Below are 72,089 nucleotides of genomic sequence, written 5' to 3' on the forward strand. Positions count from 1 at the left end.
TTTTAACAGTTTAAGCTTATCACCCCTGAAAGCTGCAATAAGATCAGCATCCAGGCAAGATATCACCCTACAGTCTTCTCTTCACTAAATACTGAATTCTGGTTCAAACTATACTTAGAAGTATAGTTTGTCAAAAGACGTAATTTTTGAGAAGTGGGGCTCAGATTCTTCATCTAAGAAAATATGCTATGGCTAGAACCTTTATTAAGTTATGAGTATTAAGGGTCCAAGAAGAACGGTATTACTTCCTAAAAATGTTTGAATAAAAGCTGTTATTCCGAGTGATGAATTCTCCGTAGGTAATTGTTTACACATTAGAAACTAGCTCACGCAGCCTTGCACTTAAACATATTTGTTTTACTCTCCTTTATAAGGAAGACAACTGGGAAAGAAATTAAAAAAAAAAGATACTCCACCCCCAAAAGGCCAATCATCTTTTTTTTTTTTTTTTTTTTTTTGTGGTATGTGGGCCTCTCACTGTTGTGGCTTCTCCTGTTTCGGAGCACAGGCTCCGGACGCGCAGGCTCAGCGGCCATGGCTCACGGGCCCAGCCGCTCCGCGGCATGTGGGATCTTCCTAGACCAGGGCACGAACCCGTGTCCCCCGCATTGGCAGGCAGACTCTCAACCACTGCTCAACCAGGGAAGCCCGCAATATCTTTTTTTTTTTTTTTGCGGTACGCGGGCCTCTCACTGCCGCGGCCTCTCCCGTTGCGGAGCACAGGCTCCGGACGCGCAGGCGCAGCAGCCATGGCTCACGGGCCCAGCCGCTCTGTGGCATGTGGGATCTTCCTAGACCGGGGCACGAACCTGTGTCCCCTGCATCGGCAGGCGGACTCTCAACCAGTGCGCCACCAGGGAAGCCCAAGGCCAATCGTCTTTAAAAAAAAAAAAAAAAAAAAATCCATTATTCTGCAAAAACTATTTTTATTATTCCTGTGAACTTATGACAAGGAATGTATCCAGGAACAAGGCTTCAAAATTTAAGCTATGTTCCACTGTTTGCAGTTTGCTTGGATTTTAACTAGGTGTGCAAGTTGACTTCTGACCATGGGGAATCCTCTACATTCATGGATTTATGGATTGTTGAGGCCATGGCAGATAACCAGTTCCACAGAAGCAACTTCACGCTCTTCTGAGGAAGATCCGTAGCACTGTGGAACAAGGAATATAAATGAGCAATGCCACAAGAGACTGCAAATGGGGTTACCAAGATACAACCCTCAAAAATGAACTCTGAAGGTGGAAAAACTACAAGAAAAAAATATTAAAATAGGCGTTTTAAAAAAGTTTCAGCTATCATGTTAAGAGCACTGATGGACATTCAATAGACACGGCACATGCTTCTTAGGCATGGAATGTATAAATCTGTTATAAAAAGAAACATTTTCAGCACTGCCAGAATTTAAAAACAAAAAATGAAAAACTCAAGCATCTAGAGGGGAAAACACCAAATGAAAAGATTCAAACTGTAGTAATGACTATTTGGCCTTTAACTATTTCCAGTTAAATTATATTTGAAAGCTCTCCCTCCCCCAGTCATAGCCATACACAAGCACACCAATTTTTAAACGTTTTATAATGGCCAAAGAAGGGGTTTACATAGATATATTTGTTAATGGAACTCATTTTTTAATTAGTTTTTAATAAGTTGCTAATTCATTTTAGCCTCACATCAGTTCCATCTCATTCCCCAGTCCCTTTCCTGATGTCTAACAGTTAATGTCCTGTACCATGAGGTCAGCTTCCTGTGGCACTTTGGGAATTATCTGTTTGGGGTTTCAATAAGTACAGTTTATAAAGTTCTCTGTCTCTTCTTCAGCCCCCACTAAGGTTGATAAAGGCATTTCCAGAGACAAACGGTTCTCTTCCTCCCTCTGCTCTTCCTCCTCCAGACCCTCCCCTTCCTCTTCATGCTCCTCCCCCTCCGCCCCCTCCTCCACGGAGTCAGGTTCTTCGGCCTCCTCTTCATCCTCGCCCTCTGCGTCCTCCTCCTCGCTCTCCAACTCCTTGCAGTCACACTCCTCCTCGCCACACTTCTCCTCCTCCTCCTCATTTCTCTCCTCTTCCTCTACCGGCTGTGGGCTTGGAGACTGGTTTTCCTCATCCGGGTCCGGACTGAAGGCTAGAGAGGGATTCTGCCCAAAGCTATACAAAGTTGCCCGCAGCTCCGCGTCTTCCTCGCCACCGCTGGAGGCCGCATCGTTTCCGAAGGAGCCGGCCGCGGATGCGGTGCCGCCCGCCTGGGCCTGCTGCGCCCGCAGTGCCTCCTGCTGCCGCATATCCTCGTAGATCTGGTTCATGATGAACTGGGTGGTGTTCCGCGGTGCCCGCAGGCCGGGTTCCCGCCACCCGCACAGATTGACCGGCCGCAGCAGCGTGCTCAGATCCTCTGAAGGGCTCCTCTGGAAGGAGCGGCGAGGGTCGCGGCGCAGGCCGCGGCCCCGGCGGCCCCAGTGCTTCTTCCGGGCCGGGGGCCTCGCCCAGCCGGGGTTCCAGGGGCTGCGCCAGCAGGAGCAGCAGCAAAGGCAGAATGGGTGCAGGCCGTACACCCGGATCACTTGCACCCGGCCAGGGGGCTTCCAGAATCCCTCCGGAGGTGGGTGCCAGGGTCCTCCCCAGCGCCCCCAGTTAGAATACACGGCCCAAGAGGGACGTCTGGGTGGCTGGAACCAAGGTCCTGAGCCGTGCTGTTGCTTCGGCTGTTTCCTTGGGGGCTCATACTCGGCCTTGGGACCATAGCGATGCCACTGCCTGTAAACCGGAGCGCCCCTGAGCCTTCGATGGCAGGAAGACCAGGTGCTTAATGGGGCAGAGGACGCCCCCCCGTGGCCCAGGTTAAGAGGATCCTCTTTTCTATCGAGGGGCTGGGTCATGATTCAGGGAGCTCTGAGAGGTCTAAACGGAAGCGTCCTAGAAGCTGCCGTCAAGTTTGGCCAGATCTGACGGTCTGAAGAGTCTCATGTCTCTCTCTCTGCGCAGCACCACGTGCCTGCTGTTGGGATCACGCCTTTCTCTCCAAAAGGACCCCTCTTCTCTGCTCGCTCGATCGTTCTTCCACGTAATCTCTGCCCCTTGGCACCCGGGTTGTCTCGTCCAGGTGAGTTTGGGTGGGACTGGGGCTGGGTAAGGATGGGGGGGAGGAAGGTGTTGGTGGGCGACGCGCAGTGAGACCCGCTCCCGGGTCCCACACACCCCCGCCTCACAGGAGGCTCGGGCTGAGGACGGGAGGGGCAGGGGTTGCGCGTTACCTTGCGGCTCCTCCTCAATCCAGGTGCTTCACCGCCGCCGTCCTGGCTAGACTGAGGCGGGGTGGGCAGCGGCAGCCTTTAAATACCGGCCAGGGGCCCTGCGCGCCCACCGCATCCTTGGTTGCCCCGGGAGACAGCCAATTGGGGTTGAGGTCGTTGTCCCTGGGCGTGGAGTTGGGGTTCCGCCCAGAACGAGGTTGCCCGTGAACATTCGCAGGGGGCTTGTGACGCAGTTTTTGAGGGAGGTGGCGAGGGGCGGGAGGCTGGATTTGTGCTGCCCACGTTAGGAAACGCTTGAGGCAGTTTATCTGAACCCTTAAACCACCTTGAGGTGCGAGGTTGTAGAAGATGGACCTTCGGCTGAACGCAGAGGTGGGGGTTGGGGAAGAATTTGTGTATCGAAAAACAATATCCTACACCTTTGGGACGGCCCAGGGGGTAAAGAGAAAGCCCTCGGAGTCAGAAAACTGGGCCCCACTCCTTACCTTGTGGTCTGTGCCCACTCTTCTAAATCCTAGGAGCTCTGTGTCAACGTACCTGAAACAAGACGGCAAACGTTTATTGCGTGTGCTTACTGCGCGCAGGTGGGCTCATGGCACATAATCCTCATGCCTACTCAGGCACATAATCCTCATGCCTATCTTATGCAAGATAACAATCTATGCATTGTTACCACATCTCATAGATTAGGAAACGAAATTAATCTACCTAAGGCTGTGGGACTGATGAATTTCAGGGCTAGTAAACCTGAGCCTGTTTGACCTCAGAGTCCAAATTCTCCATGAGATTACTATACTACACTGCCCAGGCACCTTAAATAGGACTCTGGTGATGAGTACAAGGAATCTGTATGGACAAGCAGTTTACTAATTGTAGCATATGCAAAACATATGTCCGTTGATTAAACATTACCAGGATGTATACCATGGGTTTGTACCTAAAAATGCTAGTATGCCAATTACATTTTTCCCTTTGTTAACCAGACAGTGTGGTACCTTGGGAGCTTTTATAGTATTAAGGTTAAGAATATGGGCTTTGATTTAAATAGACAAGAGCCTACCCTGAATGATACTATATGGTGGATACAAGTCATTATACATTTATCCAAATCTGTAGAATGTACAACATCAAGAGTGACCCCTAATGTAAACTATGGACTTTTGGTGATAATGATGTGTCAATGTAGGTTCATTATTAACAAATGTACCACTCTGGTGGAGGATGTTTATAATGGAGGAGGCTATGTATAAGTAGGGGGAGAGAGTGTATGAGGTGTACCTTCTCAGTTTTGCTGTGAATCTAAAACTGCTCTAAAACACAAGGTCTATTTAAAAGTAGAGGTGTTTCCACTTCAACTTACCAATTAACCTCTGGAAGCCTCCAGTTCCTTACCCATACCATGAGTATAGTTATAGTGCCTGTTCCAGAGTTATGTTAAGGATTAAGTAAGGTATTGATTAAAGCACTTAGCACAGGTACCCTGTGAGCACTCAGTAACTGTGAACTATCATCAGTACCATATTTACATGCTTTAGGACTTGTAAAGAAATTGATACAGTATACGTAAAGATAACTAACCCTGTGCCTGATGCAAAAATAGACACCCCCATCCTTGGGTCCTTTTCTTGTCCCACTTTTGAGAAACATCAAGGAAGTGCTACCAGCCTTGATCCTACAGAAAACCACTGAGTATATCTCCTTATCACCTTCCTGTGTTGAGTGGAATTGTGCAAAAATGGAACACTGCCCACTGGGAACCTGAGTCCATACAAGCTTCCATTGAATGATAGAGAAGCAAAATTAGGGGAAGCCCTGATGCTTACAAAGGTCATTTATGCCTTCCTGCTTGAAAATTGAGAACAGTACATGGATTCCTGGTTCAGCCCTCCACCCTTTGCTGTGGGACCTATAGATTCCACAGGCATCATTCAAGTTCATTTGCTCTGTGGTTTGCTGAGGAGACAAGCCTGCTTGACTCAAAGTGCAGAATGCTGACATTTTTAGCCTCCAATGTCTCTTTTTGGATGGAGACTCATACACTTGGCCTCAGCCTCTGATCTGCTTAACTTGAAACGGAATGGTGATAATCCAGATTTATTTTTCTAAGAATATACTTGGTATATGATATTGAGTTTTAATTAAGAACTTTAGAAATTGAACATGTTGCTTAGTGGAATTCCCATCAGTTTCTTCTTTTTTTTAAAAAAAGATTAACTCACAGGTAATTAAGGACATCATTTTTTTGAACAGTTGATGTGAACTTTATACCAATAATACTGGCTTTATACACTTTTTTCATGGTGAGATGTATATCTTTCATATTCATCCTCCCTATTAAAAAAAATTAATGCAGGATTGTTTTGTGCTACTCTTAAGAGAAGCAGCAAATTACAATTTATGATTATTGTTTTTTTCAATAGATTGACATTATAATACACGTACTGGTAAATCACCCAAGAAAATTAGCACAAGAACATGTTAAAAACCACTGTCAGAAATGCAGCTAAGAAATTTTAAAGACTTTTAAAATTGACCCATACTCTTTAAATGCTGCAAAATGAATTATTTTGATTCAACATTAAAATATAACACACCGTGTTTTTATATATTGTATTCATTTATATTGCTACATAAAAAGTTCCCATAAACTTAGTTACTTAAAACAACATACATTTGTCATCTCAGAGTTTCCAAGGATCCTGGAACAGCTTAGTTGTGCCCTCTGCTCAGGGTCTTACCAGGGCTGTGATCAAAGCATTTGGCCATTTGGGTTCTCACCCTGCTGCTCAATTAGGGAAAATCTGCTCCCAAGATTATTCATGTTCTTGGCAGAATTTGTTTTCTTTTGTTTTCTGGGGCTGTATAGCTGAGGGCCATACCCTTTAGCTGTATGTTGGCTGAAGGAAGCCTTCAGGTTTCGAGGCAAACTACAGGTCCTCGAGGACAGCAGTGGTTCTAGCGGCTGCCCATAGTTCCTTTCCATGGGCTTCCTCAACATGGCTGGTCACCCCATCAAGCCAGCCAAGAGCATCTCCTTAGTGCTTCCTAGCACAATGAACACACACAGAGACACACACACACACACACACACACACGTATTATAATCATGGAGCTTGACTTTTGTGACATCACTCACCTTTGCCATATCCTATTGGTCAGAAACAAGGCCCAGGTCCTACCAGCACTCAAGGAGAGAGGATTACACAAAGGCATGAACACCAAGAGGCAGGAAATCATTGGGGATCAACTTAGAGTCTGTTTGCCACACGTTTCAAGTCAATGCAGTAAAATATGTCCTTCGTATTAACTAGTTACAACTTTATTTGGGAGATTTTAATGATATTGTTGCATTTTGAAATTCTGATAAGTGCCATGTGACAGCATGGGTTTTGCTATGTTTTATGTTATTCAGAGCATTATGTTGTTAAGTTGAAAACACTGCAGTCTTGGTGTTGATTTTTGTGCATTTGGGTGACTTGAAAAGAATGAATCCTAACACTTGATGGCAGTAGTAACTCGTTCAAAATTCAGTCAGTGAAAGTCCTTATATGAAAGAAACTACGTGAAGTTAGACCCTTTATAAATATATTTGATCATGAATACCTTATTTAAATTACTCCAGGTTGCCAATATTAATTATTATTTATTCTAGTGTGGTGGCATTGGGTATATTTATTAGAGTTTAGTATTTTTTGACAGGCTTTTGGAACTCAAACCTCAGCTAATTAAACTTGTAAATAAAATTCTTTAGAGAAAAGTTGGATATACCTGATACATTTGGTCAGAGAAATGAAATACAACAAGTATTTCAGATTTATCTTTGTAACCAATGCATTGCTATGTTATACGAAAAATAATGTCAATAGAACTCATTTTATGCACTCTCAAAAACGTGCCTTTTTCCACCGTGAATATAATCATGTAATTTGAAACCATCTAGCAGTTCCAGAGGCTAAATACAAGGTATTAAGCCTTTCTGACTTTTTGAAAGTGAGAAAAAAGGAATTTAAAATAACTCATTGCTTTGTCTTCATAATTTGGGAAGTTGTGGGGTTAGTTTGCAAATTGGTGAGGCATGTTGTGAATCAGGGAATACCACTTCAGTATTTTCAAAACATTTATGAATTCTCATTATTTAAGTAAATTAGGAAGGGAAAATTAACTTTGTAATGAGATAACTACAAAGACAGTGTTGCTACAGATTTAAAGAGAAGTAAGGATGTGAATTTTACACTCATAATAGTACTATGTGTAGGTATTATTTGCTATCGTCCTTTGAAAATATTACTAACCCTATAATAACTCAGGGTTTTCAGACGATTAACACAACACATTTTAGGCCTGTCATCTGAAAAACCTGTGTATTCAGTAAGAATTAATTAGGAATTTTAAATGGAAATGTTTGCTTATAAATAGTTTTAAAGTACACTGTAATACGGGGCAATAAAATGCAGTGTCCTCCCTTTTGGAAAATAACCTGTAATATTTAGAGAAAAGTAAATGTGTGTAGCAAATTCATAAAGAAAAAAACGTTGTCATTAAAAAAAGGATTGTATTTAATCAGGGATCAGTTTTAGAGTTTTGGAGGCTAGGATGTCCAAAATCAAAGTCTCAGCTGATTTGGTTTCTAATGGGAGCTCTCTCTCTGGCTTGCACATGGCTGACTTCTCATTATGTCCTCACATGGCTTTTCCTTAGTGCATGTGCACATACATAAACACGCACACACACACAAACACACACACAGAGTAATCTCTTTTTCTTTCTCTTCTTATAAGGGCACAAATCCCATCATGAGGACCCTATCTCATGACCTCATCTAACCCTAATTAAACTTCCAAAGGCCCTGTCTCCAAACACCATCACATTGAGGGTTAGAGTTTCAACATATGAATTCTGGGGGTAAACATTCAGTTCATAACAACTTCTCTGTCCAGCCTGTACACCACTTTCTTGTATTATAAAACAGGGAAAAGTTACATTCATAGTATTTGAGGCGGGACAGTGGAGTGGAATAGGATAGACCTTTGGAGTCAGCCCTTAATCCAGGGCAAATTATTTAAGCTCTGTCTCTGATCTGTGACTTGGAATAGTCATTACTATCTCCAGCTCCTAAGATGTTGTGAATTAATACATGCAGAACACCTCAGTAGATGCCTGGTACGTATTTTGTGTCTGAGAATTGGCTCCTATTATAACAATGTATATCCATGTAATGGGCTGATATGTGTTGTTCAGAATCAGTAGAGCTGTATGTGCCAATATGACAAACATCACCAAGAAATATTTTTAAGTGAAACAAGGAAGGTGCAGAATAGTGATTATCTTTTGTGCTTAAAAATCCATGTTTACATGTACTGATACATACATATTGGTGGTATATATATACATGTAGCAAATGCATACACTTTTCTGTAAAAAAAGGGAAATTATTTATGTGCAAGTTTTTGTTTCTTATGGAAAACTTAATAAAAGTATGCAAGAAACCATTGACTATTTCTAAGGAGTGGAGCTTAGGGTTTGCTGCTGGAAGGAAACTCACATTTCATTGTATACTCTTTCGTTATCTTTCAGTTTTTAAGCAAGTGCCTGTATTATTATCATACATTTCAGAAAGATCAACTTTTTCTAGAAGGTACTCCTCAACTTCTTCCCTACTGTGATTTTCATATAATTGTTTATGTTTTCCATTTTGTATATTTTATTTTTTTCACAGGCACAGAAATATGCTAGTGTCAGTTTAGGAAAGGTCTGAAATGAGTTGGCAGGTCTTTAAGATGATAAAATATTTTTCAAATACTGAAGCTATGTATATTATTATGCTTATTTGCATGTTGTGATTATAATGAATATTTTTCCACAAAGCCATTATAATTTTCAAATATTTTTATTCTTTTCTTCATTTTCTTTCATGAATTTGAAAAAAGAAACATGTTTTAGTGAAAAAAAAGGAGAGAAAAGTTTAATTAAAAACATTTAAATCTTGGCAATATACCTAAAATGTTAATTTTTAATTTTTATTATATGATTAATTTAAAATTATAGAGGATATGAATCCCTAAAACTTGCAGATTACATGTGACATATAAGAATATCTGTGAAATATTTTCTATCTTTTAGTTTTGCACTTTCTGTACATCTTTTAGTTTATTCCTGATTCATCTCGTGTTTTCTTAGATTCCTAAATTGCTATCATATATTATAACTTTTAGCTGTATTTTATGTAATTATCTTTCAGAACACATTTTGAAAGTATCATGCTGAGTTTTCTTTTGGAAGAGAGCAGTAAGAATTGTTTTGTTGTAGCAGGCATCATAACGCTGACCATTATCTGCAATTAGACAAGATTCCCAATAGGCAAACGAGGTAGGCATATGTAGGCTTGAGGAGTTTTGCTGAGATTGATAGGGTTTCCATCCAATCGAATATCCTCTAGTGCCTTACGAATATAAGTCAAATTTTTAACATTGCAGAAGGTATCTTCACGCATCTCCAGAATGTTGTTATTCTAAAAAAGATTAAAATAAATGATTAGACATGATATAACATATTCTTGGTATTGATTAATAATATAGTCCATTTTGCTTCACCCCTGTTTTTACTCTTTCATTCCTTCTCTCATCCAAAAATGCACGTTATGTGATTATTATACATCAAGCACTTTCTAAGCAGTGGGGATAAATCAATTAACATAATACACAAGTACGGAGCTTGTACTTCAGTAATGGGAATATACAATAAGGAGGTGAAAAAACAAATTTAAAGAAAACAAGTTATTTCCAAAAACGATGTGAACTCAGAAGAAAGGATGGTGACTGTGAAAAGTTATCTTAAGAGGCAACAGTGGAGCTGAGCATGGAGTGACAAGGAGACATGGGCATGGAAAGAGCTGAGGCAAGAATATCCCAGGCAGAGAGAACACCAAGTTCCAATTCTGAGTAATTAGTATGGAAAGTTTAAGAATGGGAAAAAAAGTCAACATGGCTGAAGTGAAGTGAGGGAGAGAGTGAGCAAATGTCAGGAAGATATAGGTCTGGGCAGGGCCCAGAACTAGATTTTTTTTTTTTCCTGTACGCGGGCCTCTCACTGTTGTGGCCTCTCCTGTTGTGGAGCACTGGCTTCGGACGCGCAGGCTCAGTGGCCATGGCTCACGGGCCCAGCCGCTCCGCAGCATGTGGGATCTTCCCGGACTGGGGCACGAACCCGTGTCCCCTGCGTCGGCAGGCGGACTCTCAACCACTGCGCCACCAGGGAAGCCCTAGATTTTTTTAAATAGCTTTATTGAGTACATTTCACATACCATAAAATTCGCCCATTTTAAGTGTACAGTTCAGTGGTTTTCAATATAGTCACAGACTTGTATAAGGATCACAACAGTTTAATTTCAGGGCATTTTAAACATCCTCCAAAGAAACCCCATAGATATTAGAAATAACTCCCCATTTTCCCCAACCTCTAGCCCCTGACAACTTCTAAACTACTTTCTGTTTCTGTGGATTTTCCTATTCTAGACATTTCACAAAGGGAATCAAACAATATATCATCTTTTGTGACTGGGTTCTTCCTCTCAGGATTGTATTTTCAAGATTCGCACATGCTGCAGCATGTATCAGTACTTTTTCTTTTATTGCTCAATAATATTCTTCTCTATGGATATGCCACATCTTTGTTTATCCATTTATCAGGTAATGGGAATTTGGATTGTTTCCACTTTTTGGCTCTCATGCATAATGCTTCTATGAACATTTGTGTACAAATTTTGTGTGGACATATGTTTTCAGTTCTTTTGCATATGTACGTAGGAGTTGAATTGCTGGGTGATATGATAACTCTGTGTTTAATATTCTGAGGAAGTATTAAACTGCTTTTTAAAATAGCTGCACTCTTTTACACCTCTACCAGTAATGTATGAGGGTTCCATTTTTCTCTGCATCCTAAGCAAAACTTGTAATTGTCTGTCTCTTATTTTAGCCAACCAAGTGGGTGTAAAGTGGTATCCCATTGTGGTTTAGTTCATTGCTAGCATAGAAATACAATTGATATTTTATGTTGATTTTATAACCTTCCACATTGCTGAACTCATTGATTAGTTCAAATAATTTAATAAATTACTTGTGAGTTTCTACTTAAAATATTTGTAGATCAATTTGGGGGGTATTTCCATCTTAATATTAAGACTTCCAAACATGAATATGGGGATATCTTTCCTTTATTTAGCTCTCTTTCCCCCCAGGTTTATTGAGGTACCTTTGACAAATAAAACTGTAGATATTTAAGGTGTACAGCATTATGTTTTGATTTATGTATACATTGTGAAATGGTTACCACAATCAAGCTAATTAACATTTCCATCACCTTACATAGTTACCTTTTGTGTATGTGTCTGGTGAGAACACTAGAGATCTACTCTCAACAAATTAGAAGTATACGGTATAGTGTTATTAACTACAGTCACCATGCTGTATGTTACACCTCCAGAACTTGTTTATTGTGAATAACTAAAACTTTATACCCTTTGACCAATGTCTCCCTATATCCCCCACCCCCCAGTCCCTGGTAACCACCATTCTCTGAGCTTGACTTTTTTAGATTTTACACATGGGAGAGATCATATAATATTTTTCTTTCTATAGCTGACTTATTTCACTTATTTCTCCAGGTTCATCCATGTTATTGCAAATGGCAGGATTTCCTTCTTTTCTCAGGCTTAATAATATTCCATTGTATACATAGACCACAATTTCTTTATCCATTCATCCATTGACAGACATTTAGGTTGTTTCCATATCTTGGCTATTGTGACAAGTGACACCATGAACATGGAAGTGCAGATAACTTCAAGATACTTATTTCATTTCCCTTGGACATATACCCAGAAGTGGGGTTGTTGAATCATATGGTAGTTCTGTTTTTAATTTTTTTTTGAAGAAATATCATACTGTTTCCCATATCTGTATCACCTTATATTCCCACCAACAGTGTACAAAGGTTACCTTTTCTCTACATCCTTGCCAACACTTAACTTTGGTCTTTTTGATAATAGCCCTTCTAACAGGTGTGAGGTGACATCTCTTTGTGGTTTTGATTTGCATTTCCCTGATGATTAGTCTTGTTGAGCTCCTTTTCACATACTTATTGGCCATTTGTATGTCTTCTTTAGAGAAATGTCTAATCAACTCCTTTGCCAATATTTTAATTAGCTTATTTGTTTTTTTCCTATTGAGTTGTTTGAGTTCTGTATATATTTTGGATATTAACCCCTTCTCAAATGTATGATTTGCAAATATTTTCTCCCATTCCATAGGTTATCTCTTCTCCCTGTTAATTGTTTCCTTTGCTGTGCAGAAGTCTTTCAACAATATGCCGTAGTTTTCAGTATACAAATTTTGCATTCTTTTATTAATATTAGTCTTAGGTAATTTATTATTTTGCGACTATTATAAATAAGTTTGTTTTCTTATTTTACATATTTTCTTATTACAAATAAGCTTGTTTTCTTAATTTTATTTTCAGATTTTTCATTTCTAGTATATACATATACATTAGTATTTATGTATTGATTTTGTGAACTGTCATATTGCTGAACTAATTTATTAGATTTCTATTCTGATCCATGGCTTATTAATGAAGGTGTTGTTTAATATCTACATATTTGTGAATTTCCTGTTTTCTTTGTTGTTGATTTTTATTTTAATTTCATTGTAATCAGAAAAATGCTTTGTATGATTTCAATTCTTTTCAGTTTGTTGAGACCTGTTTTGTGGCTTCGTATATTGTATATCCTGGAGATGTTCCTTGTCACTTGAGAAGAATGTATATCTGCTGTTGTTGGGTTGAATGTTATATAGATGACTGTTAGGGCTAGTTGGTGTATAATGTTGCTCAAGTCTTGTGTTTCTTAGTTGATCTTATGGCTAGTTGTTCTATCCACTATTAAAAGTGGAGTATTGAGGAATCCAATTATTATTGTTGAATTGTCTATTTCCCCGTTTAATTCCGATAGTGTAGTCTTTATAAATTCTGAGACTCTGTTGTTAGGTGCATGTGTTTATAAGCATTACATCTTTCTGATGGATTGACTCTATGATTACAAAGTGCCCATGAGGAATAATACAGATTTAGTGCCTATGCACTGTACTATTTTCTTTGCTAGGTAATAGATACACATTGTTAATAATTATCATGCCTCACCTTTAAGTGATACTTCTCATGTATCAGTAAATGCAGTACCCACTTTATAAACTAAAACTGAGACGCAGGGAGGTTTAGATATTTGTCTAATCATTAAATAGTGTCAAGTAGAATTTCAGCCCAGGGAGTCTGATTTTGCCAGAGTTGTCATTCTTAATTATTATACCATATGTTGAAAAACATTTTTCAAATGAATCAAAAAAGGAGATTTTTATATGAGCATTAAAATGAATATAAAATCAAGATAATTTAAATTAAAAACAGCTTTATACTGGATATTGCTGAGGTGATTGTGAAAGAGAAATATTTTAAAAGGTTCACTTAATGCCTTTTTAAACCTTAGAATAGGGACTGTAAAGCCAATTACTTCAAAAAAAATCTTATATTGTATATACAAGCGCATTCAGTTTAAATATAACATCAGAGACCTGGTTACTCTGTAGAAGTTAATATCAGCAAAGACAATAATAATAAAATTTAATTCAGAATTGGAAAAAAATTCCAAAATTACCCTGAGGATGCCCTTGAAAATCCTCTTCCAATCCTAAACAAGTCAAGAAATCCTCATATTTATAGAAATTCACCCCCAGAAAAAGAGAGACCAAGAGAGAGCCATAGAGAAACAGGACGAGCACCAGAAAGAGAATACACATTAAGGAAGTTAACACAGCCAGAAAAACTCTCAAAAGTGACAGACTCAGACAAGACTCATAGACAGATATTCACAAAAAGACACCAAAAAGAAGTATGGAAAGATATAAATAGGAATAAAAGAAAATTCACAGAGGTAAATAATTACAGGGTCCACAGAGAAAAAAAGAATCAAACTTGCTCTCACATAGCAAAATCACTTCTTGTGATGGTCTATACTTTATTTTTTGCTAAAAGATTGTAATATTACACCATGATATCGTGTCTTTGAGCACATAATGGTTGTGTTCCCTACAGATTTATTCCACAGATGAAATTATTACATTGATTACAGCTGTAGAACAAAAGTTACTCATATCTGAAATAATTTATCTTTCTTTGTTTCAACAACCAAAAACATTTGTTTTAATTGATCGTATTTTTAATATATTTAGAAAATATTAGATCATAACATTTTGAAAATGTGTTTTCACTCATTATTTCAGAGATAAAAGGTAGCTTAAAGGGATTTAAAATAATGCAAGCTTTCAAATATGTTTGTTTAGAAAAAACTGCATTTTCTTAATCCAGAGAGATGGAAGTCTGTCATCTCTCAGCAGATAGGAATGTCCTAGGATTGAATTTTCCTCAGTACATGGAACCTAAAATCAAGACCTAAAACTGACATTTTTCCCCCCCTGAAAGCTAGAAATCAAATCAGATTTTTCTTTCCCTCTTTTTCTCTTCCATTTCTAATCTTTACACATTTCTTCAGCAGATGAAGCTCTCATTTTTTTAAAAGAAGCTTTGTATGTCAAAAAGATGCATTATGACTTGGCAAAGAATGAAAATAAAGACTAAACTCATCAGAAATAAATCAGTAGAGATAAGAGTCATGAATGTACAATTACCTTGTACTCAGATTGAGAGAATGAATTAAAGACAGGAGAAAAGAAAAGAAAAATTGTCACAGTGTATCAACATGCCATTATAAACAGCTTTTGCATCCCACCTTCACCTGTTTGCTTCTGTTTTCCATGGAGGTGTTGGGGATAACTTACTAGCAGAAGCCTACCTGGAGGTGAAGGGCCCGTAGATTTTCTGGGAGTGGCAGAGGGATGTGTTCCAAGTTGTTATCGGAGAGGTAGAGATGATGGAGATCATACATATCCTGTAAACATTCCAAATGTAGGGTCTTAATAAAAATTAGTGGTGCTACAGTTGTATTTTTAATTCCCTGTCTGTGAAACTATTTGTGAAATAATACATGCCTGTTCAGGTCTTGTTTTGTAAAATTGAGGCAAATTAGTTTTCTGTGTTACTGGACAATTCAAATGAGTTTTGGAAGAATTGATAGCAAGCAAATATCTCTCTATGCAAATGAAACATGTTTCTCAATCTCTAGGCAGAAGCTTTCTTTGCCCACTCTAACTTTCTCTATTTAAGCAAGGCAGCGACTTCCCACAGAAGACACTCTGCAATAGGATTTTGAGGATTTTGGTGAGACATAGCAAGAATTTCCTTCATGTTACAGGAATGGAGAAATGAAAAGTTCTCCCCAACAAAATCTTGCTCCAGCCCAAGTACCAGGTAAAGGGCAGCCTAGCAAGACAGAATAAGTTTAGATAATAACAGGTCTACTCTAGCCAAACATCACAGGACAAACTGTGACTCACTACCACCCATGCCAACAAAATCTGAGTGGAGAGACTAGATTTTGACCTTTGCCAGGCTCTAATGAGGTGCCCTAACTTCCTTGCCCACCAGGGTGGTGTCACAGGAGAGCTAGTGGAGAGACAGGGTTTCCACCATTGCTCAGTGCTAACGGGTCCATGTAACCCCCTGTAGCCTCCATGGAAGTAATGTGATGTCCCTTCAAACAGTAGTTTAAATTTGTTTGTTCAACATATATTTAGAGGAGCAGCTTGAATGGAGTAAGAGTGGGTAAGAAAGCCAATCTGGTTACTATTCTCAGATTCTATGCTGTTATTCCAAGCAAGTCACTCTAACCCCAAACTTGTTTCCTTCACTTAAAAAACAAAATGCATAAGATTAACTGAATCCATTCTCCTTACAAAATAATTTAGAAGGTTTCTACCCTCAAAGGCACCACCCACACTCTGTACAAGTAGTTGTCCTTCCAACCACATAAGATACTCTTGTTAAGTGGCATTTTTGGTAAATACAATTCACCCAGCTTACAGCATTTCCAGGTGCAATTTATAGAGTGGTGCTCCAGATAGCCACGCACTTCTTATTCCAGCTCTGCTTTCTGTTCTTGGTGATTGAGCAGCCTCAGAATGTACCAGAACACAGTATTTCCCCAAAGCATGATACATAGTGTTGTAAAGTTTATTTTAGGAGTTAAAACTCTCATCAAATTGAATCCCTTTGTGGAAATAAAAAGGCTAGTCATTGATAGCAAAGGGAATGGGAAGATGAAAGTCTTTCATATTCAAACTCAAAACTCACTTTAAATGCTTCTTGCTTTATTCCTTTCCTTCCAAGTCTATTGTTGCTAATATCAATAAATGTTAAAGTGGTTGGCAATTCTGGGAGCTGCCTTATCTTGTTGTCACGCAGGACAAGCTCTCGGAGTCGAGGTAGCTTTCTGAATGCATCTTCATCAATCTCAGATATTAAATTTGAGGTCAGATCAATCTTCCTTAGATCATCTGGAAAAAAATGAGGGAAGTAGTTAAATATTCTTGAATATGTTTTGCTCACATAAAAATAGGAATATAAACTTTCCCATATACAAGCAAATATAAATATGAATTTAATTAGCAATGGACAACTAATGAAACAATTATTTCTAACAACTTCATAAAAATTTAATTGTTTCCCCCAAATACTATTCATATTTATGCTCTTATAAGAAAGTGTAACTTTAGCAAAGAAACTGACTCATTATATTTAACTGGTCTTTTCCCTATATTCTTCATAAACTTTGTCTGGATTTTCTATTTAAAACATTTTTCTCATTGATGGCAGATTATTGTATTTTCTAATAGTAATAGATGCATTAGCATTAAAATACAAAAGCATTAAAAAGAAACTTTCGAATGATTAAAACACTTAATGAAGACAAGTACCAAAATTCTTCAAAGTTGACAACAATTATAAAGTCAGAATTTAGGTTTGCATTCATCAGTCATAAAGCAATTGTGCTTTACTGGAAGTCTATTCAAACAAGCCAGATCCTAGTAAATATATGACCATGACTTTCTACTCTTATTGTTACAACATGATAATGAGATTTAACCTATAAAATAGAATTATTTGTGATTTTTCTTTATTTGAAAATAGTTTGAGAGTATCAACAACTATATAGTTTCATAACAACCTTTATAGTTTTCATAACAACCATTTTTTCTCATCATAAAACAAACCTTCAAAAGTAAAAATAATTGATTTGAGTCATATTTTGATATTCAAGTTTCATTTTCAGTACCAACATTTCACAGTGCAAACATTTTAGGAAAAGTCTGTAAAGAGAAGGGTATTAGTGCCATCATCCTTACTTAGGCTTGCAAAATCATTTCTGTTGATCTTTTTAATTCTGTTAAAGCGGGAATAGAAATAAGCAGTGTTCTTGGGCAGCGGAGGAATAGCATCAAGTTCATGGTCATCACAGTATACAGTGGTACTTATACAAGTACACAGAAGGCAGGTTGGAAAGTCTAAAAGAGGCAAACAATATATGTAAGCAACAAAAGCAACTTCTAACAAATTATGTGATTACGAATATTTATTAAACAAGATTCGCATCTCAGACTATTCTGGCATATTTAATATTTTCTCATATAGTTTTCTTTAAATGGAATATTAAAGTCAAATATACCAACTAAGGCTACCCCAATAATTAGTATATTCTTTGTAATGCTTTAAAATTTTATTTTAAATTACTGAGTGAATATTGCATGGTTGTTGCTCTTATATTTACTGGAAATTCTATTTTCAGATGTAAATATTAACATTGTGGTTTTTATAAATTTAAAACATCACATATAATATTTTTATTAGGTCTTTCGTTCAATATTTAAACAACCCACTGAAACAAAATCAAGAAAAAGGGCAATGATCATTAATATTAATTCACTCAATGTGCATTTATTAAATCTTTTCTTTGTAAATGGCACTGTGCTAGCTGATGAAACAGTGGTGAGCCAAAGAGACAGTTCTGTTTTGTAATCTGCTATGTAAGATGAATGTTAATCACAAATAAATAAAATGATGACTGTGGTAAATGTCAAGAAATATCATAGGAGCATAAACTACAGGAATTTGATTCAGTCTGAGAGTCATCGTTTTCTGAGGAGGTGATAATTGAGTTGAAATCTGCAGGAAGAACAAGAATTGATTATGCAGGTGACAGGGAAGAGCATGCAGGCAGAGGAAGCAGCAGGTGCCAAGTCCCTTCACTTTGGAGGAACCAAAAGATGGTCCCTGTAGCTGCAGTACAGCGAGCATTGCAATGTTTAAGACATAACACACACGGGCCTTATAGGCTGTGTTACAGATTTTGTTCCTTATCTTAAGGATGGGCAGGGGTATTACATGATCAGATTTGCATGTTAAGATGTCACGCTGATTGAAGGTAAGCTGGAAGACTGATGGAGGGCCAGTAGGCAGAGAGGAGATGAGTTATCTAGATAAAAGATGACGGTTGCTTGGCTAGGGTAATGGTGATAGAAAAGACAACAGATCCAAAAGAGTTGTCAGGCTGGATTATATCTCCATTTATTAATCTATTTTTTTCTATCACCCCCGTACATACACACTCCTACCCGTCCTTTGCACTCTGTTCATTGGTCATGTAGAGGACAGTGAGCTTCAAGGGAGATAGAGAAGAAATGGCCGGAAGAAAAGAAGGACAATAGGATGGACGATGTTACGGAGGCCAAGTGGAGAGTTAGTTTGAAGGAATAGGGAATAGAAAATAATCTAAGCCTCCTGAGATGTCAGTTAAGGACTGAAAAATGTCTCTTGGATTAGTTACTGTGGGGATTATAGGAAACTTCAGTAAACACTGTGGAGTGATGAGGTTGGAAGCTGGATTACAGCCACGAAGGAGGAAGTTAGAGGTGAGGAAATAGTTACAGCACATACAAACCATGCTATTGAGATGTTTGACTGTAAAGAAAAAGGAAAGAAAGATGGTGATAACTATAAGAAGACGTATTTGTGGTGTGTATGATGAGGAAATGGACTAAAGTGGGAGAGATTTGAAGAAAAGAATCCAGAGGAAGAGAGACTGAATATAAAAAGGATACTGAGAGGGCAGCAGGAAATGGGACTCAAAACACAATGGGAAGAATGAAGGTTTCAGTTTAATTTAAAATCTGTGGTGTGAAGGACGCCTCTGTGAAACCAAGGTTCCTAGCTCAATCCCTGTATGTATCATTTAGTTCATTGAGAGAAAGTTTGTTCTATAATTTGTCAGTTTTCCTAGTTGCTTCTGGTCACTAGTCATACCCTGGAAAAATTATGAATTAATGTAATTCTACCACTGTTACTGGAAAAAGAATGCAAAATTCTGATAATCATAGGTGTAGTAGGGGGAAAAAAACACAATCGGAAGAATTTACATCCCACATGTGGGAGGACAGACAGTTCCTCTGTTGTAATAGGAGTAGATGCATGGATGTAGATGTAGGTAAATTATATGTCTGCAAACAGAAAGACCAAAGAACTGCTGACCAGAAGACTGCATTTTCTTTGTGAAGGAGGCGGCTAAGCTCTCTGATGAGTTTGAGGGGTTTAGGGAGGAGGAGAAAAAAGTTGTGAGACATGAGATTGATGGGGAAAGTGAACTAGCCATGAGAGATAGAAGAAGAAAGTGATGGAAGACTTTCTTGGGATTGCTCAGTGTCAATTCATCCCCATTTAGCTGAGACTTTGCTAGTTTTAGCACTGGAAGCCCCCGGTCTTGGGATCCCTTCACTTCCAGGCAAATCGGGACATTTGGCAGCCTTTGTTGAAGGAGCCATTCGTGGTTTGAGATCAAGAACTGGTAATGCACCTACTAAGGTCTTATTACTGTTGTTAAATAGAAAAATCACGTATAATAACAACTTCAGGAATGAAAACTATTTTAGGAATGTAAATCTAGGAAAAAATTTTAAGGGAGAGCTATGCATTATTTAGTACTTGCTAATTTTTCTAATCACTGTAAATGAGTATTTGCTACTTATCACAGTTTTTAGAAAGTAAAGCATTTTGTTCTATATATTCATGGTCATGCTAGTTTAATAATCACTTAGGGTAATTATATATAGTCACACCAGTTATTATTTAATTCTAGTTTTTTCCACTCATAACTCAAGCGTACTTTATGTGGCTTCAGAATACTATTTCTAGAAATTGATATTCATAGTAACAAATAATATTTTGACTTTTAATGTTTTAAATATTTCCAAACTATTTGCCTTTGATAAATTTATAAGATTTAAATTTAATTTTAAAGTTTAGAATTTCGAGAGATGCTTCCTCTTTGGAAAGTAAAAAGTGAATTAAAATTTTAACTTCATTACTTATTCTCAGACTCCTTTAGAGACAAAAAGTTTTTTTAAGTCATAATTTTTCTTATATTGTTTCAAAACTGACATTATTGAGCCATAAGTTTTACTAAAGCTTTTAAAAAGATTGGACATTCTGCTCTTCTATTGTTCCTGGCTCATTAGGTAATGATGCCAGATCAGTCAACTTTTGAAAGATCTGAAATTACTTAAAAGTAAGTAATGTTCTAGAGATATTTAATTTCCCTATTTTGAGGACTTTCTGCTGGATATATACATTTCCTTCTCACTGTGTGTGTATCTCCCTGGTTCTGTCTGTAGCGTGTTCTGCTACTTCATAGAAAGTTGACTATGTGGAAAGAATATGGTGTCTTCATTAAAGAAAGGGCTTAGTGGCCTCTGTTTTCATGCCAGCGCCCCTACGTACCACTTCCATGACCTTGGACAACTTTTATAGTATTTTGGAATTTTAGTTTTCCTATTTATAAAGCGAAGATAACAGTAACTAGTACTTAGTATTGTTGTATCTCTTCAAAGAGCTGATGTACATAAAACACTTTAGTGGCTGGCGTATAGGCAGCATTTCACAAAAGACAACATTTTTACACTACTTATTGGTGAACAGTTAAAAACTCACAGAAGCAGAGGGTAGATTGGTGGTTACCAGGGACTGGAAGGAGGGGGAAAGAGACAGCTGTTCAACAGGTATAAAGTTTCAGTTATGTAAGATGAATTAAGTTCTAGACATTTGCTTATAACACGGTTCCTATAGTTAACAATGCTGTATTGCACACTGAAAAGTTTGTTGAGAGTAAACAAAAAAGATATACTCTTCGGGCTTCCCTGGTGGCGCAGTGGTTGAGAGTCCACCTGCCGATGCAGGGGACACGGGTTCGTGTCCCGGTTCGGGAACATCCCACATGCCGCGGAGCGGCTGGGCCCGTGAGCCATGGCCGCTGAGCCTGTGTGTCCGGAGCCTGTGCTCCACAACGGGAGAGGCCACAACAGTGAGAGGACCGCATACCGCAAAAAAAAAAACAAAAACAAAAGATGTACTCTTCTATCAAGAATAGAGTATTGAGAATAACTAACATTTATGATGTTTACTGTGGGCCAGGTACTAACTTCGTTCAGTTAATCCTTATAACGACTCTATGAGGTAAGATCTATTATTTATTATCCCATTTTTTAGATGAGAAAACAAAGGCAAAAAAATACTGACTGCTTTGCTCAAGACTGTATATCTAGCAAAGTCTCAAAGCTGGGATTTGAATGCTCTTTCCTCTCTTCTGTTCTTAGTGTGTTCTGTACAAACTTTTCTTATATTACCTGTAACATATCACTGTCTCTAAGTTGGTTTACATGTCTGTCTCTATGTACTAGACAGAAATATCTGTGAAAACAGTAGTCATTTTAAGACAAGTCTTGTATCTCCAGAATTTCTAGTACAGAGACTCTTGATACTAACCAAACCTTTGCAATGGGAACTCTGTACCCCCTCACAACACCATTCTCCAAGTGTGTAATAGTGTTCTGGTGTGAGTCCACTTGAACAGCCCCCAAGGTTGACACTGGCAAATTCTAACATGAAATACCAACAAATCATAGAATCAGGCTCAGCACCAGGAATTCCTTCTCATGACCTAAATAAAAGGCCATGGTTTACATCAACTTCAGGCCCTACTAGATGGAGTCCGATGTTATGAAATACTTTCTTCTCTTTTCCTTTTCCTGCTGCTTCCCAGAACTGAGTGAAAAGAAGCCTGTTTTCCAATAAGTACACAGACAAGAATCAGAACAGGCTTCAAACCCAGTGTGTGAACCTAATAGCTATTTGATCTCTGGAAAGTTCCTATGCTCTCTGAGCTAGTTTCCTTGGTAATAATGAAAAAAATAATACTAATACCTTCACAAGGAGGTTGCAACAGTCAAACGAGATAATGTGAAGTGCTGAGCATTATGGCCCACAGAAAGCATGTGCTCAATCAATGTAAAATAATATTACCATCATCACCATCATCACCATCATCATCGTCGTCCATCATCACTTGATCTCCTTGAACTGCTGGGGCCTGATCTCTCAGACACGGACTCTGATCTTGCTGATAGTGTATCGTTTGTTCTAGAAATGCATTCCACCACAAAGCTTTCTGAGTAATGATGCCAGAAAAATATTTTGACCCCAAATCTTTGGTTATTTGATCATTTCCATCATGCCAAAGCAGAAGTATTAAAACAGCTTTATATTTTAATACCAAATACATGTATATCTCCTGCTTCAAACCTAGCCTATAACAAAGTTTACTCCTTGGGTCATGGGGGCTCCCTGCAGAGTTGGAGCTTGGCAATTTTGAGGAATGTACAAGTGGACTTCATTACAATCCAGCTTTGATGGACCTGACCTTCATTGGTGTGTGGGCCCAGAACCCCAGGGAATTCAGGCTCCTGTGGAGAAGAGCCGTCAATCAGTCTGGGGGTGGACTCCTCTTCCTCTTCCTCTTCAGCATCCTTTGGCTGTAGTGGCGGGGTGAGGAGCTCTCTGTTCCCCGAAGGTATCGCTGTCGCTATTTCAATCTGAAAAAGAAGCAGAATTTCATCAGGCAACCTTCTCAATCACCCTCTGTGGCAGTTACACAAATTTAAAATGTATCCATCTTTGCCGCAAGAGGTCGCTGGTGTTCTGAAGTTGAACAAGGTGGGACGCCTGCTTGCCTGGGAAGGTCCATGCGGTTCCAGTTACTGTTATTGTTTTTAATTAATTTTGTTTCTCAAATCTTAGTAATAGTTTCCAATGCCTTTTTAATTTTGGTCTTACTGCTCTTTACAACATTAAAAATAACCTCGTTTATTGTTTTCTAAATACCTACCATTGCAAGAATATATTATTGTTGTGAAAGATTCAAATTAATCCAGAAGTGTGCAGAGTAAAATCCAAAGTCCCCTTCATCCTGCAGCCCCAGTTCTACTCTTCTTGTAGACAATAACCAATAAGAAATTGATGTGTATTTTCAAGTCCTTTTAATCCTTGGTTTTCTAGATTGAAATACGCTGTTCCTTTACAATGGCTTACACTTCCTTCAATTGCATTTTTAGTGAAAAGTATCCTTTGTACTAAAATAAAATATATGGAGACAAGAAAACTACATGATTTGATCATGGAATGCTATTTCTCATATATTTTCACTATTATTTGAATAACAAATATTACCAATAATATTTGGGTATTAAAATTGACCTTTTTGAGAGCTTTGACAATAGGAGGCACTTTTATAAAATTTGAAAAGCTTCTCAAAGGTTTTTTTCATGGCTACTGTTTTAGATTACACTTGCTTTTCTCTTCTTACTTGCATATTTTATGTAGTGAGTTGTTGCCTCTAAGAACACTGTTTGCATTTAAAACAACCCGTTACTCTCAACTTTCTTTCCTTATCTCAGTCTGTTCCTTTGTATCCCTTAGTAAACCCCTACCTCCCTACCCTACATTCCTGCCGACCTTGTAACTTTGGGCAGGAAATCTGTTCAAGACAATTAGTTATCAACATGTAGGAACCACCCTTTGAGGCCTAGTTTTTTCATGGCATCCCAGAAATTCCAAATTCTCGCTTTATCACCTTGATATGGCCTCCTGATTCTTGCCATCCTTTATTTGGTTTCATTAAAAAAGCAAAACAGGGCTTCCCTAGTGGCGCAGTGGTTGAGAGTCCGCCTGCTGATGCAGGAGACACGGGTTCGTGCCCCAGTCCGGGAAGATCCCACATGCCGCAGAGCGGCTGGGCCCGTGAGCCATGGCCGCTGAACCTGCGCGTCCGGAGCCTGCGCGTCCGGAGCCTGTGCTCCGCAACGGGAGAGGCCCGCGTACCGCAAAAAAAAAAAAAAAAAAAAAAGCAAAACACACAAATTGCTTTCTAACTTATTTAATGTCAAAATGATATGCAAGCTATTACTTTCATGTGTAAGATAAGTACATAATTAGGCTAGATATTTTCTGAATATTTTAGGTAGATATTTCCGTTAACCATAAAAGTTTAAGATAGACTTATGATTTAATGTCACTTTTATACACTTGAATACATTCCTTCACAAATGAAAATTATCCTTTTAAGGAATGCTAAACTTTTTTTGTCAGTTTACTTTTCTGGATGTGTCTCCTTCTATGCTTCTGTAGTTTCTCCATTTCAGCCCTTCCTACATTGTATGGGATTGATTCCATCAGGTTTCCGCCAACCCAAGCCTACTTGATGGTACGCTTTGAGTTATGTCTTTTATCTTTGTACCTCAAGGCTGTAGCATAGTAGGTGATCAACAAGTACTTACTGAAAATAATAAAAAAATTTTGCTTGTCCAAAATAAATCTAATTCACAGCTCTATGCTTAATTTTAGAGATTTTGCTGAGAAAAAATCAACGAATGTATTAATGAATTGAAAGCAAACCAAAAGCACATTACAGTGTATTTGGTGCATTAGGAAGCCATACATGAAGATATTATAAAACGTGTCCAGAAATCTCTGCTTGAGAAGATTAGGCACACTTCCCTAAACAGAGAAACATACGGTTTCCATCTGCAGGGTCGGAAGGAGGCAGTTTCAGAAGGAATGGATTTGCAGAGAGACCAAAAGGAGGCTCTGGGAAGAGCGGAAATTGAGACAGATCTTTCATGGAATGGAGGCAGCCTAAAGGGAGAAACACATTCCAGACACGTTGCCTTGAATCTTTAGCTTTGTAGAAAAATGTTTGCACATACTTTTTACAGATAATTATTTTTCCACCGATTTGACGTGAAGCTGTAAGGTCTCACTTGTCATTCAATATAATGAGGCAAAATAACTTTTGTGTTTATCAAAAGCTGTTTTGTTCATGCTTACTTGCTAATAAAATGTGAATGTTGAATAAATTTTAAGACCAAAGGAAAGGGATTTTTTTTCAGTTCAGCAAAATTACAGAACTGTAACCTCAAAGTACTGTGTCTGGAGAGCCTTTTGTATTGCAGACACCATTTATTCTCACATTGAATAGAAATGATTTAGGCTTCTGTCATCTTTTCCTCTTTAACAATTTTCATACCATGATGTGAAGCTGTGAGGCAATGCACGCAGAGAAATGAGGCCAAGGAAACGTGACCACCTGGCTCTCCGTGTGGCAGACTTTTATGCTTATGCTGCAGAAACCTAAATTGGGGAATAAACACAAATGGCCAGAAAATATCCCTGCCCCCCTTTCTCAGGCTACAATTGGAAACACTCAAATGCAAACATCTGAGCCTCTGATATAAGTATTCATTCTTTTGGAGTTTTTCTCCACTCTTTTTCGCTTTGCCGCCTTATTTTACTCAGACTTGCTCCCTACTGAATTGACTTTTTGATCTAATCATTATATTTCCCTAAAGTTTAAAAACATAATACAGGGTCACTCCCACATGTGACCTTGAGCTTAGCTATCACTGCACTTGCTTATCTTCTTGACCCAGTACCAGCAGGGTACATCTTTGAGTTGATTTTCGTCTCATTCTATTCTCTTGTTTACTGACTGTCCTTTAGATGACTGATGCCATGCGGACTGTGTTTAGAAGCACTTTCCGTGTCCACGAGAGAGGTGTATCTCTACCAGGGATGACAAATGCATAGCGCATAGACAGTGACCTGGGTAGAGTGACGTCTCACCAGATGGCAGGCTGGAGAGATCATAGTGCCAAGAGGAGTCCTCCACCCTGCCTCAGCCTCCACACCCAGCACAGACTTGACTCCACAGAAGCAACCCAGCACCTCAGTGCAATCTCAGGAAAATCAGGGCTGAAATGACCCCGAGGTGTCTTAGATGAAGTTTCTGCTCCTGGAGAAATAAGGAATCTCAATAGAAAGTGAGTCAGTTACAGTTTTTTGTACCAGATGATGTGTACTCAGACTTTTACCGGCAATATTTATATTGTTATTAATAATACTGCAAGAGATTTGAGACTTTTATTCTCCAATAGTCAGCAAAGTTGCCCATAGAAGAATCTTCCTATAAAAGTGCTCAGCAACATTTTAAGTGACAATAACATAAAGGGGGGGGTGGATAAATTGGGAGATTGGGATTGACATATACACACTATATATAACAGATAACTAATAAGGACCTACTGTATAGCACAGGGAACTCTACTCAATACTCTGTAATGACCTATATGGGAAAAGAATCTAAAAAAGAGTAGATATATGTATATGTATAACTGATTCACTTTGCTGGACACCTGAAACTAACACAACATTGTAAATCAACTATGCTCCGATAAAAATTAACTTAAAAAAACAAAAAACAAATTTCAATCAAATCTCCATTTGTCCCTTAGCAAAAAGCACATATAAGTGATCCATACAGCCATATTAACCATATTACTACCGTTAAGCCTCTTATTTATCTTAATTTCAGAGTAAAAATATGAAAATTAGTATGTTCAGAAACAGCAGTCACACTTCTTCCTAACTGGCTCATTCACCACTGATTCCTTCCGTAGAGACCTCTTGTTGAGCATGCGGCTCACACGTGTTCAGAGCAGTCACAAACCATTTGTGCTGTTAAGCATTGTGTTTGAATTAATAAAAACGAATGTATTTTGTTTTTTGATATTTTAATATTTTTTCATCTGTGCGTTTAATCTGCACTGTTTCCAATGAGGAACTCAATGAAAATGTAATATATGTGTGATGGAAAGAATGCTATGAAAGAATTTGTTACTCAGATTTGATTCCTATCTTTATGAATGAGTGAAAGGATCACTAAATGAATAAGTGAATTTGTAAATGATGGAAGGTTCACCAGTCTTTATAATTGTCTAATCAACCAGACTGAATGTCTGTGCCAAACATTACACTTAAGTGATGATCAACTGTCCATTTTACCCATCATTAGTATTTTCTAAACATCTATAAACACCATTGTTTTTTCTCCCTATTACCATCACCATAATCTAAGTTACTTTGTTCTCTTGCTTGAAATACAGTCATAGTCTACTTACAGGAAGTTGGGATCTCCTCTACTATATATTCAACCTTCAGTGAGAATAAACTCTTAAAAATACAAAATTGATCATGTCCACCCCTGTTTGAAAGCCTTCAGTGGCTTTTTATTGCTCTTGATAACCAACAGAACAATGGCCTTGAAGAAGCACTGCAACATATTGATTATGAGGAAGGATCCAGACTAGATGAGTTTGAATCTAGCCTCGGTGTTTAGGCAGTTACTTTACCTCCCTGAAGTTCAGTTTCTTTATTTGTAAAATCCTGATATAAATATTACAGCGGTGTTAGGATGAAATCGTTAATACACATAAAACACTTAGAATAATGTCAGACACATAGTAAGTGCCATGGAAAGGTTTGCTATTATTATTAAAATAAATTTAAAACTCTTTGATTCACAGAGTCCTGCATGGTTTGCCCTTCAAGTGTCCTCTGCCTTCAACTCCTGCCAATTGTTTTCTTTTGCTACACTGACGATCTTTTGTTTCTTATACTCTCCATGTTCCTTCTTCTATAGACATTTGAATGCACTAGTCATCTGCTTGGAACTCCCTCCACTCCCCAGCTTTTTTTCCCTTATTTTATTTTTAACAGCTTTATTGAAAGTATAATTGCTATACAAAGAACTTCACATATTTAATGTGTACAGTGTGATGAGTTTGGATATATGCAAACATCTGTGATGCCGTCATCACAATCAAGATATTAGATAATATCCACCACCTCCCAAAGTTGCCTTGTAATCGCTTATTTGCCCCTCATATCTAGTTCAGGTCTTACTTCCTCAAGGAAACATCTCATGATCTTTGTGACTTAGACAAACATGTTTGATGAGTGGCTCTCAGAGCTTTGTGTACTTCTTTTGGCACATCCACCATTGATTTCATGGTAGATTTGTGTGGTTTTTTTGGATTGTTGCAATTATTCCTTTTCTAAGATCCTTTGCAACATGACTTTTCAACTCCTGCAATCAAGAAGTAGAGGGTCATTTCTCATCCCTTGAATTTTGAATTTAGACTGGCCTTCTGATTTGCTTCAGTCAATAGAATGTATTGTTGTGTCAGTTTTGAGGGTAGTTCTCCAGAAATATTTCATGTTTTCATTTGATCTCTAGGAACCCTGCCCAGTCATCATATGAATGAGCTGGCTCCAGCCTGTTGGAAAATGACAGAGCATATGGAGTACAGGAAAGCCATGTAAGCTGAGGCCCACCTAGTCCATCCATCCCTGAACCAACCCAACAGCTGGTTGGGGATATATGAGTGAGCCCAGTGCAAACTAGAAGCATAGCACAGCCCAAATTGCTGAACTGCAGAATTGTGAGCTAAATAAATGGTTGTTTTAAGCCACCAAATATAATGATGAAAAAACAACAATAAGGTATATAACATTAACCCTCATGGGGAAATAGATATTAGTTAAATAGCCACATATACAGCACAAAAATCTGTACCAATAATTGTGCACATTTAATAGATTTGTAAACTGAGGATGGAAGGAGGGAGGGTTAAATAAACTGCCTGAGGTCACATAGCTTCTATGTAGTAAGGCCAGGATGTGAACTTGATTATCGTTGCCACAGAACTGCACAACGCCCTTAACATTTACTGACTCTGTACTCAGCCAAAAAAAAAAAAAAAAAATCATGCTGAATAATCTAACTTCTTAAATATCTTCATTCTGAGGAAGAGGAGCTCTGGATAGGAACAGTGAGCATTGTCATCGCTGGGAATGACTTCACATTATAAATTCATAAATGGACTTCCTTGTACATATTTTAAGCCTCACGTGATTTTTTTTTTCTTGGTGTCATTTATCAACCTACCATCAGCTCTGATGGTGACTGATCATGTTAGTCAGTTGCTGACCCTGAAGGCTGAACACCCTACCAAGGCCATGTTGCCCGGTGGTAGCACTTGGCAGCCAGTCAGTCCCTGAAATTGACAAGTATAAAAAGAAATCACATAACAGGGCTGTAGGTAGAGTGTAAAATTCCAGCCGCATTTATTATAATTTTCTCTCACTTTTGTGAGAAATAAGTATTACGTAGAATGAAACTCTAGTCTGATTAAGCATGATGGCTAAGACAATTTCATATATTCACCAAATCATCTCGTTTTCCTCCTGGGTATTCAGTTAAAATAAATTTTCCAATTTATTTGACTCTAGCTTGGGTCATTTGGCTAGTTCTAGCCAACTGACGGGCAGAGAAGGTCATGTGCAGCATCTGGTCAAATTCAGTGAAGAATAAGCATACTTTCTTCATATTCTTTCTCTTCCCTTAATCTGTCAACAGAAGATCCACCGTGACAAAGGTGAGGATGGTGACGTTCTAGCATGAAAGATGTTCGAATCCCTGAATAACTACTTGGAAGACAGTAAACTCATTGACCTGCATTGGGTAGTCATGTCAGCAAGATATAAATTTTTATTGTGTTAAGCCATTGGGATTTTGAATTGCTTGTTACAGCTGCTAATGTAACTTGCCCTAATATAGACCTTTTCAATTTTTGTTTTCTTACGTGTTTCCTAATTAAACTGATGGAACAGTTTCTAATATTTTTGGGGTTGAGCTATCTAGCACATATCATTGACATTAGAAAAAATAAATGCACATTTTTTTGTCTCTCTATCCTCCCTGATTTCTCTTTTACAAACAACTGTTCTTTGATCTTGGTTATTTGGTATAGTACTTACTGAAATATTATATCACTTAATTTTAGTGAATTCACCATTGTTTCAATTTATTTTTAAATCTCAGTATTTTATTAAGTCAAAATTAATAAATCTATATAATGAATAAATATCTGCAAGTCAAAATCAAAATTAGTTAATGGCTTTTTGTTTAATCAAAATAGCGTATAATAATCATAACATTTGATATTGACTTGCTAAGATATGTATGTATTGACAAAAACATGTAAATGCTTCCTTTTCTTTTAATCTATCCTAACGTATGGTTACTCTTCATAAATAACTCTAAATGGTAATGCTTCTTTGTATTCAGTGCAATGTTTAAGTGAAAAATTTAATGCAAAAGAAACAAAAGCTGATGATTTAAAGTTTCCGTTTAATCATACCCTCCCTAATCTGTGTCTCTTCTGGGACCTCAGCATGTTTTTCTTTGTTCACATGTTTATTTTCTCATTTCCTTTCCTTGTTGTCAGAACATGGCAATATTTCATTTTTACTTGCCAGAAAGATTTTTTACTTCAGTTTTATCCCAGTTTATTCAGGACTCTGTTCACCATCATCCCCTTAGACTCCAGAAACTTAATAGGTTTCCAACATCTTAGTTCTCACAAAATGTATCATCTAGTTCTAATTGAATGTCTCCAAATAATATTGGTAGGGAACTTTGGCAAAGGCTGTAGAAACACTATTTAATAGCAAAGTCAGTTCATGTTCCCTTTCCCCTTACTGCCCTTGTTCCCCAAGTAAGGATGCCAGGACAATTTAGTGTAGGCTGAAATCAGTAATCTCATGAGGATGGGGGTAGGGAGAGACAGTCAATCACAGTAATTGAAAACAAAGAAGTTGGACTGAAAACCAAGATATTTAGAACCTTTCAAATGCTAGCTCTTTATTTTATGGTGAAGTAATTTAGTACTTTTTTTAAGTTTCAATCTTTCCCATCCTAACACAAAGCAAATTGTTCCTTCTAACACAGACTTTATTGAGCCACAAACTGTAACAAGCTGTGCCTTTTAATATGTAGAACTTCTCTGCATACAACTGCTATTCATTGATGATGATGTTGATGATGTATTTATCAGACGTAATTATAGACATTTTGAATAAGAAAACGTGCATTTTGGAGGATGTCCCAGGGAGGAGCAGCTAGTAGCCAATTGCCTTCAAAATAGATAGTTATTACATTATTTTTTTTCCTCATGTACAGTCTCAGTGGTAAAGGCTTGAAAATTTTTACAAATTTAGAAACCTGACTTTATCTCTCAGGGGAAGAATTACTTTAAACAAATTCCAAAGACTGTACTAAACCAGGATGCTAACCTGAACCCTGTTATTGCCACCAATATGTTCTCTGTAGTCTCTGTAGCTTCACTTGGGGGCCTGATTATAATCAGAAGTTTGTAGGAGCAGAACCTGGGTATATCAGCTCTATAATAGCATAATGTAAAGGAAGGGCTGTCTTTCAAGGGTTCGAAATCCTTAGATTTGCTGACTATCGTTAAGTTTCTGCAGTCTAACATGATAGATGTCCTCCTGCCAATAGGAGAAGGCTGCTGAATAACAGTTAATTGGCTTTGGCAATATTTCACTCTGTGATCTTCCTTTTTTTTTTTTTTGCTGTACGTGGGCCTCTCACTGTTGTGGCCTCTCCCGTTGTGGAGCACAGGCTCCGGACGTGCAGGCTCAGTGGCCATGGCTCACAGGCCCAGACGCTCCGCGGCATGTGGGATCCTCCCAGACCGGGGCACGAACCTGTGTCCCCTGCATTGGCAGGCGGACTCTCAACCACTGCGCCACCAGGGAAGCCCTGATCTTCCTTTTTAATCTCAGTACAAAAATGTACGGATCCCCTTCAATTTCCATTCTATATATGTTATAGATTCAATATAGTTATTGTGAAGGATTTTTATCTTAAATGTTCTGTATTTGATTTCTTTCATGTTTATGTCTTTGATCAGAGTTTTGATATCATAACTCCAGAGAAAACACACTTAAAAAAGAGTTGATCAATCCTCAATATCTTTTAGATATAGTTTATTTGCTTTTCTCCTTATATGAATTAAGAAATGGAGTGTTTAATATATTTGCATATATACCATTTACCTCTTTAAAGCCCGTATTGAATGTTAACAAAGATATTGATATGCTGTCACTGTGATTATCCTTTGGGGCCCGCCAATCTGCATCTTATGTGGAGTACACTGACATCACAAGCCAATAATTGTACAACCTGATGGATGACAACATTGCCAAGTAGTAATTCTTGAATTATTTCAGTGCGTGTGTGTGCGTGTACCTTAACAGTGGAAGCCTCTCTGTTCCTAGCAAACTCAAGACAAGGTTTACCATAACTTGGCCTAGGAGTGTTAGAATGAGAAATTTGTGGAATTAGGGAGGGTCTAATGAAAATTAGGCATTTAAGAAAAAGGCTATGTAGGGCAATAAGAGGTCAGGTCCCATCTGGGGTTAGAAATTAGTATGGTAGGAGAACATGTCCAGGATAGGATTATCCAACTCAGAAATATGAAGATTTCCAAAGATTTTTTGAACAATGTTATTTACTTTTGGCAGGTTTGTAATTTACTGATTTTTTAATGTCTCTGTGGAATATGCCACAAGACAAAATCTGGAGGACTATGTCAGTAAAACAAAAATCTGGACCAGAAAGAAAAGAGAAAAAGGCTGTCATTTAGCACACAGTACTAGAGAAGTAAAGGGACCAAATTGAAAAGCATATTAAACTGGTTAAAAAAATAGTACCTGACACACTAAAAGAATAGCTGAGGGACGTCAAATACCCCACCTGGGTCCTACCCCCAGAGATTGTGATTTTAATAGTCTAGGGTGTGGTCTAGGCATTGAAATGTTTTAAAACTCTAGAGATGATTCAAACATATGGCCGAGGTCAAGAACCACTACACTAGAGGGGAAATTAATTCCGCAGAATAGGACTTGGGAGACAGAAATGCTAATTAAGTCCTGGAACTTTGAAATGTTGAGTAAGGTCTTGATGAGAATATGGTAGAAGGATTGTTTTTTACTAGCCTCCCAAGGACCACAGGCATCAGAAACATCAACAGCAGTTTCAGTTCAGGAATCTGCTGAGGTTGATTCTCCAGCTGAAAAACAAAACAAAACAAAACAAAAACATGGGGAAGAAGTGGAAACTCTCTGGGAGGCGGATTTCTTGAATTCCACAGCCTGAAGCAAGAGTAAAAGCCCCTGCCCTGGGGCACACAGCTTCCAGACTAGAGAAACCCCTGGCTGAAAATCCTTGCTTACAACAGAATCTGTCACTTGACAGAACACATACTCAATGCAACACCAGGTACCAGAATACCAGGGCTTAGCAGGAAAATGGGAATTCAAAGGCAGTATGCAGAAAAAAAGAGAAGCCTAAGACGGACCTGGTAATTGGGCCTGCCGTCAATCACCTGTGCTAGATAACAGGATGTATAAAAACTGTGCTAAGAAACAGGAATATCTCCAATAATACTCTGAGAGAAGAGCTTGTGTTTGGGGATGTTGTGCTGCTCATACCGTAGGTGCATCAGAATGACATGGAGAGTTTGTTAAATCATTGATCACTGGGCCCCCCTCTCGAGTTTCTGATTTGTTAGGTTTGGAGTGGGACCTGAGAATTAGCGTTCCTGACCAGCTCCCAGGAGATGCTGACGCTTTGAGAACAGCTGCTCTAATAATGGTAAAACAGTGCCATAATTTAACTCCTGGTGGGAGATTTCTCCCAATTGTACTTGAGCTCTAACTGTGCAGACTAGAGACAATGAACATATGCTGACCAACATCTGGATGAGGTCAAACCAAGATTTCTTCCATGTTCCAACTTCTCAGGTACCATCAACTCTCTTCTTGGTCTCTGGACAGTATGTACTGGTTTGGGGAATATACTCTTGCCTAGAATAACTATTTTAGGGACTCAGGATTATCTGGTTTTTAAAAATTTGATGGGGGTTAAGGTCGATAATGTGATAATATTGTATGTGCAATTAATGCTTCATTCTCTTTAAATATCAAGGCCATGGGAGACTTGGTAATGAACAAATAGCAATTTATGTGCCTCTGAAGAACTACATCTGTATCTAGTAGAGGCTACTCAGGTTGTAGTTACTGAAAGAAGCCAGCTTGACCCAAGCAAAAAGAATTCATCTAGCTGGGATGAAGCAAAAGAAATTGAGAAAGGGGAGTTTGGGACTGCATATTCTTTGGACTTTTAAATCACAAGGCAACTAATTCTGACTTTGTACAGCAATATCTTTGGATTTAAACAAGTTTAGACTTTAATATGTAAGAGACATTAACGTGCAGTTTTTAATTTTTCCTCAAAAACTTTATAGAGGTAGGAGAGCTATATGCTAATCTGTGTCCTCTCTGTTTCTGGAATTGTCTTATTGGAGTGTATTTACTTAGCATTTCATTTCATTGCAGAAACTCTCATAAACTCTGATATTAGATAATGTGGCTTGATATAATTTGAGGTAGAACGTAGAACTGAGAGTGAAATTTCAATCTTAGGTGCAGAGAGGCCTTTGAGATAAATTCACTGATGTTCTTGGATCCACTTCAGAGTTTTCTGGGGTCAAAATCTACAGACTTCCAGAGGACATCTAAGAGTGCCAGCTGGCATGAGGGCAGGCCTCATGAAGGTAGCAGTGGCTGTCCTAAGAAATGGGCTGCTTTTCTCTCTCGACATGGAAAGCTAAACTGAACCTAATGGGCAAGGCTGATGGCTTGAGAGGCCACCGTGTTGGGGAGTGGGTGTATCCTCTGTGGCCCCTTTACTCACTCCTCCTATGAGAGGAAGAAAGACAAGGGTAATTGGTGAGTGAGAGAAGGAGCTTGGCCTGAGTGGTTCATCTTCTTCTTTAGGGGAGTCGCCTGCCTGTCAGGAGCATAAGTTCTGGTTTGCCCCTCTGTGCATGCACGAAGGTTTACTGTATTCTGAGGCCTGTGGTTGGCCAGCATTGCCTGTGACTGATGACCTAGTCTATTTCTGAGGTTTTGTATTAAGAAGCCCATAGTTGCTTCACACCTAAGTCATATATTACAACCTAGCCTTTATCAGTAATAAAGGGGATATTTTGAATGTTATTTGTCTGAGTCCCATTTGTCCCTCAGTTGATTCTAAAGTTAGGTAGGGCATAGCAGAAGCACATATGAGGTTCCTTAAAACCTAACACTATTGCCCAGAAAACTTCAATATTGTAAGTCTCTATATGTATCATAATACAAAATGGTATGCATTTTCAAATATGTACTTGGCCCCTGGCTTCATATTATTTTCTCAACTATTATTTTTTCTTTGCCTCACTCTCCTAATTTATATTTTTATACTATAATGTAATATAACACATAATTAATAATATACAATATAAGATGATATGGAGAATATAATATACTCTATATTATATATATATATTATAAACCATTTTATGAGATAATATTGTATGTAGCTTATATTTAATATTTTATCTATATTTATATTTATTATATATATTTATATATCTATTTCTGTATTATAGCTTTTATTCATGTAAGTAGACTTACATACTGTTGAAAAAAGGTGGTAGATAAACATATAAGTAAAATAATGGCAGGTTTGGAGACATAATTTCTCAGCATATGTATATATTTTGTGACTGAACTCATAGAAACCTTATGTCCCAATAACTACTGATCTTGTTTATCCTTATTTTTTCACTTCCTTTATTGTGTTGAAATTGTGTGTTTATAAGATAACTAGACTGAGGGATACTGAGGGACAGGGAAGGACTTGGTCTGATTTACCTGCTTCTGTTCCTGGCTCTCAGCAAGAGATTGGGAAGTGGATGCAAGGTGAACCCATGCCCAGTAGAGTTAGTCTTCATTATAGCGCAAATCCCATCCCTTCCCTGACGGCTTCTCTGATCACCAGTGCATAAGCTTCCGTGGCTGTTGATTCAATGACTGATTCCATGGTAAAAGTAACATTTATTGAATATTTGCTATGTGCCAGGTTCTAAGTTAAACCGTTAAGTTTTTAATTTAATTCTCACAAGTTATCTTATAAATAGGAAGTTGTATGACTGTCCAAGGCCACACAGTTGGTGTGACGGACTTGGGACTCACACATGAGGAGACTGACTCCATAGCCCATGTCACTCAACACTGTGAAAAACTGGCTCTCAAGGATGAATGGGGTGTGCACATGAGCAACACCCAAAGCTAGTGGTTTCTCCCACCATTCTTTGTAGTGTGTGTGGTAATGATTTAAGTGCCCAGGCAAAGCCAGAGTGAGAAGCAAAAGTCCTCATCTGTTTATTTGCTTAGTTTAGGGTCGCCACCCTGCCAGTCTATACCTAACCAATAAGCTCAGTTCCTCAGCACATAATATTTAAATTATAGGCCCATCTCCCTTTTTGTTAGTCTTCGAAATCCAGAATGCTATTTGGATTTTTACTCTAACACTAAGTAAGATATTTGTAAAACAAAACAATTTTAAATTTATCTTTCTCCCAAATTATCCCACCACTTGCTACTCAGTCTTGAAAGTGTTCTATGTTGTTATCATTATATCAGAAATTGGTTTCTGAACATGTTAAAAGGCCCTGGGCCATTCGGCCTGAGTTACTAAAGAATATTCTTGTGGGTTCCACATGCTGGCGTGTAGGTATCCTAAGTGCAGTGAAATTGTGCTCTAACCATAAGTCTGGTACTCAAACTGATTTAAATGATTCATGTTAATTATCTAAAAGAATGTGACCATGAACATTGGCAGTGAAAGCTGTATCTTATTTTCTACTTTATCTTGAAAATGAATGAGGAAGAAATGTGTTTGGCAAAGATTGCTCAGTCCCCATATTTTTGACAAAGCTGCTTTCAGTTCAGAAGGATCATCTGTCCTGTCTCTCCCTTAAATACTTTGACAGCTAAGAGAGATGCTTAGATAGTGTGTTAATTGCAATCACTTGAAAATTTTTTTCTGATTCCTAATAATCAAATTACTTAATTTCAGAGAAAATAAACCTCAATATTGGACACAGCTAAAAGAAGTATAGATGAAAGAGAAGGAACAGGAAAATAATGGAGGTTTTAGTGCCAGGGTCTCTCTAGTTTGACATTAAAAGAACCTGGTTTAAATTTTACTCTGAAACTTACTAGTTGAATAACCTTGGGCAACATTCTGATCCTTAGTTGTTTTTAATAATAATGATAATAGTAATAACAAGTCTTATTTCAAGGGACAGTTATGATAATTAACTTATATTTGTGGTCTCATAAATAATGTATAATACAGATACAAACACAAACAAATCACTGGCAAATACTATGAATAATTTTCTTTTCCTGTGAGCCTGCATGATTGTACATTTTGGTTGCTTCATTTTTTTAAGGTTTTCAAATAGCTTACCATAAGAATCAAATGGTTTAATGCTGCTTTTGAAAGAAGCTTATGGAAAGTCAGTCAGACAACGGTATTAAAAGATCATCAGCAAAATTCTTTCCTCTCATCCTCCAGAGCATCTTCAGTGAAAAGGGAGGGTAAAGAGAAAGGTTAACTTTTATTTTTTGCCATATCCTGAAAAGAATATTTACTTCAGGCTGACTGACACTTTAACAAGTTACTTCTTCCAGTAAGAGGTATTTTATATGCCAACCATATATTTGAAACTTTAACTCATATTGTATAAATTGGCCAAAGTGAGACATAATTCCAAATATAAAAATAAAAGTATTGCAAGCCTTTTTCACCAGAGGACATAAATTGTAGAAATATCTGTAATTTAATTACTTTTTGCTCAGAAAATGTAAAGATGAGTTTTGAGACAAACTATCTTCTAGCATTAGCAAAGTTCTATACCAATTTATTATACTTAGATAACCTAATTTTAAGATCCTTCTTATATATCATTATCTAAAGTGGATGTTGATTTCTATAAGTAGCCCTAAATTAGTTTGATTCTACTTAAGTAATTTCAGGTGTTACAGACCATCAATATGTATTCTAAAAGAATAATAACATGTGTTGCATAACACCCTGTTATGACAAGAGAAAAGAAATCATTGCTCCATTGTTACTTGATACAACTGCCTTCACTGAGTTCTCTCTCAGTCCTATAACTTCACTAAATTTAATTTTCATCCCTTTGATGAGCTTATAGCTTCTTCATCCATAAATGCTATTTTTGAAGCTGAATGTGTTTATTTCAATGGGAGTTTTCTTTATAGGGTTAATTTTAAACAATCTAGCCACTTGTTCTTTCTGTGAAAGAGAAAAAATGGCCTTCATTTTAAGATCAATGGAGAGTAATAGCAAGAAAAGCATTCCTCATTCAAGAAATTTCCTATTGGCCAATTGTTACTGATGTGGTTTTTTTAAATTAGTTGTTAATGTTATTTACTTATGAATGCATACCTTATCTCATTCCAGAAAGTATATAAGGCAGTTTTTTTTTAACATCTTTATTGGAGTATAATTGCTTTACAATGGTGTGTTAGTTTCTGCTTTACAACAAAATGAATCAGTTATATATATACATATGTTCCCATATCTCTTCCCTCTTGCGTCTCTCTCCCTCCCACCCTCCCTATCCCACCCCTCCAGGCAGTCACAAAGCACCAAGCTGATCTCCCTGTGCTATGCGGCTGCTTCCCACTAGCTATCTACCTTATGTTTGGTAGTGTATATATGTCCATGCCTCTCTCTCGCTTTGTCACAGCTTACCCTTCCCCCTCCCCATATCCTCAAGTCCATTCTCTAGTAGGTCTGGGTCTTTATTCCTGTCTTACCCCTAGGCTCTTCTTTTTTTTTTTTTCTTAAATTCCATATATATGTGTTAGCATACGGTATTTGTCTCTCTCTTTCTGACTTACTTCACTCTGTATGACAGACTCTAGGTCTATCCACCTCATTACAAATAGTTCAATTTCGTTTCTTTTTATGGCTGAGTAATATTCCATTGTATATATGTGCCACATCTTCTTTATCCATTCATCCGATGATGGACACTTGGGTTGTTTCCATCTCCGGGCTATTGTAAATAGAGCTGCAATGAACATTTTGGTACATGACTCTTTTTGAATTATGGTTTTCTCAGGGTATATGCCCAGTAGTGGGATTGCTAGGTCATATGGTAGTTCTATTTGTAGTTTTTTAAGGAACCTCCATACTGTTCTCCACAGTGGCTGTATCAATTTACATTCCCACCAACAGTTTTTAAAGCATGTATGGTAATACTTCAAAAAAAATCTCCATGAGGAGATTAGGATGATAGGAAAATAAAGGTGTGGGAAATAATATGACACCAGGGAAGAATGAGGCAACAATTAAGAGCCATTTTTCTGAGCAAAATGATCAGCACACTTAGTTACAAGGTGTATGGCCCAGAAAATAAACAAATTCCTTAAAACTTGCAACCTGTTCCTCCACATTCTCATGAAAGAGCATTGTGTGGCGTTGAAAATGCCCTCACGCCACCCTACAGCAAATACAATCAAGTGCTTCATGGGACCACAGGGTATAACATTCCTGGTATTTATTGAAGATGCAGGAACAGTGCAGGCTCACTTAAGTAGAGGTAATTATGTAAGACTAAATAATGTGATATAGGTGAGGAGAAGTCTAATTATCTGATTGGAGCCAAGGAGAATTTCCTGGAGGAATGGAAGTTCATATCTTTCAGCAGAACTTCCATAAATATTAATATAGTCACTGAGTACTTTTCTGGGCAAAATAAATTACTCATGGTCAGGACCAATGTTTTTTTAGACCTAAGAGGAATGGAAAATCAATAACCCAAAAACTATAGCATGAAAATGGAAACAAATACCTGCCTTGGTCAAAAACGCAGTCTCAACTTAAGCCACTCAAAGAATACAGAATTTTGAACTATTTAGTTTTTTGGTGAACGTTTTAAGGAAAATAGGGAAATGTTTCCCTGGATCCTAGACTCCCAAATATATCTATATATGTATATATATGTGTATATATGCATATATTCAGGTTATTACTCATAACTTAGATATATGTTGGCAAATACATATTCACAATTATTCTTTCAAGTATAGACTAAGTAGTTAGTCTAAGCCATTTTTTTCTTACAGTAATTAGATAACAGTCAGTTGTCTATAAATGTTACTTCTAGTTCACATTATTCACCCATAGAAGAATGCTTTTCTTTCTAAGAGTGCAGTATAGAATGCACCTGGCATTCAGCTCAACCAAAACCAGTTCAAGTTAAAAGGACAATTAGAAAGTGGTAAAAAATGGAGGGAGGATAATATAATCTTTCATTAGTCTGTTGGAAATTATTTTCTGATATGAGAACATCACTATGATTATACATTATGAATAACTGTAATCTTAGTCAAGTTACTTAACTGCTCTTTGTCTCAATATCCTTCCTCATCTATATTCAATGGGAATAATAATGACACTTCATTGTTTTTGGGGGAGGAATAAATGAGATAATACACGTGATATTCCTAGAACACTACTGACACATAAGAAGTGCTCAGGGTTAGCTAGTATTCATCAGTAAGCAAAACGTCTGCATTTTGGTCTTATGGCTTATAACCAGTTCCTATCCATATCATTAAAGTAAAATGAAAGCTCAGTAAAAATTGCAACAACTTTATGTTATGCCAGCAAAGTTATCCACTGGCTAATATAGAACATTATGATGGAATTGTTGGGCCTAAAATCTTTTTCTAACATAGTATCCAGTGGATCCTGGATATTCTAGATCATCAGAAATCACATAAGTCATGAGTCTGAAATACTATTGCTGCATATAATTTTCAAAACAGAAATACTTTCAATTACCCTTTTTCAGTCACTGAGGAGATAATGAATATACTACCACCAATAGAAATCAATAAAGCTCTATTGAAATTCTAACCCTGGGAATCAGGGGTGGTTTGGTTCACTGACTAGATAAATTGTTGGACTCATAAATGGAAGCCTTGCAGCCTTATAGTAATTCAAATTTGGCTTTCAGAAAAAAAAGTTTAAATCATTACATTGTAGTAGTTTTCTGTTGCTGCATTGCAAATTGCTATAAACTTCACAGTTTAAAACTATACCCATTTTTAAACGGATAGTTTCTGTGGATCAGAAGTCCAAGGATGGCTTGACTGGGTTCTCTGCTTAGAGTCTCACAAGGCCAAAATAAAGTGATGGCCAGGGCTGTAACCTCATGTAGTACTTGAAGTACTTGAAGTTTCTTGTATCTTTAGGACTGAGTTTCTTGTATCCTTATATGCTTGCTGACTGTCAGCTTCTCCTCAGCATCTAGAGAATTCCTGCATTCTTGTTATGAACATAGACCCATCTATTGATATCTTTAAAGCCAGAAACAGTTTCCCTTGCATTGAATTTCTCTCATGCTTCAAATTTTGTCCCTAACCTCAAGACACTGATTTAAGGGGCTCATGACTTTAGGTCAGGCAGACCAAGATAATCTCCCTTTTTAAATTTCAACTGTGCCATATAACATAACCTATTACAGGAGTGATATCCCAATATATTCATGATGGTAACAATTACAAAGATCATGGACACATCAGGGGATGGGCCACTTAGGGCACATCTTAGAATTCTACCTACCACATATATCAAAGGCCTTAAGTATTAATCATTCCAAGTTTAGACCAAAGGGTCTACTCTATTGGCATAAGATGCCAAGTCTTCGACTTTAAAAGAAAGAAATTGGCATTTAGAAGCAGTTATCCTATAAATTTACAACTTTAGAATATAAAGTTGTCTTTTGTACAGTTGAAATAAATTCTAGGCTAAATTATGCAGAACCATACTCTTGGCATCAAGGACAAAAAACTGAAGAATCTGATCCCATCATTCCCTATGTCTATCATTTACTATGAACCTTTTCATCAACTGGACCTTATATGGGTGTGTTATCAGTGTTCACTCAGAAAGTGTCACATAAGATCAAGAACATGTGCAACCACTGCCTTTAATTTATAAAAACGAGATAAATAAGTTTATTTGACCTTCCAGAATCTGAACTTACAAGACTGCATTCAAGAAATTCATGCCATGTTAAGCAAATTCTAGAATCCATTCACATGACTGGAAGTATTGACTTTATTTCATATTTTCCCATAGGGAATTATATGCTAGTTGTTTGTTTGTAAGGAATTTATAGTAATAAGTTGTTGAGATCTGAGTTAAATTTCTGAATTTTTTTCCTTAGGTCATCTTATTTTCTTTATCATATTGATTTTGTTTGTTTTGGGATTTTTTTCCAATAGGTGGTGGGTGAGTACGTTAGTTGATTGATTTTTGCTGTTGGAACAACTTTGTAAATATCTTTAAAAAATTATGTATATTTGATGTTTTCAAATGTGTTATAGTTTTATTATAGCACATGTATATATCTATAGCTATATCTGTATCCATATCTATCATCTACCTAAAACCAGTTTGCTGATGATGACTTCACCACAAAGGACTGTTAAATCAGGGCTGACTTGTATATTTCAGTCAACTACAAGGGATTATCAGTGGCTTTCTGGAACCCTCAGTTGTTAGGGTTTCTGAGTCTGGCTTAGCCAGTAAGAAAATTAGAAATGTTTGCATGAAGTAAGGGCTAGGGTGTGTAAGGATACAATGCCACATATTCAGTACCTTACAGGAAGGTTGTTATTCCAGAATAAGCAAATACTGAGGAAAGGTTGTATAATAAATCATCTTTATATATATATATATATATATATATATATATACACACACACACACATATATATATACATATATATATAAATAAAATTAAGCTAATATATAATATATATAATTATATATTATATATATAATTAAGCTAATATGTATATATATATTACCTTAATTTTCCTTGATGGCAGGAAGAACTTCAGACTCTCATGAGAATGTCTAGGGCCTCCTGGGCAACAGAAAGGATCCTGACAGCAAGGAATAGCTTAAAAGCAGTCTGCAGATAAAATTCACTTCCTTCACAGTTTTGCCTAGGGTAGGCTTGGTCTCAAATGGTAGTCCCTCTATTATGCATTTGGTCTTCTGAAGTGAATAAATAAACCCTTGAATCCAAATTCCCCAGCCCTACTTAAAATAAAGAATTCACTATGGTACTCACCAATCCAATGAAATATTTTTTGGAAGAATGACAAATAAGTTTAAATTAAAATATTTAATTTGGTAGATAAATGCAGATATGCACTGAGTTTTTTTTTTTTTAATATTTCTGCAAAATGGAAAAAGGAACAGGGCAGATGAGTTAAGCACTGAAAAACTTTCTTCTTATACTCTACATTGATGCATTAGATTAGAGATACAGAGATCACATATAGCAAGATTGGTATTAATGACTATAAATTCTCAACAGAAAATCCCCTTCACATAATAGAAGCCACACAGTGAAATGAATCAAGCACTGAATGTTGATAAAGACTTAAAAACAGAGTCATAACTAAATGTTCAAAAGAAAAGTGGCCTGCTGTCAAGCCTGAAACTTTACTAAAAAGTGGGGAAGAGAAAGATAGAGAGAGAGAGACAGATGGCAAAAGAGAGAAAAACAGGAAAAGAATAGTGCAGGGGGAGAATATGTAAAAACTACTGTACTGTGAAAATCTAATTCTTGTATTTTAGAAGGCAACATAAACAATAATGAGAATGTTTACTATTTTAATAAAGATGTATCTAAGTCCCATGCAATTTAAATACATGCTTTTGTCTAAATATTTCATTTTCCTAGTTGTCAAAAGTAGTTATTCTAAGAAAATTTACACTTGAATGACTGCCCCAAATATGTTCTGATCTTGTAAACGTGATGTAATTTCCCTTTCGGTTTATTTGTACTTAATTAGTTTTTGTCAATGTTGTACATTCATTAGACTCCAGCATTTCAAGATCTGCTTGTTTTCTGATTCAGAAAAATTAGTCTGTATCCTTTAGTTATGTAAAAAGCCTACCATTTAATTAGGAACATGTCATATCAGATTTAGGTAACGGTCTGTAACCTTGCCAATGCCTACATTACTGCTGAGGGTAATCAGTCATTTAGGGAAGCGTATTTGTGCTTGGAATACAGTAAAGTTTCAAATCATTGTCCTTTTTCTGCATTCTTTTAGTTTTCTTCTATTACATTTTAATCTCATGTCTTTTTTCTTTACTTCAAACTTCCCAAACTTCCTTATCATTTTATATGTACTATTTGAATTCACCTTTTCCTCATTGATTGCCTCTTCCCCTAATTTTCTCTGTTCTAACTTGATAGAAACTTTTATTTTTCAATTTTATGAGGAAATATAAAGAAAACAAAGTGAAGTATAAAGAAAGCAACAGAGTTTCCCAATGTTAACCTCCATCACATTGAACGTGTTCTGGAGAAAAAGTTAATATGAAATTATTGATGGAACATCTCCACTTATAAGTAAACAAAAATCTATTTAAAGAGAAGAAACCCTAATAATTCCTCATACAATGCTTTAAAAAGTCTCAGGAGTGGGAGGAATCAGTTACCTCAGCTTGACCCATTGGTATGTTTTCATAGTTGTATAGATTATCCAGGTCTTCTAAGGTGGCATCATAGGTTTCTGAGTCATAGTTGATGGATTCTAGAGTTGGGGCGGTCACAGCAGCATCCAAGATGACAAGTCCCAGAACGAGTCTTGCTAATGTTTTCATTTTTCTAACTTTCCTAATCATAAAATATTAAAACACATACATATTTAATTGATAATAACTTATGAATAGTTTTCACTAAATAGGAATGAAATCACTGTCAATACTGAGAAACTCAAGCTGGTAGCTTTCTTTCCATGGATAATTTATAAACATAGCACGTGAAATTGTGTGGCTTCCGAGGACTATTGATGCCAGATGCTCAAATGAATTCACAAACCTATCCACATTTTTACAGTAGATATTGGAATTATGGTGAAATTGATTTTATTTTATAGAGAAACATGGAGAAAATGGTATGCAGAAAGACTGTGGTATACTTATTCACAAAAGCCTTCACATTATCTAAGAGTTTTACCACTTACTAAGCATTAAGATTCTTTCATCAACTCTGGGATGTAGGGATGATGAGGATGATGATGCTAATCACTATAACTGTCACATCACTTTACAAATGAGGAAACCAAGACAGAGTTGGCTAGTAATACAGCTAGGACTGTTTCTTGTACATTTAAGTCTAGGGCTTTTTCCAGACAAAATAATGAAGGTTTGTTTTTTCTTTCTTTTACTTCTTTGTTGCCTCTGGGTGTCTTTAATGCATACATAATTTAATATTTACATACATAAAATTAATATTTTATGCAATATTTTCAAAGCTTGTCTTAACTAAATGGAGCAGACAAGAAAATTATTTTTTTCCTTAGTCCTTTTCCTTTTTAGTCCTTAGTGTTTTATTTCAATCCTTAGTGGCTATCTAAAGTTTAAACTCAGAATCAATAGGAATACATGTCTGAAAGTCACCATTTAGCAAGATTTCCTTAGAGGAGGATTTGCACACACATGGGATTAGAGCAATCTTTTGTTTTGTAATTCTTTAATAAACGCTATTCTTAGTTTCCATGGTAACATCATGCTTTGGGGAGATTCAGTCAAGATCTTATAATTTTAATTATTTTAATTCTGTATGTACTCCTTTGCATACATTTTAGTTTAGAAGAAAATCTCTTATGTTTAATTTTAAACATTTAAATTAGGCCTATGAAAAGTGTTACCTAGTGATCATTCATTGAGGAAGCAAAGTATTTGTAAAATTTTGATCAAGCATATCTAATTTTAAAGGTTTTGTATTTTGGATACACTTCTTGGGTTTACTTTAAGAACAGTACATGTGGTGTTTGTACCTATGCACACATACAAAAAGGAATTCATGATAAATATTACTTTCAAACTTGAATGCACTGGCAGACAAATTGACCTTCAGTTACTTGAAAGAAAGTCTTTATGAAGCAGGTTTAGGCAGAAGGATATGAAATTCCTCTGAGAATAGGAAGTAGTACAAGGAGCTCCTTTTTATCCTTTCCTATGCTTTCTTCAAATAAGTTTTTTATTCATACTGGATAAACTAAGCCTCTATTTTACTTGCCTTTGCAGAGGTCTTTGCAGGATCTCAGATTTGGAACAGTTTTATGCAATTATCAACAAAGTCCTACTTAATAAAACAGTGTGATTTGCAAATCTTTCAGAAACCATTCTCCCATATTCAGATGGGAAGCATTAACAGTGGCCACCACTAACCTAAAAAATATATAGATTTCCTTGTACAGTTCTGGCAACATTCATTGTTCAAAAAAATTATGCACTTGCTTATTCTTTTTCTCACTTCATACTCTATGTTTGATTATATATATCTGCATATTAGAGTTGACTTGCATTTGACATATCCCCTAAAGCTATCATCAATAAGGCAGTCTGTGAACCTTAGAAATATGAAGAACACATATCCATGTATAGTTTAAAAAAGCATGTTCCTTCCTTCGAATACTTACATTGGTATTTAATGTAATGTCTTTGTTGAACCTTTAAACATATTGTCCGCTCTATACCATTTAATGACATTTTAATAGCTTATACTTATATAAAAATTTAAAATATATAGCTTAAAAAGACATTGTAAATGGAAAATTGTAATATAATCAGTATATTTTAAACACCTGAAATCTTATCATTTTCTTCTTTTGCATAATATTTCAATCAATAACAATCAATAGTGCCTGTCAATACTGGCAAAGAACGTGTTCCATGTCAGGGCACCTGACTTAAGGAATATATTGGAAACTACTATAATTTTATTGGCATCTAATTTTATTCTCCTGGCTCTTAAGATCAACTATTTTTCTGTATGTTATGAATTCCTAAGCTAATTCAGAATTTTGGATTTTCCAAGAATAATATAAATATAAAAAGAGCAAAAGTAAACCCAGCTGATTGAATCAAAGTTCACCACAAAATATTAAAGCAAGTTGAATTATTTTTTTTAAAGGTTATTATAGTAGGGAAAAAAGTATATAACCTGAGAAGAAAACAAGTGTAAAAACTTACCTTTGGCTCCTACTTGGTGAAATGGCACACAGTGACTGAGGACGCAGAGCCAGTGGTGTTTGCCCCTGACCAATAGTTGTGAATTCTGGTCTGTGGGAGGTGGAATTTATAATACTCAATTTTCTGTTTGGAAAAGCTAACCTTGGGAAATGCTTCTCAGTCTCTAAAAACTCCAAATTATTTTATAATCACTCAAATTAAGCAGTAGAATTCAAACTACAGAGTATATGAAGCTTTTGAAGTTATGTTAAAGGAGGTATAATTGCAAATATGTCACCTTAAAAATTTTAAATGGAAAAAGTTGGTTTTAACATATCTCATCTATAACCAATTCACCAATTAAGACATTAATGTAAACAGTGATACTGTAGATGGATATTTCAGAAATGTTCTAATAAGAAGTAATTTTCCCAAACCTTGCATATCTTGAATTGTTTTCTTCAATTTTCACTAATGTTAACTGAAGTTTAGTAAATGTTGCAAAAACCTTACCTGTATAATGTTGGGTAAGTAAAAGCAAAAAACAAAACAGAACCAAAAAAATATTTTGATTGCTTGGAAAGCTTCGAGAGCAATCAAACCATGAACCTCTTGCATGAATATTTATGAAAAATGATGCCCAGAAATAATGCATAAATATGATCTGAGTGTTTTGAAAAGAAGGCTCCTTTTCTTCTCTTTTATCTATCAGAGCCAAACAAATCAAATTACATTAAAAAAAATTTTCTCCCAGAGTACAAGATTTGTTTTAGGCTTTTGGTACCTGACATGGTTTGTGAAACTGAGATTTATTATAGGTATGGAGAGAAAATATATTTGTATTAAATCTCCGTTCTTCATTTCCACTCACACTGCAGAAGTTCTAGAGAAAGATAAAACTTGCATTTTGTATTCTGGTATGTGTTATGTAAATCTAGCTCTCACCTGTGCATCAGGAATCTTTCCTCATGACCAGAGGTGAATAGCTTTATGTACTAGACTTCAGAAACAGGTTTGGTCCTGGACAAACTGACGGAGGAGATGGCATGTCTTCAGAACTCTCTTCCCCTTTCTTTTTCCCTCCCATCTTTCCTCCCTCAGACTGCTTTGTCCGTCTATTCAGGGCACTCTCAGTCATTACTCTCATCATCTATACCTGCTTCCAAATAATTTGTTCTCAGTGTGAGTTATTTTTCTTGGGACCAGCTTTACTTGTAATGGAAGCAGTGATACAAGGTAAAGTATGAAATCTACCAAGACCTCTCAAGCAGTAGAGAGGCCATCTTGGAGGCAGTGATTTCCTCCTGGCAGTCCTGCATGCTGGCAGTCTTACCACATCATGTAGAGGCTGCTTTCCGAAGCATTTCTGGAAAGAGGCCTGAATCTGAATTCCTACACTGGCTCTGTTAAGCAGCAATGTCCACACTGTGTGTTAGATGATTTTATATGTTGTTAATTCTTTTAACACATTCTCAATCAGAGTGATCATCACTCTTTACAGAGGTTAAATTATCCAGTGTCACATGTGACACAAAGAGAAAATCGATTGGGACAAGTTCCCAGATGTTACTGGGCCCATCTAAGGGATATCAGTGAACGTCAAAAGGCAGATATCTCTGTTACTTAGATTAGAAAGCTGCTTACCTGTCACTAGTGTTTCAGATCTTTCAAATGCTTTAGAATAAAAATAGATGAATAAAATATCCATGAAAATATCTAATATTTCTTCCTCTTCCTGCATTATTTAGTCTAGTACTCTGCACACATTGTCAGGTGACGGTGAGGTGGGATCTACCTAGTTCCTTGCTTTCTGGAAGGCTCTGGCTGACTTTGTAAGACTATTTCCGGAAATATATAGTCTTATATATACATATATATGTCTTATATATAGAAGTAATACTATATACAGAATTAACATTATATTAAGACAAGTACAAGTCTTAATATAGAATTGAAAGCAGAAATGATCATTTGTCAGTATTCTCTTCTTCCAAATTCTCTTTCCTTATAAAAATGGAGATTGTCATACTGAGTGAAGTAAGTCAGACACAGAAAGACAAATATCATATGATATCGCTTATATGTGGAATCTAAAAAAACAAAAAGGGTACAAATAAACTTATTTACAAAACAGAAGTAGAGTCACAGATGTAGAAAACAAACTTACGGTTAGCAGGGGTTAAGGGGGAAGGGGAGGGATAAATTGAGCGATCGGGACCGACATATACACACTACTATATATAAAATAGATAACTGATAGTAACTTGCTGTATAGCACAGGGAACGCTACTCATTACTCTGCAATGGCCTATATGGGAAAAGAATCTAAAAAAAAAAAAAAGTTTGGATATATGTGTAGGTATAACTGATTCACTTTGTTGTACACCTGAAACTAACACAACTTGTAAATCAACTATACTCCAATAAAAATTTTTTTTAAATGGACAATTTAAAAAATAATTTATCTTATTCTTATTTGGACTCTCTCCAATATTTCAAAATCTGTTTTGAACTGTGGGAGCTCAAATTTGTAACCACTTCATGAGGCTCTAATCTCCATTGAACAGTGAGGGAGGATTAATTACCAGTTCTAGCCTTTCATATCCCTGGTAAATATCTTCTAGTTTCATGATAATTTTCTTAATAGAGCCTGAACTTTGTTATCAGACACCCTTGGGAGATCAGTTATTATGACAAGTTGTATTACCTAGTAACAGAGGCCTTATGCCTTTATCCCTTTAAGTCCCCAAACATTTTACAAATCCTTTTGGCTACAACTCTCTACAAAATTAATTAAATACCATCCTACTTGCTGAGACAGAATTCGTTTTAAACAGAATGGTCTTCTGTTAATGATTGCATTCTCTCTGTTCTGTAACAGTGGTGAGCAGAGAGGAGCAGTCGCTCTGAGGACAGTCCACTGCTCTCTGCCCTTGTCCCCAGCCCCCAAAGGCCACATCAGTAAGACCTGCAGGACGGTATAGATATCCCACTCCACTGATTATAAGGAATAAAACCATTGCCTGAAATGATTAGCTACCCCACTATGAAGAATTCCCTTGTTGCCTCAGATACCTAATTATCAGCAGAATTCCAAAGCTCCAGGTCTTCCAGCATCACCATAAACTCATATACAATGTGCTGCTTGTATTCCCTAATCTTACCCAGTCTCCTCTTCCAGAAACTTTCAAGCCTGATCCGCAACCCAAAAACTCTCCTTTGTCCTCGTGGGCCTCTCACTGCTGTGGCCTCTTCCGTTGCGGAGCACAGGCTCCGGACGCGCAGGCTTAGCGGCCATGGCTCACGGGCCCAGCCGCTCCGTGGCATGTGGGATCTTCCCGGACCGGGGCACGAACCCGTGTCCCCTGCATCGGCAGGCGGACTCTCAACCACTGCGCCACCAGGGAAGCCCTCCCTTTGCTTTTCTTAATCTTAAAAGTATCTGGCTATCTCCTGACAAAGGTTTTGCACTGCAGTCCTTTAAAGTAGTGGCTGTGTTTTCTTCTTCACTCACATAACTCAAAGAACACATTACTGTTCCTTGCTCTACATTTTCTCTTCCAAACAATTTCTTCTTTTTACTCTTTCAAAAAACTCCATCCATTCTGAAACTCATGACATCTGGTTTAATTATCTACAACCCCTTCCCCGTCCCCAGCTGCTGGACCTCCTAGTCGAGCCTCTCCTTGTCAATGACTTTTGCTCTGCCTCACTCATACTCTCTACCGATGCCTGGTCATCATGTCCGGTGACGTGCTTCCATGTGCATAATCCACGTACCGTGGTGGCCTAGGAGTTGCCTTATCTCCTCATGTGTAGTAAAGTTACCCACTATTATTGTCATACCCTCCAGCTTATTACCACCGGGCATTATATAACCCTACTACTGGGGTATTGTTAACCATTTTTCCTTTCACCTCATGAGAACTTCATTCCACAGACTCCATCTCTTTTTCACTATTTATTAAATCTCCTATCTTCAAATCCTTCCTTAACTTTAGTTTTGATGGACCATTATCATAATTACTCCCTTTCAAGCACTTTCTGCTTTCCTTCTTTTTTTCCTTTTATCATACTCATTTATGAAGACTTAAATTTCGGTTGAACACAACACCCAACTCTCTTCTCTCCTGCATCTGAGCAGCTGTATATTCCTAGTAAAAATCATGTACAACAATTGGTGTTACTTTAAATTCTCAAAGATAAGCATCAACCCTAGCCAGCAGATCTGCTGTGTTTCTGATGTTGATTCCCTTTCCAACACTCTAAGATGACTACATTAGAAGATTTTCCTTGTCCTTAAAGTCTTATATTCCTTTTCTCCTCACGGAACATCCACAGAGTGATGGTAGAAGTCATCAGAGAAGTGTTCAATTAACTTTCCACTATAAAATCCACCTGCACTTGTATGTGTCTTCTTTGTTTTCCCTTCTGTGACAGTGCAAGAATTTAGAAGTAAATTCCCCAAATGATGCCCAGGATCTAATTCCCTTTCCTCTTCTCAAGGCCTACACTTCTTTAATTATCTCCTCCCCCTCAGTATCTCCCCTCCCTACTAGGTCAATTCTATGTACATACATGGTCTGTGCACAGTCAGGCAGGCATTCTACGTAACACAAGCGAACTGAATGAAAATACAAAATACAATGGGTACAGTAGTAGCCGTGAGAACACATGCCATTTCTAAAATAAAATTCAAAATCAAATTATTTTAAAACACTCCAGAGTCTAAAAATGTATCTACAGACTTGAGTCATCCTATAAATTCTTCAATGATAACTTCAGATATTATGTCTTATCTTTAAAAAATAATGGCTCTTAGACTCCACATTTTCCTCCTCCTACTATCCCCTCCTCCTCCTATCCCATTTTATGACCCCTTTTACAGAAAAAATTCTCAAAAAATATGGTATGCATTTGCTATTTCTTCTTGCTCTGTTCCCATTCACTCTTCATTGTACTGCAGTTTGGGGTTCTGTATGGGTAATTTCCTGGCTTTGCCTTTACTGCTGTCCCGGCAGCCCACCTTGGTTTCCATACCTCATTGGCTATACCTTCTCAATTCCTTTCTCAGCCATCTCTTTCTCTACCGGGCCGATAAATGTTGGAGTACCTCAGGTTCTAGTCTTTGGGTGACTTCGTCTGTTTCCACTCTAAAATTACAACAAAAACAAAAGTAATTTTAATAATAACTTACCATTTTGAATGCTCACTGTGAGCCTGGCAGTTTTTATCATCCTCACTTATCGGAGAGGTAATCAAGGTCCAGGGAGATTAAGTGACTTCAGCTAGTAAGAGGCAGAGCCAAAATCAGAGCTGAAGCCATCTGGCAGCAAAGCCCAAGTTCTTAACCACAACAGTGAACCACCGCCTTATGTTTAAGTTTCCCAGCATTACATCTCCAGTCTGCACAGTTCACTCTGAGCTGCTGACTCTTTTATGCCATTGACTACTTAGAACTTGACGTCTTCACTTGGATGTCTAATTGGAAAATCATAATATGCCTGAAATAAGGGCCTTTGGACCCCCCCTAAACTGTGTTCCTCTACTCTGCATCTTATTAAATGATATCACATCTCTCTAGTTGACTCCAGCCCAAAGCTTACAATTATTGTAGATTTCTCCCATTTCCTTAATGTGTCTCTTCCATCCAATATATCGAAGAGATCAGTTCTACTTAAAATATATCTTATTCCACCATCCTCTCTCCCATGGACTACCAAAAAAGCAGACTTCTGGGTCTCCTTGCTTCCTCTTTTGTGCTTCTATCATTTACTCTCCAAAGACCAGCAAGAGGTCATTTAAAATGTAAATATATAAAGCTCCATGTTTTTTCATTGAATATATTCAGTAGCTTTATATTTCTCTTTGAACAAAAATCTAAACTCCTGAGCCATGTCCTGGAAAGCTCCCCATCAGCTGGGGCCTACCTACTTCTCTAAGCTTAGATCAAACACCTCTCCCTCAGTCACTCTGCTGCAGTCATATGGCTGACCTTTCTGTTCTTGAATCACGCCCAATCACTGTTTCCTCCAAGTATTGCACTTAATATCATTGCCCCTCATTTTAGAATGAGTGGCTCACTTTTTAAATAGTTTACATTTCTGCATAAATGTCACTTCAAAGGGCCTTTCCCTGTCCCCCTCACCATCAGAGTAGACCCACTTCCTTCATGGGAAAAGAAGGTGATGCCTCACCACAGTTGTTTTTCATAGCACTTGCTACAACCTGTTATTATATTTTTCTGTTCTTATATATGTCTCTGTCAGGTGAATACAAACTCCACAGTGCATTATCTTTACTGGTCATATTCACAGTTCCATCCTTAATGTCTAAAGTAGTCCTTGGCCCATAATTTTTGCCCAGTGTTTTTTGAATGAATCAATCAATTAATGATTGACTGTATGAATCAAATGCAAAGTAATTCAAAATAATAAACAATCACTTAATAAACTGTAATGATGTCCTTGGTCTATTCTAAGATATATAGGATTACTTCCACTTATGATAACTGGTTCTTGGTTAACATGCTAAATTTATTTCTTTCTCTTTTTTTTTTTTTTAATTGCATTTTTCTGTTCTAGCTAACTGTCAATCTGTCTGGTTGGGGACACTTTTCAAGCCATTGCTCATGGGCCTCATGCAGCAAGCCTTTATGTTTATTTGCTAAAGACTTTCTTGTGTTACATACGAAGATATATAGTACAGACTTTTGATGAGAATCTGAGAGAGTTCCATACCACTTAGGACTGCTGGATAGAAGTATAGACAACTCCAAATCAAACTGACTTAGAAAAAAGGTAATTGGGGACTTCCATGGTGGCACAGTGGTTAAGAATCCTCCTGCCAGTGCAGGGAACATGGTTCAAGCGCTGGTCTGGGAAGATCGCACATGCCACGGAGCAACTAAGCCTGCGTGCCACAACTACTGAAGCCTGTGCATCTAGAGCTGTGCTCTGCAACAGGAGAAGCCACCGCAATGAGAAGCCCACGCACCACAGCACAGAGTAGCCCCTGCTCGCCTCAACTAGAGAAAGCCTGCGAGCAGCAATGAAGACAGAACACAGCCAAAAATAAATAAATAAATAAATTTATTATAAAAAGGAAAAGAAGAAAGGTAATTGACCCAAGTAACTGAAAAGTACAAGTTCCTCTCTTTCCAGAGAACTTCCTTTTGGTTGATGTCATAATTGGTGGTCTTCCACATGGAGGTGTTGGCTACATCTGCTCCATATCTTATATATTTTTAGGTTAAAATCAAATGAGAAAGTGGCAATTTTTTATTCTCATAACCCAAGAAAATATTTCCATTTGTGCTATTGATTCTGATCAAATCATAGGTTCATCACTCAAGAAACAAACACCAAAAAAATAACAATAGATTTGGGAGAATTTGGTGTCTATTTGGTTGACTCTGTACCTAATTTGAGGCTCTGCTTAAATGTTACCTTTCAGTTACTCCTTTCCTGACCACTCCATATAAAAGAGCACCAAATTCTTCATAACGCTTATAACTATATGACAATGCATAAATTATTAGTTTATTTATTTTCTCCACCAGAATGTTATCTCCACAAAACATGGTTTATCTGTTATGTTTATTGCTGTACTTCTAGTACATTGCACTTATTAGGCATTCAATAAATATTTGTTGAATAAATTAATGAGCTGACTTGGACCTTTGGCCAAGTGCTTGAGCTTGCAACAGACTGAAAAGGGAGTGAAGAGTAGTTCCCAGAAAATACTAGTGAAAGAAGGGTGAATTAGTCATGCATCGCAAGTTCTTTTAATTTTTGTGCATGGACTTTCTGAAAACTATTTTGGCTGTTTCTTTTGCTAAATTTCTGATTCTTATCTGTCTTGCAAATGAATTGGATGTAAGATATATACAAATCATTGATGAGCAATATGTTATGGTAGTATCATTAAATCTCTGCTTCATGCATAGTTTATGGTATACTATATTTTCCTTGTCATTTTCACATTACTCATGCTTAATCAGTAAAAATTAAAATAACAATTTTAGATACTGTTAATTCTTATTTTATCATAATTGAGACTCTGAATTGTTACATTTTACTTGTCTTTTTTATGTTGAATTTTTATAAAAAGCTTATTATTTTGGTAGAAATTATACATATTCATCATTATGAAAATTCAAGGACTATAATTAAGTTTTGAGAAAAAGGCAAAATAATCATCCACATGCTTACCACCCAAAATATTATTATCTCTGCATATTTACAGATAAAAAGGGATGAAAGAAGTAGGTGTAAATAATATTACAAGATATAATACTGTGATATATTTTATTTAAAATATTTAACTTTACTTATATTTAATATGAGAAAAATTTACTGAACTTTAAGGAATTGGTAAAAGTTTGATAGACATTTTTTCCGGAAAATATCCAAAATTATCCATTTAAAGATTAAAAATTATGAAAGTTATTGAGTTAAATCTTTTAAAAGTATCTCTAGTTTATATGCACTCATTTACATTTGCACTTTTCACTTTCCAATTTTGTTATATTTTACTTATCAGAGATTGATAATTTTTCTTTTTGTCTGAATACACGTTTGCTTCCTTTAGCTAACATATTTTGAGGGGTTCTAATGTCTCCTTCACTTTTATTTACATATTATAACACATTTAATCTTCACAATGGCCTCCTGAAATCTTTCTTATTATTAATTTGCCCAAGATTATACACCTAAAATGCATCAGAGTTGAAACTATAAGAATCTGGACCCAGACCAATTATTTGTTCCATTATACAATTATGTGTCTTATGTTTGACCTTAGATATATACACAATAGTATTTAATACCAATGACCTATTCTTTTTTTTTCACATCTGCTTCAGTTTTGAATGTACAATTTTGATACAACTCTTTTTAAGCTATATTCCTTTCCATCCCTTATGTGCTATGTTCCCTGAGTCCTTGCATTTTTAAAAATGTCTGTGAACTTTTTACTCTAAGGACAAATAGTTTGGTGGGGTATTCTTAGGTAACATTTTTCTTAGAACATTGAGACATTGCTTCATTGTCTTCTTGCACTAAAGGTTGCAGTGGAAAAGTATGAAACCAGCCTAATTATTTTCCACTTTTTAGGTCACTTACGTTTCCTCTCTGGAGGCTCACAAGATGTTTTCTAGATTTTGAACCTTGATAACATCACAAATGATGGTTTGCCCTTTACAGTTTCATATCAATCTTTCCGGAAGAAGAAGGTCCATTTTTCACTTGCAGGTTAATTACTATTGTTAATTTCAGGACAAATCTCTTCTAGCATACCTTTGAATTTTTATTTCTGTTTAATTAACTGTAATCATTTTTCTGGAATAATAATTATGTTGTATTGAAACTCATTTTGCTTTGTTCCATCACCATCATTTTTCACTCAGTCAATTTGTTTATTATTTCACTCTTTTTCTTAACTCTGCCACTATTATGCCACTCTTTTTCTTAACTCTGCCACTATTCTACAGATTTTAGTAAATATTTAAAAGTATGCCCAAAGGAAACTTAACAACGCCCTCCGTAGGAAGGTACTCTACCCTACCTCACTTGAGAAAAGGGCAATCAAACAAATCCAGGCCCTGCTAGACTTGTCTCTCATAAAGAATGAGAATAAAAGGCTAAGGAATGTTCTGAAGATCACATCCCAGGGACTATTAAAAATCTGATATTTAATTATAAGAATATAGAATTCTTACCCTTCCCAGCACCTTACTGCCACACCAACAGGGTATCAATATAAAAACAGATTACAAGTGAGAGTCACAGACTCTATTTAGGAAGTTCCAAGGGAAATCCAAAGGCAACAGGAGGAAAACAGTTTGACAAGGAAACTAGAATCTTCTGGCACCTACATTTATGTCAAACTTTAAACACAACCCAACTCTTAGCCAGATAACATAAAGCCTCACACTAAAAGCTTAATTACCTTAGTGCCTATTAACCCCATCGTGTCCAGCTTTCAACAAAAAATTACAAGGCATTCTAAAGACAAAACAAACAAACAGTCTGAAGAGACAAAGCAAACAAAGTAACAACACAACTAAGATATGGCATGAATTTTGAAATTATCAGATAGAGAATTTAAAACAATTGTGTTTAAGATGTTAAAGACTCTATAGGAAAAAGTAGACAACTTTCAAGAACAGATGGGTAATGTAAGCAGAGGGATAGAAACCCCAAGAAAGAGTCAAAAGGAAATTGTAGAAATCACAGACACTGTAATAGAAATGAAGAATGCTTTTGATGGCCTCATCAGTAGACTAAACATGGCAAAGGAAATAATAAGTGAACCTGAAGATATGCCAATAGAAACTGCCAAAAGTGAAATGCAAAAAGTAAAAAAAAAAAGAAAAAAAATAAATGGAATATCCAAGAAATGTGGGAAAATGACAAAACATGTACCATATGTATAATAGAAACATGAGAAAGAAAAGAAGGACAGGAAGGAGCAGAAGAAATATTTGAAGCACTAATAATAGAATTTTCCAAAATTATTTATAGACACCAAAGTACAGATTCAGAAAACTTAGAGAACAACAAGCAGGATAAATACCAAAAAAAACCGACACCTAGGCATATCATGTGCAAACACCAGAAAACCAAAGACAAAGAGGAAATCTTGAAGAAGTTATTATATGGTAGAGGAAACTTATCTTTAGAGGAATAAGAATAAGAATTACATTGGATTTCTAGTCAGAAACCATGCAAGCAAGAAGAGAATGGAGTGAAATGTTTAAAGTGTGGAGGGGAAAAAACCCCAAATCCTACTGTATTATGTATTCGTTTAACATACTTTCAAAAGTGAAGGAGAAATACTCTTAGACAAATGTAAACTGAGGAAATCTGTTGCCAGCAGATCTTCCTTGCAAGAAATGTTAAAAGAAGTCTAGAGAGAAGAATGATATAGGTCAGGAACTTAGATCTACATAAAGAAAGGAAGAGCATAAGGGAAGGAATAAATGATAAAATAAAACCTTTTCTCTTATTCTTAATTTAATAAATAATTGTTTAAATAATCATAGCAATAATGTTTTAGGTGATTATAGCATATGGACAAATAAATAACAGCAATGTTATAAAGGATGGAAGGAAGAGGTTGGGAATACTCTGTTTATGGCAGTTTTATTTATGATCACCAAAAACTGGAAGGAATCAAGGTATCCTTCAAAGGTGAATGAATATACAGTGGTATGTCCACACAATGGAGCATTCCTAAAACAATTTTTTAAAATGAGCTATCAAACCATAAAACAACTTGTAAGAAATTTGAATACATGTTACTAAGTGAAAGAAGCCAATCTTAAAACTCTACATATTGTATGATTCCAACCATATGACATTCTGGAAAAGGGAAACTATGGAGACAGTAAAAAGATCTGTGGTTGCCAGGGGTGTAGAGGGAGTGAGTAGGGATTAAGAGGTGAGGCAGAGTGAATTATTAGGGCAGGGAAACTAATCTGTATGATACTGTAATGGTAGATACCTGACATTATGCATTTGCCAAAACCTATAGCACTGTACATCACAAGTGGCAAACCTTAATATAAACTATGGAATTTAGTTAAGAATTATTAATATTGGTTCATTTATTATAACAAATGTTCCACGTTAATGCAAGATATTAATAATAGAGGAAATGTGTGCAGGGGGTGGGAGAGAGTAACATGAAAATCTCTGTACCATCTGTTCAATTTTTCTGTAAATCCAAAACTGTTCTAAAAAAGTTAAATATCCAGTCTTTTCATTTCAGACCAATAAAAAGATTATATATTAATGTACTCCCTAATTTGCCTCATTTTTTATGTGCCTATTATATATCAGGCACAGTACTTGGGGTATATGGCTTTACAGAATTCTCCTAATGTAGAAAGAACCTAGACTAAATATACGTATTATACCAGATTAAAGATTGACCACGTTTCATAATGAGGTGAATATTATTATGGGTACTACCTCTCCCACTGTTACTACTTTAATTATGGATGTGTTCCTACATTAATCTTCAGGGATAACCCACATACTGTGTACATTATATACCTATTTGAGAAATTTTGTCTCCTTTAGCAAATATTTGCTAAAGGAAAACATTTGAAATCAAAAGAGGCTTTTATCAGAGCAGGAAACCGTATCACACAGTACATTTATGATGTTCTTACTACAAAATATTTTCTGACGTCTGACTTTTAAGGTCTGCGCAGACATATAAATGCCAGCAGTCTTAACACTTCATTCCCAAGTTTTCCAAGTCTGATGTTTGTTGGCTCTTGTTACAATTAATATCTAGTCTTCTCTTGGCTGAAGTTACTTTGTGTTGTCTAACTTGGTTAAATCACTTGTTCTGGATTGAATAAGTTAATTCATGTACTTGTTTACAAGATATTATGTTTTTCATCTTGGCCTTCACAGTGGGTGTAGGTGAATAGGCTTTTTGCTTCAAGCTTGATTCTGATCCCAAAATATCATCCAATTTTCACTCTTTCTGTTTCAAATGTTGATTTTACTCTGGTGTTTGCTGCTTCAGATAGCATTCAGTACAGGTTTTATAAGTTGCTACTAAGATTTTCTCTCCTATTCTCACAGGTTCCCCAGTTATAATCATTTTTTAGACTTTGTTTTTTAATTATTTAATACCAAAACCATTAACAAAAAGATAGATAATAAAAAAGAAAACAAATATACCTAAGACAGAGAGCTAGAATGGGGTTTTAGGAAGTTTATTAATAAGTGAAGAAAAATCTTAAAAGCAACTGTATAGTATACTAGGTGGTATGGACACCAAACCTAAAGATTTAATTCTACTTAGTCATTTTTATTATGATTTAAAATACCAAGTAAATGCCTCAAAGAATCATAAATGCTTCTCCTTACAAGAGAAAGTATAGACAAACTGTTTACAACAACTAAGGAACTTTTCCATTTGAAGGACTACTAAATTTATATTTCTAATTAATGCATTGGTCTGAGTTTCTTTAAGTTGTCTACAGTGCATCGTTTTACACCGGAGTTACTAAGATAACCCTCTGATAATACGGTTGATATCCAAAATGAAGCAATGACTCTTTCTTATGCTTAGAATTAAATAGAAAAACACAAATATAGCTGAAATATGTTTTCTGATATGGTCTAGTGCCTTTCCAACTTGATCTTATCCTGCTGTGTTCCTTGCTCATCAAAGATTCAGCCACATCAGCCCTCTTTGCCTCCAGTACACCAAGTTCATTCCCATTTCAAGTGCTTCTTCTTCTCCATAGCATCCTGCTTTATTTTACCATATTTCTTATCAAATATTTTGTGTTTACGTACTATCAAATTTAGCTTCCACAAAACTGAAATGAGGTAAATATTGTTATGGGTACTACCTCTCCCACTGTTACTTCTTTAATGGGGGCAAAAATTATGTTTTATTTTCCCACCTTTGGATACCCATTATCTAGCTCTTTCTCTGGAACGAAGGAGGGCTCCAATCAATGTTTATTGAATAAATAAGATATAATTTCAAAATTTAAATTGTAAGTCTCTTCAGGCCATTCCACTTTATTGAGTCAAGTTAGTATAGAAATACAATACTAATACAAATTAGTACAGAAATACATAGGATCCAAGTAAAGACCACCTGGATCACTGTTTCCTCATATGGTCAAAGTGTCTATTTTGGAAACAGTACTTGGTACTGGTGATTATTCAGTACATCTTGTGTCAGTCCTTGAGCTGACACTTGGTTGAAAGATGCACCATTCTAGCCACTCAGTGGGTAATTACTGTTGAGTTTTCCTAACTTCTCTTCTACTCACCGTTTCATAAGAGCGCTTTTTCATTCAAAAAGTCTTTATCAGTCATGATATGCCAGTCACCCAAAAGTCATAGGGAATAAAAATTAATAAACATGATAAACTTTAGAGCTGGAGAGGTTGGCAGGAGGCAGTAGAGAGACTATGATACCAATTCTTCACTCTGCCTGTGCACATCTAGACCACGTTCTGTGTAAATATACATACACACACGCACACACACACACACACACACACACACACACACAAAGACTGGAGGGAAATATACCAAGTTATAGATGTTTGTCTATATGGTTTAAAATTATAGACAATACCATTTTTATTTTATCTTTTTTACAACTTTCATTTTTCAAAATTATCATTTAAGTTGAAGAAGTGTTATCTGTCGTTAACCTCCATCAGCTCTGAGCAAAATGTCAATTGAACTATGCTACCTAGAAAAGTCAAAGCTCTTTAATCAGTTTTTATGATTATAATTTGTTATAGTATTCTTATGAAAATTAAAGTAAAATCTCTGGCAATTATTAATTATTTTGCCAATATTACTGATTATTATATCAATAGCAAATGTTACGTTTTACTCTCCTGTTTGGTTAACTCTGTAATTATATCTCAACTGCTAGTGAGTGTTGCCAGATCTAGGAAATAAAAATACAACAAACACAGTGAAATTTGAACTTCAAGTGAGTGACATGTTTTAAAGGTATGTCTTGTGCAATATTTGAGACATATTTATACTAAAAAAGTCATTTATTATTTACTTAAAATTTAAATTAACTGAGTGCCCTGTATTTTATGGTCAACTCTAATTAGTTCAGAACTTGAGCGAGAAAAAGTAAGAGTGGATCTCTTCAAACCCAGCAAGTCATTGCAAAGATCCCACATAGAACCTCAAAATCTCTAAAATGACAGGGAATTTCAAGGTCTTCTAGGACTGTAAAATGTACAATATGTAAATGCCTTTCCTGGGGTATTCAAATGTTTCATTGAAGGCAATCAAGAAGAATTTGGGAGCAAGTGTGTGGAGCCTGGGGGCAGTAGGAATGGGCCAAGGGAGGTTTATTTATCGTTTGAAATCTAAGGTGATATCCTTGAAGTTGCCTGAAATCTTAAAGTCATGTATAGTTTCAAAGCAGCGTGTAGGATTTCTGAAAGTATGCATGGAAAAATGCCTTTGATTTATAATGGCCAGCATGAGTCAGCATGTAACATAAGATGATGCCATTTATGGGTTCTGTTATAACAGTCTAATTTAAGCAGGTTTTTAACCAACACCTTTCCTTGTCAGCGATGTACATGATGCAAGTTAGCGTAGGTGCAAATGCCCTCTATATCTGTCAAGATTCTCCAGAGAAGGAGAACCAATAGAATCTATGTATATTCTATAGAGATTCATTTTAAGGGATTAGCGGAAACAATTGTGAGGGCTTGGCAAGCCCAGAGTTCCTAGGGCAGGCCAGCAAGCCGGAAATTCAGGCGGCAGTTGAGGTAGCCTTGAATCTCAAATTTATAGGGGAGAATGAAAGTTGAAATCTGAGGCAGGATTTCTATATTACAATCTTGAAGCCGAATTTCTTCTTCCCCTCAAAACCTTAGTTTTTCCTCTACGGGCCTTCAACTGATTGGGGAGCCCGTCCACATAATCAAGGGTAATCTCTTTGACTTAAGGTCAACTGACTATCGATCTTAATCACATCTACAAAATACCTTCACAGCAACATCTAGACTAGTGTTTGACCAAACAACTGAGCACATTGGCCTAGACAAGTTGACACACAAAATTAACTATCACACTACCTTATAACTGATATTTATTTACAGGTTTCAGAGCATTTTATTTGTAATTGTAATACATTGTAATATTATTGTAATACAAGGTAAGGAACATTGGCTCTGGAGTTAGATGGCCTGGTAATGTCATGCTTAAATATATGAATCAATACGGTATTTTCCAAACTTCCCTTATTCTCAGACTACTCAAATGAATTTTGTCATATCCCTATGAACCCATTAAGTTTTAAATATAAAAACTTAATAGTTTTTCAAATCAAATGCAACTTGATTTCTTTAAAAGTTTAGCCTCATACTATCTCATGATTTCTGTGAAATCATGTTTTTGTTATTGTTGTGTGCATATCACATAAAAATAAATTAACTCCCTATGTAAACTGCCAATATATGTATCTCATAAACCACTTGGAAGTGTATCATGCTTTGGGGAAAAATTAGTTTTATGTAGGTAAAAATATAGCTTTTGAAAAGATATTTATGTTTGGGATTGACATGTACACACTGCTATATTTAAAATGGATAACCAATGAGGACCTACTATACAGCACAGGGAACGAGGACCTACTGTGTAGCATAGGGGACTCTGCTCAATATTATGTAACAACCTAAACGGGAAAATGTATAATTGAATCACTTTGCTGTATACCTTAAACTATCTCAATGTTGTTAATCAACTGTACTCCAATATAAAATAAAAACTTGGAAAAAAAGATGTTTCCTGGATTCCTATTGCTTCAACAAATATTTATGAATTATGATGTCAGGAGTTGTTCTATGCACTGCAGATACAGAAACAATCTAGGCAGTCAAAACTGCTGCTTTTGTTGAGTCTACTGTCAAGTGGAGGTGACAAACAAATAAAAAGAAAAATAAATTTTAAATACTGATATGTGTTACAAAGGAAATAAAACAGGTTAAAAGAGGAAAGTTCCTGGGAAGGTGAAACTTTTATTTTAATCTGGACAAGTATAATCAACATCCCCTCTCTTCTTCTTGGCAATCATCCAGAGGCAACGAGGAGGATAAGAAATATAAACATGAAGTCCATTAGAAACTAAATAAAAATATATGAATAAACTCTCAGATGTATCAACAAGCAACACTGAATTCCTAAATAGGAGAGAGGACTGTCCAAACCATGAAGACCAACAGGGTTATACAGAGAGGATCCTTGTGGTTGCAGAACTCAATGAAAAAGCCATAAACATGTTTATTCTTAAGTAGGTGGTACAGCTTGAGATTCAAAAGCAACAGTTTCTTGTTTGCAAAAATGGCAACAGGGTGCCTGAAACACGTGAGGAGCTTCCTTGGAACTGGCTCTGTTTTGAGGAAAAGAAGATGGAAAAGGATGAGTGTGAAATCACACAGACAACCTACATTGCAGGTCAGTCCAAGGAGAGATGAGAGGCACTTCACATCATTGTGAGTTGCCTGCCAGTTGCTAACCGTAATATTTTTGGATCAGTAAAAGCTAATAAACTTCTCATGCGCGCCAACCTAGAGCATAAAAACATTTCTCACCAGCCTGGAATATAATACTGGCCCATTCTTCAGGAAAACCTCCTTCAGGTAATCAGGCTAGAAAAAATCATTTTATTCAAACATGAGTTATCAGAATGGAACCAGCAACAATATAAAATCTGAATAGACTAAGAACATTCCAGGATGAATATTCTAATCCTAAAGTAATTCTAAAAATATAACAAAAAGGGATATATACAACTGAAAAGTAAATATATAAGTTAAATTCAAAAACATACTCAAATAATCAAAAAAAGAAGAAAAAGGGAATAGAGGATCAAAAAACAAAGAGAGTATAAACAGAAAACAAATAGTAAGATAATAGACCCAAAACTATAGTATCAATAATTCCATTAAAGGTTAGTAAACTAAACAAATAAAAGCAAAGGCAAATGTTATCAAAATAGGTAAAATACAAAAGAATACTACATAGTAATTACAAGGAATGGACTTCTAATTAACACACAATGTAAAGGAATTTCAAAAACATTACTATGAGTGAAAGAAGATTTATACAAAGTGTACGTACACTTTAGTATCAAATTCGAAAACAGGCAAATGAATCTATAATGGAAAAAAATTAGAACAGTTGCCACTTCAGAATTTTAAAATAAAATATTGGATACATAAAGGAATCACCCAACATTTTATGTATTTACTCATCAGAGTTGAGTACTGTTCTGGCCTTTGGATACAACAAATTCTTCAAATCAAGACTCTTTGCCTTTAACACATCATTGAAGTTACAAAAACTCAAAGATTTTTACAAATTATAACAACAGGACAGGACAGAGTTAGAATATTGGAGCTCAAGGTATAAAACCTACCCCCTACCCACCCACCATCAGCATTTATACTGATCTTTCAGTCCTAATTAAAATAAAATCTATGGTCCTTATTTGTGCACTGTTAAATCATTAATGCAATATAAGTTGTCTGGTAAATGTGTTTGCTCTTTCATGGAGGGAATTTTTTTTCATTTAGAACAAATTCACCTCTTTAGTAAAAGTCACTGTTTGCAATACATTTCTTTGAAAACTGTTGATGGTTTTTGATTAAAAAACAAAAAAGCTAATAATCCAAGAATTCAGCAGCTTAAAATATCAGCTGTTTATTCCCGTGGATCTGAGTTTGCCTGAGGTAAGAGATTGCTGTAAGTGCAATTGTTCTGCTCTACCTGAGACCAGTAGGTTAACTGGGGTCTGTTCATCTAAAGAATGGATATTGGTTGGGTAACTAACACTACCATAGGGGTTAAGTTTATAATTGAATTTAGCAACAAGTATGACCCCGGTGACACTGGTAAAAAACTGCTTCAGTGGATCAGGAGACAAATTAGAGTTACTGGAGGTAAAGAGAAATGAAAAAGTAGGAAAAGAATGCGAGGACGAAATTTTCATGAAATTTGACTCTAAAAAAAACAATAGCTAAAGAAAGACAGTATTGGGTGAGCTTTAAACACTACACAATTGTATCAACGTGCAATGCTTTATTTTTATTAAATTTCTTTAGGTTTACAAAATTTTGAATTAAATTTTATATCAAATTCTTAAAATATATTCACATATATATTCTCAAGTATGAAAATGAATATAAATGTTTATATGTATAGACATTCATGACTCAAGTTGTAAGAGCTCATATTTCTTAACTTGCACAATTAGAGGAAGAGTCTCATAAAATGATATGAATAGAAGATCATGGTTTAATTGAAAACCAATTTACCACAAATATTACATTGGAGAACTCCAATTCCACAGTGGTCACTGGCCTACCTGTGGAGGAACGTGGTGCATCCTGGAATCGCTTTTTATTTCTCATTTGTGGAAGCCTAGTTCAGTACTTTGCAAATATTATACCCAAGAAACCAAATGATGAATTTGGCACTACTGCTGTTGCTTTAAAAGACTTGTATTGGATACAGCAAAGGTAAAAATCACTGTGAGGAAAGTTTGTAGTGACAGATTTGTCTGTTGCTATTTCTCAAAGAAGGTAAGGGTTGTGGAATATTTCAGACATGTGGAGTTGGGAAGTAGGGTGAACTTGTTTTCAACTTTATGGAAAAATTGTATTTATACAGGTGTTTATGATAGGTGAGTAGATAAGTAAAATCATATCTCTTCCTGTGAGGAATGCAGGAGGAATTTTTAGTCGAGGAAAGAGAATTTCCTTTTAATTTCATTGAGAAAGCTTTAGAATTATTGAATACCAAATTTAGAATTTGCATTTCAAAGTTAAGCCTTTTCCTAGGTTGAGAGATGAAAAGGAAAGGAACATTGATTCTCTTTTGTGTTTTGTTTTCTGAATGAAATATTACTTTTTATTCAGTTTGGTATTCAAATTGTGTATGCTCCAATTGTTTTACTGAAAATACTTAAAGATATGAAACATATTTGAGCCCAGTTGGTATCCTACTTTATATTAAAACCAGACAATTTTATAAGGTGATTTGTCTCCTTTAATTTTTCTATACATTTTTTTCTAGACACAGTGTGCTTTGAATACTAAACCATTAAGTTATGAGAACATTCAGAATTTAAGCACATACTGGAGTTTAGTACAAATAATAACATAGACATCATTCTGTATGAAATTTGTTCTACCCCTTTCCATGTCTAAATGTTCATTTTTGCATAAACATTATCTTTGGCTTCAATAAAGATTTATAACCCCTGGAATTGTTTAACTTTATGAAATGAACCACAGTCAAACCAGGGCTTCAACCAGTTCCTTTATAAGAGACAATTTTCTGGTTATAACTCTATTCTTGCCTCTCTAGTCAACCTAAATATTAAACTTAATAAAATTGGTATATGCCAGTATATCTACAAAAATGTCGGGATTTTATAATATTTGTCATTTAATAAGAGTTAGGGCATAGATTTATAGGCATATTAGATGGAAATTATGAGAGAATAATAATGAATCTTGGTGTTTTTAAGAGTAATGTAACCAACTGACTTCCTTCATCTGAAATAAGAGCTAAATGACGATTGCGATGTCTTCCAAGCCCACAAACACTTCTAAGGTAAAACAATTCCACTCAGAGCTTTTATCACAGGATTGCTCTGTACACCTAGTTTTGTACCGTGTGATACTACTCAAAAGCACCTCTGACTAGACAATGACTGAATCCAAGAAGTGTATCCATGCCAGACTATGAGAGTGGCCAGTGGAAAATGCTCTGAATGGCAACATAATCATTGTCAGAAATCTGAACTAGGAACTATTTAGTATGCTAGCTTTCTTTGCGTTTATATCCAATAATTCTTTTCATATTTCTTCTAGGAATATAATAATTTTACCTATTAGAAATTTACTGGGTGTGGTTTGGGAGGGGCTGGCATTCTCCCTGCTTCTACTGCCATAGGTATGAAACAAAGATTGGTTCAGAGATGGGCACATAATATGTTATGTTAATTAGAGTCAATCAGAATACTCCTTGTGGATATTATGTTAAAGCTGTTGGAATACACACTCTCTTTCAACCAGGTCACTAAGAAGATATGATGTAACTCTAGGACTGGTAATGTCAATATGGCCACCATATGGAGCAATCTGGTCTAATATATATGTATATATCTTTATCTGTATTTATCTATCTATCTACCTACGTATCTAGAGAGAGAGAGAGAGAGAGAGAGAGATTGAGAGAGAGAAATATTATTCAGTCCCTGTATCAACCATTCCTGAATGCAATGGTAAACCTTTACTTATCTGTTATATACAACAGTAAATTGTTTTACATTAATGGTAATTTGCTTTGCATTTTTATTAAGTGCAATTGAAAGTATCCCAATTAATACAGAGAAAATTTATGCATAGGCAAAGAAATCTGAGGCTAAAAAGAAACAGAGATAAAGGTCACCCATAAGGCAGAGAAAAGGAATCATAAAAAAATCAAAGTTATGAGGAAGCAAAAGCTATAAAGAAATAGATTGATTTGGGGAAAAGAATGAAAAGCAGATGTTTGTAAAAATTCATTAAAGGTTAGTCACTACTGCATTACTTAGAGCTGCTTAGAATCCAGTTTCAGCCTTTGTGATACCAGGCACTGCTATGTTTTCCATTATACCTCAGATCTGATTGCATACCTGAGTGTCATACTTCGTTATATCCACTTGTATCCTTACAGTAAGCCTCCCATTATTTGGTGATAACTTGAATAATTCTGTTTTAATTGCATTCACAAGGGACTAAATAAAGTAAATTATTTTAAACTTTTTAATGAAATAGTGGAAATTTTCACACTCCTCTTGTACGACCACAGATTGATGCCAGTTATGGGACCATTTGAAATTGAAATGAGGAAATTATCATTTTCATCTGGAAGATTTTATATGATGGCAATATATAAATAAGGTGAATTTTTAATGTAAAAAATTCTGGATCTTGACAATTTAATTCATATCAATATTTACTAAATTCTTACTCTTTAGTCAAGATGCTTTCAGATAAAAAAATCTGAATCAAATTTATGATATTATAAATTTATGATATTATAAGGTAATATTGCATAATCAACAACTCAAAATCCAGAGGCAAAGTAAGCAGCACACTCTATGGTATATCACTCAATAATATAACTAAGAAACCTGGGATCTCTGCCAATAAATTTCACAAAACTATATGAAATAAACAAGTACTTACAAAAGACAAATTATTAAAGATGACCAAAAGAGAGAGAGAGAGAGCAAAGAAAAAAAAAAATCTGATGTGTCCAATAGCTATTTTAAAAATGTAAACTATTACTAAAAACCTTCCTATAAATTCTTATCCCCATAATGGTAGAGTAGATGGTACATTACTAATCCTAATTCAGATAAAAATTATAAACACTGGGTAAAATATTTGAAGAAATAGTGAACAAAGTAGACAGAAACTGGAAGGAGTTGACCCATGAAAGAAGGAAACTACACTAGCTTTTCTCTTGACGGGACTCTCAAGTTAGTATACAAGCCGTATTTTTACTGGGTTGAGGAGAGTAAGGAGGAAGATTCAATAAAGGAGAGACTAACAGAGGAGAGAGCCCATATCTGTCTATAAACTTTATCCAAATTATTTGCTAACCACTGAACCTCACATGTGCGGAGAGTTCAGATTTCTCAGTGAAAAACACCGCTAGAAGACTGAGATAAATGAGTCATTTCATTGATGCCCACTTCAGGGGAGCCAAAACTTTGAGTTTGTGTCAAATTGATTTAATTTAACTACTAGAATAATAATCAATCATCTTTAGAACAAGATAACAGAATCCAGTTTCTACAGTGGTCATCCACAATGTCCACTATGCAATAAACAATTAGTAGACAATGAGAAGGAACAAGAAATTATGACCCACACTCAAGAGGAAAAGCAGTCAACAGAAAACAATCATAAAATACTATGAACATGGAAATTAGAATACAAGGACTTTAAATAAACGATTATAAATAAGTACGGGAACTTGAAGTAAAATATGATGATGATGAATAGGCAGATAGGGGATCTCAGAAGAGAAATGGAAACTCTAGAAAATAACCCAGTGGAAATTCTACAACTGAGCAAAACAATGTGTAGTATTAAGAATGCCAGATATGGTGAAATAAGTGGTTACTAAGCTTGAGGAAAGGTCAATAGAAAATATCCAATTTTAATAGAGAACAGAGAGAAGAAAGTTTGAAAATAAATCAGTAGATTCTTAGTGATCTGTGAGATTATATCAAAAGGTCTAAGATATGTGTAATTGGAGTCCATGAAGGAGAGGAGAGAAAGAAAGGGAAATAAGAAATATTTATAAGATATATTAGTCTTCTTGGGCTGATGTAATAGAATATCACAGACTGTGTGGCTTAAAGAGCAGAAATTTATTTTCTCATAAATTTTGGAGGCAAGTCCAAGGTCAAGGTGCCATTAGGGTCAGTTTCTTGTGAGTCTTCTCTGTCTGTCTTGTGGACTGATGACTTTTCACTGTGTCCCCACCTGGCCTTTCCTCTGTGGGCATGCAGAGAGAGAGAGAGCTAGCGTCTCTTTCTCTTCTACAAGGACACCAGTTCTAATGAATTAAGGCCTCATCCTTATGATCTCATTTAACCTCTACTACCTCCTGATAGGTCCTATCTCCAAACACAGTCAAGTAGGGCATTAGGACTTCAACATACAAAAAATTCGCAGGACTTAATTCAGTCCATAACAGAGGAATAATGGCTAAAATTTTCTCAAATGTGGTAACAAATATCTACTAACAGACCCAAGCAAGACAAATATAAAGAAAACACTCCTAGTTTTATAATAATAAAACTTGAAAATCAAAAATAAGGAGACTATTTTAAAAGTAGGCAGAGAGAAACACATTACCTATAGGGCATTATGGAGGGCAGATGACAGTGAAGTGACATCTTTAAAATGCTGAAAGGATGTGTACCATGAAGTTTATATTCAGAAAAAAGAATGTTCAAAAATAAAATTTAAAAGAGTAAAATAAAGACATTGTCAATAAATAAAAACTAAGAGTATTTGTATCCAGTAGAACTGGATAAACTCTTATGGGAACTATGACATATGTAGATGTTATATATATATGTATATGTAGGTATATATACATACACAAAAATAGCAATACAAAGGATGAGGGGTAAATGGAATTATACTTTTTGAAATATGAATCTAAATTTTAGGCATGCTATCATTTTTTTTATTTCCCTCTCCTTTTTGACTTGGGTTATGCTGTACCACTGCCTTTCTGTGTACCCTGGAAAATTTTACTCAGCATTCAAAATTCAACTGATTCTCTCTGAGGAAACTTCTTGACAATTACAGAGTAAAGAAGTGCTTAGGATTTCATTAATAGCAACTATAGGATTACTCCATTTTATTATAATTATCCTGTATGATACTGCCTTGGTAGACCCCTCAAGAACAGGCTGTATTTTATTGTTCTTTATATCTGCCTTAGCTTCTGCCAACATATCAATCCCTTGTTTGTTGAGTGAAGAGATAATAAATAAATGAAGCAATGCTTGAATGAATGAACTCATTGAATGAAAAGGAAATCAGCCTGAGGAAAGAACTTTTAGAGAAAAGAAGTTTGGACATACTAAGGGATCAAACACTATGGGGACTCTGGTGCTAAAGCAGTAATCAGGTAAAGATGTTACAAAAGCTGTGAAATGTGGATTTGGGCTATAAGAGAAAGGCAGGATTTGGAGACATAGCTAGTGACCATAAATGAGACTCTAAACTCATTGTAGAAAAACAAAATACAAAAAAAGGGAAAAGGTCCCCCAAATCTCTCAAATGTAACTTTTTGTGCATTTGTCACATGGCCACTAACCTCCACAAGTCTAAGACTTTTATCCAAAAAAATTATGTATTTTGTCCTGTAAAAAAGATTTTGACTATACAAACTATGGTTCATTTTAGTAAGTTACAGAGGCTTATTGGCTAATCTGACTTACCCTGACTCATTACTTTCATAAGTTAATGTCCTACTGTTTAAAATGGAAATTTCTCTCTGCATAAGTTCTTTATCTTGTTTTCATGATTAACATCTGGCATCAATAATATGGTAGTTTAGGAAACAATTTTAATCATAAAGGTTTTTTTTGAAGATTTGGTTTGTTTGGGATTCTAGCTTTATTACTAACACCTGATACCATTCTCTTTAAAAT

The 72,089-nt window shown here is 36.2% G+C and overlaps 2 protein-coding genes across 2 annotated transcripts; both read right to left on the reverse strand.

The window, feature by feature from the left end:
* Window positions 1-1,780: 1,780 nt before the first annotated feature.
* On the reverse strand, window positions 1,781-2,875 carry CCER1 (coiled-coil glutamate rich protein 1; the record flags this gene model as incomplete). Its single annotated transcript, XM_082666128.1, has 1 exon — window positions 1,781-2,875. The coding sequence occupies one exon, from the start codon at window positions 2,873-2,875 to the stop codon at window positions 1,781-1,783; it is 1,095 nt and encodes a 364-aa protein (XP_082522254.1).
* Window positions 2,876-9,587: 6,712 nt separating this feature from the next.
* On the reverse strand, window positions 9,588-44,960 carry EPYC (epiphycan; the record flags this gene model as incomplete). The annotated part of the gene is made up of 6 exons (XM_082666261.1): window positions 9,588-9,758; window positions 15,147-15,242; window positions 16,544-16,746; window positions 17,596-17,754; window positions 22,995-23,166; window positions 44,796-44,960. The coding sequence occupies 6 exons, from the start codon at window positions 44,958-44,960 to the stop codon at window positions 9,588-9,590; spliced, it is 966 nt and encodes a 321-aa protein (XP_082522387.1).
* Window positions 44,961-72,089: the final 27,129 nt, after the last annotated feature.

Source organism: Grampus griseus, assembly GCF_964374135.1.
Source record: "Grampus griseus genome assembly, chromosome: 11".
Taxonomy (NCBI): domain Eukaryota; kingdom Metazoa; phylum Chordata; class Mammalia; order Artiodactyla; family Delphinidae; genus Grampus; species Grampus griseus.